The sequence below is a fragment of the Lytechinus pictus genome, chromosome 9, assembly GCF_037042905.1.
Source record: "Lytechinus pictus isolate F3 Inbred chromosome 9, Lp3.0, whole genome shotgun sequence".
Taxonomy (NCBI): domain Eukaryota; kingdom Metazoa; phylum Echinodermata; class Echinoidea; order Temnopleuroida; family Toxopneustidae; genus Lytechinus; species Lytechinus pictus.
In genome coordinates, this window is record NC_087253.1 from 5,934,189 (window position 1) to 6,006,277 (window position 72,089).

General features: G+C 35.9%; 1 protein-coding gene and 1 non-coding gene across 2 annotated transcripts; one reads left to right on the forward strand and one right to left on the reverse strand.

Annotated features, from left to right (window-relative positions):
* Positions 1 to 15,242: 15,242 nt before the first annotated feature.
* On the forward strand, positions 15,243 to 30,844 carry LOC135155560 (uncharacterized). The gene is made up of 8 exons (XM_064105036.1): positions 15,243 to 15,294; positions 16,583 to 17,040; positions 17,996 to 18,104; positions 18,312 to 18,524; positions 21,002 to 21,093; positions 21,564 to 21,776; positions 23,831 to 24,086; positions 29,052 to 30,844. The coding sequence occupies exons 1-8, from the start codon at positions 15,243 to 15,245 to the stop codon at positions 29,348 to 29,350; spliced, it is 1,692 nt and encodes a 563-aa protein (XP_063961106.1). The 3' UTR covers positions 29,351 to 30,844.
* Positions 30,845 to 41,795: 10,951 nt separating this feature from the next.
* On the reverse strand, positions 41,796 to 41,868 carry TRNAK-UUU (transfer RNA lysine (anticodon UUU)). Its single transcript has one exon. It is a non-coding gene; the product is annotated as a tRNA-Lys (tRNA).
* Positions 41,869 to 72,089: the final 30,221 nt, after the last annotated feature.

Sequence of the window (72,089 nt, forward strand, 5' to 3'; positions counted from 1 at the left end):
TCCTGTAATGTACTACCTCTGATATGTACCCCGTACACCTGTTGTGCGCTAACTATTGACCAATCAAACCGCCCCATTTCCTGGCTGCGCGTGACTTTGACGATCGCACGTTCGCATGTGCATGTTCAGATTTCACGGGATGCTCATGGTAGTTATTATCTTCATTAGAAACTGATGAATATTTAATTTCGGAAACATTATCTGGTATCATCTCTCCTTACCTATAAAGACTGTAAAGATGTTTTTCATCACGAGAGATATAATCCTTGGGACAGCGCCTGCCAAAGAGGTTTTCCGAGGACCCATTTCCTGATGTCGTGTGCCTTTTTTTTCTGTCGAGAATAATTATTGACACCTTCTCAGATATCGCTTAAAACTAGTTTATTCATGAATGACATTAAGAGAAAGTAACTAATTATCATCATAACTCGGCTGCTTTCCTGGCCTGGGTGATTACTATTTCCAAGTTATAGAGTGGAGTTCGTCTTTATACATGAATTTTAAGAGTGCAATCGTCTTCAACTCGTAAAACTCTTCCCGTTTTATAATGAGTGCTTGTTGACTTGGACCTACTTGCATCTATATAGTGTATTTCAAGAACTCTCATAAGTCAAAATGCAACAACACAACTCACTAGGTGCGTACATTTCCATGTTTCTAATCATCTGCTCATATTTTCAGCCTCTTTTTTTTTCTCTTGAAAATATTATGTTAGCCATTATTAGATTCATCATATGTAGGTTGCGGTTATTTAATTATTAAGATTCGTTATTCTGGACTGACTAATGATTTTAGTTAAAATTGATATTGATATTGAACATTAATTAGAAAGAGTTGATGTGAATTATTTTCTTTAAAAATACCTGTAAGAAATATTGCTGATATCTGCGAAGAAATTCGCTGATTATCTTCCGAGGCATATGATTATGCTTATTAGTACGAGGGAAAATGAAAGATTTTTATTGTTGGGTTAATCAAGTAAAATAATGACGATTTGACCAAATGTGCAGGTGCGTAATACCTTATGGCTTTATTGTCTGCTTATAGGCACGAAACCTTTATAAGTCTGATGAACAGGACAGCGCCGAAAATTCAGTTTTGGTTTCGATATAAGTTCATAACGGTTCTCAAATTAATGAAAACAATTTTATCAGAGTCAAAGTTGGTTATCAGATAAGCAAAATTCAGTTTTTAAGTGGAGCAGGTGCACTATGGTGCTGTAATTTTATGGAGTATATAGGCCTATTTTTCTTCTTTTGTTTAGAAGATTAAGGTAAGTCTGAATCATACAACAAGGAGTTATACAGACAGGATTTATTGTAATCAAATTAGTAAATATGTCATTGAGTGGTTACTAGTTTCTTTGTTGAGAATTGATGATGAATTTGCTTTGTGTATGCGTGTGTTTGTGTTTAATAATTTTGGTGTACTCATAACACTTTATCATTTGTTATCCACTTGCGTGAAAATTGCTAAGTTTTTGCACGAAGGTGGGGCGTAATCTGAGTATCTACAAAAGCTCTTTCTTTTTTTATATATTGACTAAACAAACAATGTAGAAGAGCATATTTCACACCGAATTCTTATATCCTCATTTACCCGTCAATCATGCAATTTTAGCATTACTTGGTAAATAATTATTTCTAAGTAATTAATAAATTGTATACTTTGGAGGTGTTGCAAAAATATTTACGATCAATTCCAAATTTTCTGATGGAAATTGTCGTATTTTAGTCGTAATTAGAGCAAGTTGACAAGTGCAACTTTGCAATTAATTTCTAGAATTTTGCTTGATTTTTGACGCAGATTTGACTTGCAATTGATTGCAATTTTTTTGCAACAACCTATTAGTTGGTCATCACTCCTTTGTCGGATGATCGTGAAGGAGCGTTATAGCTTTAAGGGCCTTTTCACACGTGAATCTTGAATCATCATTGTAATAATCATGATAATGATTACTGTTTGAATCGTGACTGTGATTAGCGTTCGTGATTCTAATCATGTTCTAGTTTGGTTTCACACGTGCTAATTATTCGTCATTAGCCTTATTTTTCACTGGAATCATCATTCAAATTACAATTTTTTACCGTGTGAAGTTATGTGGAATAATAATCAGTTACAATGTGTATCAGTCTCGGGTAGGACAAGTTCCAATTAAATCATCAAAAGAGCGTTTGTCGTTATTGTTCAAATGGGATTTAATTCTGCGAAATATTCAGTGATTCTACACTGTTAAAAAATGTATACCCAATATTGGGTCGACGGAAATATGCATATTTGTTGGGTAAATAAGGTCTAATCGCTGTGTAAATTTATGATTTTTGTGTAAAAATGACCATGAGAGGTGTTAGTTTTTACCCAAGAAATATGCATGTAAGCATGTTGCATTTTGGGAACTTTTTACTCAACCCTTTTAGAGTAATGCTTCCATCATAAATATTACTTGAAGGAATAAGAATGCACTTTTAAATTTATCAGATTGGATCTTTTAGCGCCTGTTGGGAAGGACTAAACATAAATTATATATGTCTTTTTATATGAAAAAATAGAGTATTATCTCTATCCATTAAATTAAAAACTGTTCGTTTAAGATTTTGTTTGCGTTAAAGCCAAATAACTGCCAAATATACAAACATGGGTTTTATTTTAACGGTATTTTAAAGGTTCATTTTTTTGGATCGGGGCGTAGGAGGGGCGGAGTGAAATATATGTCCACAGGCGTATCCCGCCACAAGCATATGCTTCTAGGGACCTACATGTACGCCTTCTTCTGTACGCATAAGTTATTTATATTTATATTCTTTATGGTAATTGATTTCATATGAATTCTTGTTAACAAAATGAAGAAATGGAGGAAAATAAATGTTAATTTGAAATGAAAATGAATATACAAGTAAAATAATGTCTTTTTAAAAACGGGAATCACTGAGATAATTTAGCTATCACATCGTTCTTAAGTGAGAATCCATTGTTCATTACTTTCAATAAAATACCATTTCCATTTTGTTATTCATGAATAATGTGATTGTTAATGAAATTGTTAGCTGCTATTTATGGATGGCTTTAAATTTACGAGTTCTCCACGGAGAGGCGCACTAGGCTCCATCCGAGCAACATCGCTAGTTTACTTTCGCTTTTACCCGAAGCTTTCGGGGAGTATCATTTGAGAATGCCGTTGATAATCCTAACTCCAGTACACACTCGCGCTAGTCTATTGAATAATGCTTCACTTCAAAGGCATACAATATACCGGATCTGCCAAAAGTTTTACTTTCAAGACAAATAGGGAAAGAAAGGGGAGAGGGTGCTTTTGTCGAACAATATCACAAAATGAGCTTCTTTTTATTAAAAATGTCACATCTTTTCCTCTCTGATCGCTCTTTCGAAACTTTTTAAGGAATCTTGCCCCATGGCTCATAGCCGACCCCCTCATTTTTTTTTTTGGGGGGGGGGGCTTATTCCACTACCATAAAAACGTCATCAAACTAGCGAGAAAACTGAAAATTAAATCTTTTCTCATCTCCGATTTTACCTAAAGTTAAAAAAGTCGAATATCCATTCGTCATTTCTGTCCAAAAAGATTTTACAAAAAGTAATTAAAATAAAAACAACATAAACATCAATTTTGGGCGTTTAAATCTCTTTAATGAATTGATATTCAATCAAAACAGATAAGTAGATATACAAATGGGTTTATCGTTAAGAACCTAGAAATATTTAGCAAAAGTAAAGACTTGAGGCGTTATAAAAATCTATCCAATTATCATCAGTTGAACTAATTTAAACGTGTTGTGTAATATTCTGATAAATAAACCTATAGGCTCAGTCTTAACTGGAATTTTAAGCCGCACTTCTATGGGATGCTTTGCTTCCTAATATTTCTTACATATTCATCGCAATCATGTATCATCAAGTTATATTCAAAATATTTTTTGTCTGTATTTTCCTACTTTTCCCATTTTACGAGTCGATTAATTCTTAGACAACTTTTGACAGGAGGACAAAAATAAATATATTTTAATTGGTGAATGGGTTGACAAATGACACTCCATAAAAGTGTGGTTAATTAAGGAATTATCCACTCTAGGTTAATGAGAAACTATACAACTTTCTTTGCATTAAAAAACACGACCAGATTCTTAAAAAAAGTAAATAGAAAATAAAACTATGAAAATTACAAATAAAATATTTATAAAAGAGAGCAATCGGAGCCTGTACATTTCTTGCGTGAAATTATGCTCAATTCTATAAAATTTCCTATGAATTTCTTCCTTTTTTATAACCCAACAATAATTCTTGTTTCATTTTTACCAAATATTTGGCAAAATTTTTGTCAACCTTTTTCAGAGTGTATCAAACGGTAAGTATAGAATCAAATGATTTTAGGCTGGAAACAAGAGAGTTAATCGTGACAGGTGCATTTGAATAAAGTCTAATGGCTTTTAAAATACTCGGTGTCCCTTTGTTAAGGTGGTAAAACGACATTCGCTCCTGCTGCAATTTATCCGGGCTTTATTTCGTCGACGATATGGGGTTAGGTTTAGGGTTGCTATATGGTTTTATGTTAGTTAGGTTTAGGGATAGGTTTAGGATAGGATATAGTGTTTTCCAGGTTTGAACATGGTCATAGTACTTCAGTGCGTGAAATTTACAGCGGAGCAAACGTCATGGAACCGATTATGTATCTATTAAGATGCGAGAAGAATATCTTTATATCTTTAAAAATTTAGGTACAGATTTTCATGGCTTTATTCATTGACAAAAAAACACCCACTTTTGTATCTCTATTTTTGAACCCCAATTCACCCGTTGGTATTTGCCCAGCTGTGAGTAACGCTTCATTCATTTATTCATATCTGAGTTTCGATTTTAACTTTTCATATCGTTTTCTTCGCATTCTTATCATGGACATATAGATGCAATGGTAACCAATTAATTTCTGTTTTAGATTCAACTTTACTCCAACAAGAGTACAGATGAAACTTAACATATCTAGGCATCTATTTATATCAATCAACCAAATTCAAAGGGTTTCGATGGTCTGGCCATGATTTGCTTTAACAAATATGTTTATCTTGTATAGTCAAATCAGACACATTTTTAATGAATCGTGCAGGATGATATCATTGGATATTTGCATTTTCTCATTATTTCACCCAAATCATGCAGACTATTGTAACTATGGTGATTTGAGTCACCTTTTATTTTACACTCTTAAAATAGTAGGACAAACAATGCCCAACTTTTAACCAAGCAAGGGCAACATACTGTCCACACAGCTATTGGTTAAAGATCTGCCCAAAGTGGGTAATAAAAACTAATATTTGGACAATGAATTTATTCAATTGGATAATAATTGCCCAGAATATATACATATTTTTTTTCCCGACATACATTACCCAACACAGTGGACAGTATGTTGCCCAACATCTTAAGTGTGTACACAATCGATATTCTTTACATTAATCACGTAAATGATATATCTTGAATGAAAAGTGTTTTCAGAAACGTCGTTCCGATCTATATACACACCTATGAACATTCTTAGATGTTTTAAACCAATCTATAAGTTGTTTTAGACCTACCATTTACTGGGTTAAGCAAAATTGCACGACGATTGAATCGGGATTGTTCAAACCAACAGTTGGTAGATTAATATTTTAACCAACTTTCGGGGGGGGGGGTTAATGAGAGTGTAAAGCTGAAATTATGAAATGTATTAAATGACTGGCTGACCTGTATTAACATTTCAAAGGAAAACGACTTTCTATACATAGCTATACCCCAATTCAGACCCATCTGGCCTCTAAAGTAACACGAAAATTTTGATACGCCATACACTCTAAGAATAGAGTTCTGTCATGCACCATATTTTGCACCATATTTTGTATATATCATGCACCACATTTTGTATATATATTATGTTAATTATAATTTATGTTTTTGAATGTAATTATAATAACAGTGATTTATATCGCAAATATTTGTTATAATGAATGAAAATGATTTGTATCAATATTTATGTCATTTCTGTTGGAAATAAAATCTGAATCTGAATCTAAATAGTTGGTAACAAAATAATAATGTTAATACCATCACTGGATTCCACAAAACTATTGATTGAAATTTACCCAAATGGTGTTAGGTAATTGATTAGCTTTGTTACTTTTTATATTTAATTGTCCATCATTTATAACATATCGATCTTATTTTACCCAACTCTACAATAATTGTCAACAGTAAGGTTGGTAATATTTCGGCAACACCCTTTCGCCAAACTCTAAAACTAATCAGTTATTGAATAATTTGGTAATCGCGTGCATTTTAGAATGGTTTGGCATCCATATTTTTTAGAGTGGCAAGAAGTGCAGGGGGGGGGGGGCTTTCCTTGATTTCAATTGGCTGACGAGCACATTGCTTATGGTAGCTGTCGGATAAAACATCTTTCATGTCTGTAATTAATTTGGTTAGGCGTGTATCAAATCAGATATGTTTATTTACGTCTGGGCTCGTCATTTAACGTCACCATCCGAGAGACGTGACAAGGGCTCGAACCTCGAGCATCTGCATATATTTGTGACTTCCCCCCAAACCCGATACCCCCGCATCCCAGGCCTCCAGTCGTGCGTTAAGTAATGCAAAACAAATGATGTCCTTTCAAGATTGATTCCCGATCAGTTTACAACCGCTTCCAACCAGTTTTTTTTTTCTTCTTGGTGCTGCACGGTCGATCGCTTGGTTGTCTTGCGAGCACTCGCAGTCGTTGTAGTTGGTCGTGGCTGGTCGCATCTGAACTTGGAACATGTTCACAATCAAAACGCGATCGAAATATGATGCGATCGATTCACTCGCATCAGATCGTACGACCTGTCGCAATGGTTTCATTCAGTCGTACAAGCGAACGCATTGCCTCACGTCGACTCTCACGACTATGCAATTGGTCGTGTAACTACTGAGGTTGGTGTGAAAACACTCGAAATCACTCTTGCAACACTCACATGTGAACGCAACGCCTCTCCCCAATTTTTCGAGTAAATGCGACTTACTGGTCGGTTTTGTTGTACGACATCTGTTGCATTTGTGAAAGCCTTTCTGCGATCTTATGAGATGATGAGATGCATATCGCTTGATGCCTGCTTCAGCCTGTCGTGCGACCAAAAGGTCACAAATAGTCGCAGATTATTGTGAACGGGCCTTTATGAGCAGCTTTTCCATATGAACTCGTCCACTCACCACATGGTATACTTTTTTACTGCCATTCCGTCCTTCAACTTTTGGTCTAACCATTTGGTCCAATCATCACCTCGTCTAATCACCATTTCGTTTTTGACCATTTCGTCTCATATCCAGTTGGTCTTATATCCATTTCGTTTTCATTCATTTTTAATTCACATTCATTCACAATAACACTTAGTCCAATTAGACCAAATGGTGTATGTACTAAATGGCTATTGGACCAACTGGTTATTAGACGAAATGTTGAGTGGACGAATTGGCAATTAGACCATGCAGACAGTGGATGAACTGATGGTAGACCGAATGATATTGGACGAGTTGGCAATTGGACGAATAGGCATTAGATGAATTGGAAGTAAACCGAATGAAATACTATCAGGGACCACGTAAAATGTTAGAAGCAGTCAATATTTGATTTATTTGGTGCCTTATCGTATTCATAGAAAGAAAATATTTTAATGAGAGCTCACATACCCCATTTTATAGTTAAGTCAATATTTGCACTCCTTTTGTATCACTTAAAGTTCAAATGGTGAAACGAGTAACTCGGTCAGAAATGTTTAAAATCATGCTATATTTACTTTAATATTGACTCATAATATTAAGAAGTTATTTTTTTATTGCAACCTTATATTATTGTTAACAGTTACACCCAACATGATACAAACAAGCGAGTCTTAAGATATATAACAAGTCCTCTGTCATATTAAAGCTTATGCCATTGTAGGCCTACCCCAAATTAGATCCGCAAGCCTCAAAGCTTTAGACCGAAAAGACCGCATATTTATGAGACATTTTGCAACCATCACGATATGTCAGCGTGGATACCGCATGATCTTCGGCCGTAACTTGCCCGTTAGAATACAGCCCTGCTTAACTAGTCTGCTGTGGGTGTTCTTTGCATATTGTTTATCACAGTTTATGAGAAAGATCATAAAGAATAAGGGTAGATATAGTAGAATATTGAAAAAATAAAGTAGAAAAATTGTAGAAATGCGCATTGTAGCGTACGGAGATAATTATTACCTTATTAAACTACAATTTTTCCCCCACAATTGCTATTAATCTCTTACATCGAAGATGATTTCACATTGGTTACATTATGGACAGTGCAGTGTGAGTTTTCACTCTGTGTTCACATAGTACACTATTTGAATATAAGAGTCACATTGTTAAATCAAAGCGTTTTAACAAAATGATGATTTCACATTGTGTTCCCTAGTGTGCTCTGCGTTCCACAATGTGAAGGCATTTCGAGCAGGTGTGGATGCACTGTGAACACACTGCGTCCGACCGTCCGACGCTATGAACGCACAGCGGAATCACCATGAACACAATGTGAACACGCTTTGTACCACACTATGATCGCACTTTGAACGCACTGTGAACGCACTATGAACGCACTGTGAACACACTCAGTACACATTGTGAGACGCAGCGCGAGACATTTTATACTTTCCAAGCACAAAGAAAGTTTCAACTTTGTACGTCACCACGTAAAATACAGAAAAAGAATTTAAGATAATATACTCGAAGAATTCGTTTTAACCAACCACAGAGTTGGCTGAAATATAAACCGACCAACCGTTTGTTAATTAATCAACTTAGTTGGTTAAAACAAATTCTGAAAGTGTAGTGACCTCACATTGTGATGATATAAATAAAAAAGCAAAGAGAGAGAGAAACACAAAATATCTCATAAACTTGAAAACGCGGACTGTATGTCAGCCCATCAAGACCAAGATCGGTAGCATTTCATAAAACGTGTTATCATTTAGAAATTCAATCACTTTGTTACAAATGTTCTCTCGTCCAATCAAATTATAGTATTTTCGTAGCTTTTAACACTCGATCGGAGCTTGCCAGTGGAAGAAGTATGTGAAAGAGTGCTATTTCTGTGCTGATATGAGTGTTATAAGTGGGTCTTTCCTCCAGGTTTAGAAGTAGGACAATATTTTAAGGGTCATTTATATGCCAATGACAGGATGTTCTTTAAAATGCGATGGTTTAACCTATCATTAACACACACACACACACTAAAAACGATCACTCAATAATAACCGAGTAAAAATTTTGATTTTGATTTGGAGCAATAACGCAATTACAATGACATTCAGTTCAAATGTTCAAAGTCATGAAGCTCGTATTATTGTTTAATTATTGTTTTAGTGGCCCAAACCATAGGTCCATGCCCAAACCATGGAGTAGCGCCCGCACAGCGCTTTGTAACCAAAAGGAAACAGCGCTATATCAAATGACCTGTGGATTGGAGTGGATTATACAGAAAAAACACGAACACACCAAACGCCCGTCATGCCCATAGGCCTATAATTTTTTTTCTCCCATGTTTTTTTAAACCAACCCTTTTTTTTTCTTTGTTTAAGTTTTGCTATTTCGTTGAAGAAGAATAAAAATGCTAGGCTACACAGTAAAAACGCTGTTTAAGATTTTATACAACGCTGTTTACTATATGAACCTTACAGTATTTGTTTAACCGTTTAAACAATCATGTTTAATTCATTGAAGATTAGATATTGAAAATTAAACTTTGTTGCTTAAGATTTAAACACTTGTTTAAACTGTTTAAACAATTACTGTAATGTTCATATAGTAAACAGCGTTGTATATATTTTTACTGTGTAGCAAGAGTTCTCACATGTTTTTATTTCTAGTAAGGTGAATATAACAATGTCCCTTTCTTTTTAAGTAGGTAAACATTTAGTGCTTGATAAAGCTTGAATTAGCATGATAAGTTCAATATTTGTTTTTACGACTGTGATCAAGGCATTCCAAATTTATCTTTTAGTCTATCTACATCGGCATATCACGGCATCAGAGTAGTAAAACCATGGACCTATTTCGTAATAGGTCCATGGTAAAACTAATGGTGGACCGGGCAAGTCTGGATTTATAAAGTTACACTCTCTCTCTCTCTCTCTCAACATAAAAAGATTTGCTGAATGATAGCGACAATAATCTCCAACGACGCTTTGCTTATTCTAAGAGCCACTGCGCGGGTTCCAAATATTTTTCATATTTTATGTTTATGTGTGCGACATGAAATTACGTTATATTGTGACATGCACTATCTTTAAGAAGTGCTTTGAACCCTGTTCCAGTTCCGAAACCGTACCCTCTGTGCTTTCCTAAGGAAAAAAAGAGAAAATGATATAAATGGGGGAAAGAGGAGGAAAATGGAAAAATATAGAGGAAAGAACGGGGGAAATGCAAAATAATAAAAGCGGGCACTATAGAAGTTATACAAAGTAAAAAAAGTTGTATAATGTATTTTTTAATACAATCTTGTTTATGAACCGTACGGTTTAACAGTTTAAACATCCATGCTTAATTGAATTAAAAATCAAGTATTGCAAAAAAAAATGTTTTATATTTTATACACTTGTTTACGCTGTTTAACTAAATACTGTTGTTTTAGTTTTAAAAACCATGCTCAATTTCATTCAGAATTAAGTTTGTTTTTTTCAAATACGGTAGTTGTTTAACAGTTTAAGCATCCATGCTTAATTGACTTAGAATTAAGTATTGGAAATTAAAATGCGTTGTTTAAGATTTTATACTCTTGTTTAAACTGTTTAATCAACTACTGTAAGGTTTATATAGTAAATAGCGTTGTATATCTATTTAAAAAAAATCAAACAACATTTTTTTTGTGTATAGTGCCCCTATTATTCAAATAAGCGAATAAAAATGGGGTCATTCATAGGTAGTCTTATGCCGTTCAAGTACCAAGACACCGCCCCTATCTATAGTTCACGGTTCAAGCCTTGAATAGTTAGCTTATCTTCCATTGTCAATGTATTAATGTTATCATAAGGGGTATACCCTAAATTCTTTATTTCATTTAAATTCACATAGGGCAAGCATTTGAAGTACTTAATATACGAGATCAATATTTATGAATACCTACGTCATAACTAGTTACAGATACGGAGATATGTTTAGAATGCTCTTGAAGGGGGGGGGGGGTCTTTTTGTGGTAGCATGATAATTAATGTTAGCATTATAATTATCTTCAATTTCTGTAACCGTAATTGTCATGGAAAGATTACGCAAGTGTATAAATGAGTGACCGAGGCTCGTGATGGTTTGTCAGTGTTATAACAATAGTTGGATAAACTTAACTGTCTAGTGACGATCGGCGATATGCAATTGTTAATTGAACCCCGAATTTCAAATCATGCTCCCCAATTTTGTTGCGTAGAACAGGCGAGAGAGAAGAGAGAGGGAGAGAAAGAGAGATAGGGAGAGAAAGATAGAGAAGGAGAGAGAATGAGGAGGAGGGGGTGGGTGCTCTTCCATTATCACCTAAAAGTGTACACATTCTATAAGCATGACGACAGCTTTGAAATATATAAATGACCATTTTGAGGGGTTATATCAAAACCTTTTCCCAAATCTTCGGTTCTTTTCGAGGACTTCTATGGGAAATTCCCTAAAGTTGTTCATTGACCCATGCCAAAACGAGGAAACAATTGTGTCTTTTTAAAAGTGTTCGTTGTATACACCACGTACACGGGGAAAGATCAAATTAGCGAAATAGGTGCACTTTGATCAGTTATATTCATATATAGTTATTGAGTAAACAATACCCACTTAGGCAACCCTTTTGCATGTCCTGTCGCGACATGAATAAATGTTTGACATTGCATCTTTTTTTTATGTTTCTTCAGCGTTCATTATTCGCGTATTCAATCTTGTATTTCGTATGTTATGTTTCATCATTTTCATGATTTTTTAAAAGGGGTATTCCGGGCTGAAAGCAGTATGATTTGAAGACATAAAGAAAATTCATACAAATAAGATACTGAAAATTTCACCAAAATCGCGCAAGGAATAATAGAGTTATGATAATTTTTTTATTATCATTATTTGAGTGAAATAGTGTTGTCTACATGAATCTTATGCCATGGGATGAATAATGATTTAATATCAGCCTATTTGCTGGAAGAATTTTACTCTATTTGATTTTAAATATATTTAATTTCAGCCCAGAATACATGTTACGTAATAATATGACGTAATATGCTATCCTGTACTGTTTAAAACATAATATTTTGTTTTAAGTCAAGATATTTTCCATATTTCTCCGTCAAAGCATTTTTTTTTTCTTCTTTTTGCCTCAATACAATTACGAATTTTTAATTCATCTGAAGAAAAGCTTTATATCAAGACTTTCTAATGTTTCGAATTCATGATTAATCGTTAACGGGTGCTTCAGTTTAATATGATTGTGAATATAATAATATATAAATGAATGAATGAATAAATAGGTAAATAAATAAATGATTAATAAATGAATAAATAATAACGGCACATTTACCCAGCGTAGCCATGTCAGTTTCGAAAACTGTTCTCCAACCGGGCCATGCTATTATTAAAGTACAATTAAACAAGCAAACTCTGCGAGTTCTTTAAAAACTGAATGAAAGTTAGTATTCTAGAATACAGTTTCATCATTTCGGTAAAAACAATTGCATGCCCATCATGAATACATACAGCATTTCAATAAGACTAATTAGGTGATAGTGAGATGGTGATATCATATCCTCATTCTGTCCTTGGGCATATATATATATTTTTTTACTCGTGTGTAAACAATATCTTACATGTAAGACAATTAATCAGAGCATATATATATATCACTTTACACACGTGAGAGTCAACCGTGGTTTATATTTTGGAGCGAAGAGTGAAGAACTAAATTTTGTTTATTATTGAACACAAACATGACAAAAGACCAATGTGAGATTGCTGTACAATGTAGGCTTCATTGACTGGCTGAAATACTCCACCAACGAGTGGAGGGTGATAATACGTTTTGTGCGGGAATGACTGATTGAATTCGACGGCCGAGGTCATGATGAATTTGTAAGCGCTTGGGTCTCAAGCACCTTAAACAATACAAAATTATGATTATTATTATTATTATTATGACGATAAAGATGTTTATTAATAGTGCTATTATTATTATCATATATTATTATCATCATTATAAATATTATTATTATAAATATTATTACTGTTATTATTATTAATATTATTATTATTATTATTATTATCATTATCATTAGTATTAATATTATTATTGTTATCATCATTATTATTATTATTACAAAAATTATATCCTGTGTGTAAGCATGCCTCGAAGACCGGGGGGGGGGGGTCAGAGAAGAGATGCTGTAAAATATTTCATTCATATTGATCATTATTTCAATTTAAAAGTGCACAATATTTTCACATTCAAGAGGAATGTTTTAAGTAATCGGTATTGGTATGGGACATTAACACCTGTGACCGTGATTAACAACCCGTTTCTCCTGATTTTTTATTAAAAACGGTAGAATAACCACAAAAATATAAAATGTTAACCACAACAATAGCAGAAAAAAAATGATTGATTGTCATCTTTAATACTAATGTCAGGGCATCTATCCCCCAAATTCTTACAGTCTGATTATTTATGTGTTCCACTTGTATTTTTTTTGCCCCAAAAGAGAATTATTTCGAACAAAATGAAATGTTAAAGAGGGCATGGAAAGGGCTGTGTCGAAAGCATAAATAGAAATGTTCATGTTAACCCCCCAAAACCCCAACAAAGAATACAAATAGAAAACGACGTGTCATAAGGTTGTTTGTGTACGAAAAATGAATGGTTTGCCTGGCTTAGTGTGGGATATTCAGCATAATTATTGAATATATACTTGTGCGTGCATTTGCATTTGTCTTGCATGTTATTCTGTGTTTATGTTTAGAAATGCACGATGATACCTTACATAGCGTAAAGAAGCATCTATATGAACACTTTTTTTTTAACAAGGGAGCAATGTATTTTCAAATAAAAAACACTAACCATCAAACCGCTAATATAATAAAAGAGCAAACCACAAAGCCATCGTATAGCTAGATGAGGTAAATTGTGATGTGGTTATGACCCTGATGTTGTATACCCATTTATCATCAATTTATTGGAAAATTACACGTATAAACACTGATAAATGGTATATAGGAATATAAGTGAAGATATCAATGTACAGTTTTTATCCTAAATGATTTCACTGGAAATGACCCCCTCATCCTTGCATCCTCCATCCTCTTTCCCTCACACTCCCTGCCCTCCTCCCCTGCTTCCTCTCTGACATGTCACTGCTTAAGATACATCTTAAAAATCCACCTAGTATGTCGACAGCACCATCAAGAAAGGACCTGAACTCTGCGGCTTGCCGCCACTCTCCGAAGACCGGAGGAAGGAAATATACAATTATTCAAGTATATGCATGGGGATAGTATCGTCATGTTATTAGGTCTACATGTATTCGATTTACTTTAATATCACGAAATCTATCTGCCGCATCCTGCTGCGGAGATAAGTTTAACATGATAAGTGTCTTATTTTAACCAATCTCGCTTTTGGAAAAGGTATATATGCATATATACAATAATATTGATATATGTTTTCTTAGTCAATTGTCAGCTATGTTTTCTGCATTTCGTTCGAATAGTTGTTTCATATATGATATCCTATTCCTGGATGAACATATAGGTGAAAATCACAAAAAATAAAATTTCCCTTCCCAAACTTGCGACATGAAACGAATAGGTGCGAGATTGATCTATTCAACCCATTTTTTTTTTAGGTATAATGGACCACGTCGGTTATTCTTTGAACATTTGTGGTTTTAATACATCAACCGATAATTTGATTTGAATGCTGGATACTGGAGAATATAGTGAAACAAAATTGTAAATTCGAGATGAAAACAGAAACCTATTTATGTGCTGATAATGCCCTTCACCACGTTCGTTTAAATGATCTTATAATCATTAAGCATAGTTTCGATGTATTATTGCCAGAACTATTGTTACACGTAAGGACTATTGATTGATATTGGAAATAATGGTTACTATAAAGACAATGTATGATATCTGAACAATTTGGAGCAGCGCCTCGTGGGGAGGAAATATAGAAGAAAAGGAGAAAAAGAACTATGGACCCGTGGAAGAACGGCCTGTGGCTGAAGAGGGCCATCCAGCCAACGAGTAAAAAATGAATAAATACATACATAAGTATGTAAGTAAATAAATATACAAATAAAATAATATAAAGTACTGCAAATAATGGGTCATGAAACTATGTATGAATAATAAATGCCCCCTTTCGTTGGTAAATGAATGACATCATTTTAATACCGCGTATCATGTTGCCCCACACTGTAAAAACTGTGGTGTTAAAACTGACACCAGTGGGTGTTAATAGAGGACCACATCCTCTGGTGTTAAAATTACACCCTAGAGATTGAATATAACACCAAAGAGTGTACATGTAACAACCAAAGGTGTTGCAATAACACCTATAGGTGCTAAACTAACACTGTCAATTTAACACCGGTGTAAAATAACTGGTGTGGTCCTCTATGTACACCGGTTAACACCGCATTTTTTGCTGTGCACCCCCATAAAAATACCCTTGCATCGCTCCTTTGTTTAACATGTGTAATGGAATGATAAGTGTTGTAAGGGGGAATATTTGTTAATGCGAGGGAAGACAAGGGCATCCGTTGGTCCTTTTGATAGAAGAGTTAATAATCAATCCAATTGATTTATACTTATGATACGAACAGAATTTTCATATTTAGCAATTGAATTGAATTCGAAATAAACGTCGTTGTGTGACTAATCGATCAAAGTGAATTTACCCAGTGATAACCTCAAACCATTTCATTTACCATGTTTACATGACATCAGTCGAGTTATTAAGCAATCAGATATTCACCATAACCAAACTAACAAACAAAACGGACAAACATGCGATTTAAGAATAGAGGACATGTATGAGGAGCTTTTCATTTAACAGTTGATAGTCGCTTTCATATTTTATTTTTTATATTTTTTTACAACCGTTTTAAGCTACTGAAATTTCTGCAACTGATTGGCAGAGAGAGATGATTTGACTCTGAAAGACGCCTTATAATTCCCCCACCCCAGTTGCTTTTGATATGATAAGCATGGTGCGACGGTAGCCTAGTTGATAAGTTCGAACCCTGGATCTGATGACTCACATTCCGATGACATAACCACTCGACTTTGTCGCCACTTCAATCGGTAAAGTAGAGGCCTACTCCAACTTCTGCGGGTTACATCAAAGCATTTCGTATCACTTTAAGCATGGAGCCCCAAGCTTTAAGCGGAAGTTGATGGGTTATACAAAAAAAACCCAGAAACATAAATAGGGCCTATAAATTTGGATACTAATGACATCATTGCTGATAAACGTATTTGTTTGTTTGAGGTTTCATACTCTATTTTCCTTGTTTTGTTCCATCCACAGATTACAGCTGCGCTGTGAGAGCGCGACAGAGCAGGCTGAGCCAACAGAACTGCCACAATCGCCACACCCTTGACCAACCGGCAAGGTCTCATAACCAGAATCAGGCCAAGTACACCAATTCGCCGCACGACCCACTCTTCGCAGAGGTGTCTTCAAGCTCTCAGCAGTACGTGCTGCAGTCGCCCCCGGTACGGCAACGTTCCGTTCTTCCTCAGAACTTACAGGTTGCTCTTAGCGCCGCACTCTATCATCAACACCACCACCAGCAGCAGCAGAACCCGCACCAGGCGCACTTGACGTCGGTTCGCCTACACGGTCCAATCATGGAAGCCATCGAAGGTCACGTGATGGACTTGTCGCCCTCATCGGTCACGCCCTCACTTTCAAGCGATCTGTCAGATTATTCGGACGATAGCTGCAATAAAGACTACACCACACTGACCACTCCTATGGGAGCTGTAAGTTGATTGATTAATTTCTTGTATCAATTTGAACCGGGACGTTCTGTTCTGGAGAGCGTGGCATGAACACTTTGTCGGGGATTTTTCACTAATTTTGCCTCAGCCAATCAAATGCTAGGATTTGCATTAGCTTATAACATCTGTCAGTGAAATTCATTGACCAAAAAAGAACAACAACATAAGATTAACCACTCCCTGAGCAAGAAATTACAGGGACTCGGCATTGGTAAGGCCTCGGCTACACAAACGAAACCGACTCATGACCGATCAAAGTTATTACGTTATTTCGAATTGTATATCATCGGTTGGTAGGGAAACGGTTTCGACCGTGTGACTGGGCACGAGACACTTATTTGATCAGGGACCGGTTACACAATGAAGTGCAATCAAACTCACCTCCAAACGATCAAACCCAGCTTGTTTTCAGTTCAACCAATGAAACTTTGCCCGTAGTTACTTCGATACGGACCCCATTTGCAAAAAAAATGGCATCTCGGCTAATATGGGCTATCCTGTGAAGGTATTGTGATTTTAGGTTATATATTCATTACTGAAATGTCCATACTGGAAAGGACACACTGTCTCACAAAGAGTGTTACAGTGTGATCACAGTGTGGAACACAATGTGAAATCACATTCACACTGGTAAACATGAACATTTCAAGAGCGTGAATTACATATTCTCATAGTCGACCGTGTGAACACGCTGTGAACAGTCACACTGTCAGGTTTCCACAGTGTGAAAATACCATCACACTGTCGAGTTTGAGCATTTTAACAGTGTGAATAGCATTTTCACATAGTCTTCTATGTGAACACACTGTGTTCTTTCCAGCGAGGGTCATACCGGACAAATAAATTCAATCAATAAATTGATCAGTTTTATCCAGTCCTTTGAATATGATCCATGTTACCATATTATTAATATGATAACATCTTTTTCTTTCTGTAGGACGTACAGACGCTAGACTGGGTGATACACAAAATGATGGAGAGAGAGCAGACTCAGCAGTTACACAAGGAGAAGATCGAAACGTGTCATCTCTATGAGTTGCCTATAGGTAAAGTCCAAAGCGATAATGAACAGCTTTGATAATTCACTCATGACATGGTATAATTATTAGTGTGTCAAATTTGAGACCTTGTTTGCAGACTAAAAAGTCCCGTATACTCGTACATTTCTGATTCATATGTTTAATATCGTGGGTATGCGCTCGTTACCTCATTATTGTAACTAATGTGACGTCACCTTAACTTGTCCCGTTTAGATCCATGGAAGTGGACCTCGACGGAAGTGACGAAATGGGCCACGTGGTTCATGCGCAAGAACAACCCAACCACTGCGCAGGACGTCACGGACGCGTTTGAAAAGTACCCAATCACAGGCGAGACACTGGCCCACTACTCAGGAACGGACCTGAAGCAGTACTTCGGCGAGTTCAGCGCCAAGGCTCACGAGTGCCTGAAGCTTTGGCTGGAAGGTGAGTGACAAGGTCTTGAGCGTACCGCCCCCCCCCCCCTAGTCTGCAGGCACAGATCCTGATTGAAACTTTATCAACAAGTGTGTCTCCACACAAAGACTAGCACATACAAAACTTGCTGAGCGAGAGGGCCTTCAGTACACAAAGCATGAGTACACAGCAAAAACTGCGGTGTTAACCGGTGTACATAGAGGACCACACCAGTGATTTTACACCGGTGTGAAATTGAAAGTGTTAGTTTAGCACCTATAGGTGTTATTGCAACACCTATGGTTGTTACGTGTACACTCTTTGGTGTTATATTCAATCTCTAGGCTGTAATTTTAACACCAGAGGGTGTGGTCCTCTATTAACACCCACTGGTGTCAGTTTTAACACCCACTGGTGTCAGTTTTAACACCACAGTTTTTACAATGTAGGCTGCAATTCAGACCCTTTACTCGACGGGGGGGGGGGGGGGTGAGGTATGAAGTATTCGAGAACATGATTTTAACATTCAATATTCAAAATGACATAAAACAGTTAAAGGGTATGACCTATTAGGATGGTTTCGGCAAAAATTTGTAACAAAATTTAGCTTGAATCAAAATGTTGGGGGGGGGGGTGGCTTCATACATTCGGTGTGTAGCAAAGATGGAAGGCGATTAGAATTGTTCAACCTTTCCAATTCTGAAACTGTTCCATAGGTAATTCATTATAGAACGCAATGTCCTCTCATGACCTAAAGAAAATGGCGGCACGATGAAGTAAATGACCTTTCTAGGATCTTTTCGAAATTCAGTGGTTTGTCATTGCCGTCGACTCTCACTTCAAATCAGGAAATCCTCCAAGCCTTTTTTGAGTAAGGAAAATCTAAGAACACGATCTTAAAGGCAAAGTGTCTTCGGATATTATGAACTGAAGTCCTGATTCCTGGATGTATTTTACAAATATGTTGAGTGTTACTTACACTCATGCCCGCCTGAATTCCGACGGGCACATGCTGTGCGCAACCTTATGGATATTGTGCACGCCGCACACAACTGGGTAGTCAAGCTAAGAAGCCAAGAGTAAAATTACGAAATTCCAGCAATATGACCCTGAAATTACTTTCAGGCAAATTTTTTTGTTATCCGTCCATAGCAAGTGATTTAATGGTCATTATAAAATGATATGGACCCTATTCGCAGAAATAAAACATGACCAGCCTTTAGCTAATGACGGGTACTAATCACTACAGCTATGTCGGATGTACCTCGTGCATGCAAACCTTACTAACGCCCTCGATTATAATCTTTGTACGATCGAATCTTTGTCAAAAGTTTAGACGAATTTTCAAGGAGAAGTTCACTCTGACAATAAGTTGGCTTTGATAAAAGTAGACAAAAAAATGTTCACGGGGTGATGATACTTCCGCAGAGTAATGAAGTCGGTATTCTCTAAAGTTGTGATTTTGTGAAGTCACATACGAGCAGCCCCTCGATATGTATTGTGATACCAGTACCCGAAAATGTCATTAAAAAAAAAATAAATTGATTTTATTTTTGTGGTGAGGTATCATTTAGACAAACCAATCCCCATCCCATTTGTAAGCAAAAACATTTTCATTTACAATGTTCAATTGCAAACCTAAAAATTATGGAATATGATTATGATATACAGTACATTATGAGGATCTGCTACCATTCGCACATGACTTTACAAATCATTAAGACTTTAAGAACTCATATCTATCTTATTCTTTGATGGATTGTCATCAGACCTTCATCAATATATTTCTCCTTTTATTCAAACCAAGTCATCGTTACAGGGTGAACTCCCCCTTTAAGATGGTGACGGATTAATCGGAAGGTGTGTTAAATGTGTTGCCAAGTTTGTAGAGTGCATCCGTGTTGGAAATACACAACGAGGATATTCAAAGCGGTCAGACATTTGGATATCCGCCATTATCACCCTGCCAAGGCCCGGCTCGAATATAATAAATTTAAGTCAAGACGTAAAAAACAATCCGTGCCAATGAATTCAATATTTCATGATATCGTCACAAGGCAGGGTATTAATGTATTCACGAGTTCAGGTAAAATCCCTCCGATTCTCTATTGTATAACTTGACGAGTTTACGGATTTGATTCCAGTATATAATTTATTTTAGGCCTGGTATTTCAAAGAGTAACTTATTCCATTATTTTCTTTAAGTTAAAAAAGGGAAAATCTTCAAAATAGATCTCACTTAATAAGTTTAGTCCACACTCCTTTGTAATGATATATAGTATCATGCGTTATTCTTTAAAATGATATTAGGCATCGTATCAATATGGATACCGGTACATTAAAAGTGTCCATGTTATAGTTGTTATAATTACCAATAGTGCGGGGGTAACAGATTAAGGACAATTTCTCTTGTAATAAAAATGCACAATATTCTTAAGGCTTAATCAAATATGGCTTGGCTGTATAGTTTAAATATCGGTACTCCGTTTATTTTGTTTTGTTTGCAGGTATGTCTCCGCGTGGTTATGACATCCAAAGGCATCTCCTGGATCTGGAGCGGTCCAAGCAAACGTACCTTGAACAATTGCTTGACGTCATGGTTAGTATATAGAGCCAGGGCCTCGTAGCATAGAAGTTAATATTGCCCTCCATTGATTACTTCTATCATATCCTTGATTTATGTTGGCTACATTGTATAGAAAATACCATTGCTCTCCAATGATTACTTCCATCATATCATTGGTTTTGATTGGTTGCGTTGTATAGAAGTTACTCTTGCCCTCCAACGATAACATATAAATGAAAACATCATCATGATTGGTTTTTGATTGGTTGGGTTGTATAGAAGTTACCATTGCCCTCCAACATGTCCAATTATTACTTTACCTCATATCCTTAATTTGATTGGCTACATTGTATAGTAATTACTATTGCCCTCAAATGATAGATCCCATGAAATCCTTGATTTTGATTGGCTATTGAGCATTTATTTTCATTATTATTATCTTTGGTCGTTACCATTGACTGAAAGTCATGCAATAGTATTTGTCTGTCATCCACACCACTCAGAACCAAAATGACCTCATCACCCATGCACAAGAGGTCAAGAACCCATCCGTGACCCTGACCCCTCCTCATTCCGACTACGATGTCCAGGTCAACAGCGAGGAAGCCTTCAGGAACGTGATCGTTCAGCACATCAAGCCCGAGATCACCGCATTCCCCTTTCCCGACCCATGCTTATCGGACTACCAGAGTCACTATCCCATCACACCGCTGAAGGTAAGGTCATAGTATATGCTATTCACATAGGTCTCATCATATGAGCAATCTGATTGGTTGAAAGTCATGCAATTATAGTATAAAAAATTATATCTATTCGATCACGCTGCTGAAGATAAGGCCATAATATATGCTATTCACATGGGTCTCATAATATGAGCAATCTGATTGGTCTAAAGTCATGCAATTATAGTATAAAAAATTATATCTATTCGATCACGCTGCTGAAGATAAGGCCATAATATATGCTATTCACATGGGTCTCATAATATGAGCAATCTGATTGGTTGAAAGTCATGCAATTATAGTATGTCTATCCGATCACGTCGCAGAAGGTAAGGGCACAGATCATGCTATTCGCCAAGGTCTCGGATTCTGAGCGATTTGATTGGTTGAAAGTCATGCAATTATAGTATGTCTATCCGATCACGTCGCAGAAGGTAAGGGCACAGATCATGCTATTCGCCAAGGTCTCGGATTCTGAGCAATCTGATTGGTTGAAAGTCATGCAATTATATTATATGTTTATCTGATCACGTCGCAGAAGGTAAGGACATAGAACATGCTATTCGCCAAGGTTTCGGATTCTGAGCGATTTGATTGATTGAAAGTCGTGTAATAGTAAGTTTTTTTCGTTACAACTGTAGAATACAGAACGTGATATCCATTTAGAATATCAGAATCTGAGAAATCTGATTGGTTGAAAGTTATATTTCTAACACTGTACGCAATTTACGATATAAGGGCATAGGATACACATAATAGAAATATGGCAATATCAACAATCTGATTCTGTAGACACTGGTATAAATCATGGTATGTTAAACATGAATTTCCGAACCCATCTTATTACATTACTTATACATTAGAGTCATGTATCAAAATCGTTATATTCTTTCGTTTTCTGACTTGTTCGGATAGGAAGCCATATTAAATTTTAAAATAAATTGATTTTGATTTCGAACATAAATCGAAATTTACAATGATAAACATAATTTTGCATAATTATTAAACTTAAATGGAAGCAGTAATAAAGCACAAGGAACTGTCAAACGTCAATAAGTGTAAAAAATATTTCAAAAAATAGAGCCATGTTTGTCAATCGAATATACATGGTAAACAAAAAATCGAACCAAAGTCATGTATTAATTTGTTTCGGAGGGGATGGGTGAAAAGGGATGGAAGGACACGGGACCTGTCACTGTAAAAACTGTGGTGTTAAAACTGACACCAGTGGGTGTTAATAGAGGACCACACCCTCTGGTGTTAAAATTACACCCTAGAGATTGAATATAACACCAAAGAGTGTACATGTAACAACCAAAGGTGTTGCAATAACACCTATAGGTGCTAAACTAACACTGCCAATTTAACACCGGTGTAAAATCACTGGTGTGGTCCTCTATGTACACCGGTTAACACCGCAGTTTTTGCTGTGAGAGAAGATCAAAATGGTTTTTAAGTGATATTTGTAGAGCTTCTTTGAGCTCCTCTGCAAGAGGTCAACGGTGGGGGGGGGGGGGGGTCATGATATAGATTGCAACAGTTTAACAAATGTAATGATTTTAAACGATGACGTGTCAACAAATTCATTCAGTAAAATATTGGTTAACGATCGTTCTCTTCTGCCGTGTATGGAAATGAAATGAAGAAAATTGATCAAACGGGATTCCAAGGACGAATTTTCAAAAATGAAGCTACTCATTAATATCACCTATTTGTCATCGATTTATTCCACCTGACTTCCCGATATATGATTTCATATTTCCTCATACTAATCCATGTTTACGGAAGTAAACTCTCGATGCTGCGCCACGAAAGATGGTCATTTTCTATGCTTTATGGTTAGCGAATGTGCAAATTCGAGACAACCGAATACATTCGATTCTTTAATGTAATTGAATGTTGCACTGCGGTAGTTGCTTACTGAGCGAGGTTCAATGTCAAAAAGTCGTTTCCCATGCGGAACTTTGCACCGTTTATTCTCAAGTGGGTTCATGGGCCCCGTTTCCCTCCGTCTGCTCATACGCGTACTTGACCTTTTCTTCACACAGTGTCCAGAACCGCCATTCCACCAGACGCAACCGGATATGAACGCCAGCGGTGGGATATTCGGAGCGGATACCTTGGGACCGGATGGCATGGGACCGGATAACTTGGGACCGTTCATGGACAAGGACTTCAAGTTGGATATCGATTCGGATGATGAGGCGGGCAAGCTCTGTGCGATAAAAGAAGAGGTACAATTCCCGACGCCACCCATCAAGAGAAAGCGGGGCAGGCCACGAAAACCACGCTTTCCAAAACAAAGTGAGTGGAAATTGAATTATCAAATCGGTGTACAAATATTATAAACTACTAAAGTCTTTCTGCTGGCCAGATTGAAATAAATATGAGATATTGCTACTTACATATGATCTAGTATGTATTTTATATCCATTAATTTTACCTGTAGTATCACCTGATTGAAACACTGACCAAAATCAAGATGGGATGTACACAAAAGTCATTTTGTTTTTCATGATATACTCAAAACGAACTCGTCGTTCTTATGATCAAGTCAATTAATGCTAACCCGATTAACCGGATACCCTTGCAAGAATTTGCTCCACTAGATATGTTGGGCACTCAAGAGTGAACATTAAAAATTTTATAAATGAGAATTATGCTGTGTGATGGACAGGTAGGTAGGTATAAATCCGAGTGTAGTGTACACCAAACGGCAGTTAGACCAAATATTTTTAAGCTCATGTGGTACACTCTGAATTCCAGGGATTTAAAATAAATCCAGATCGGCTATGAATTAAAGTGACCAGCCGAATATTAGATTTACATTTGAACCCTGTCGATTTAGATATAAATCTTAAAGATTTGAATGGAAATATTTTGAAATTTAAAAGTTAATCCTTAAGATTTAAAATAAATTCACAATTCGACTGGTCACTATTCGCGGCCGATCTGGATTTATTTTAAATCCTTGGAATTAGAGTGTACAAAACTATCTGAGAAGAAGGTCAACTTCATTAAAATCTAGTGAATACGAATAATGTCTGCTACCCCCCCCCCCCCCCCCCATTATCATGCCCATAACCTGGGTTTTGATCGCTCAAACAATATGAATGCAAGCCATGTTACAAAAAATAACAGTTAGAACTTGGCATAGTGTATAAATCTGTACGAGGAACACAACATTAAAATCCTGCCCGATATAATATACAAGAAAAGTGAGAATAATTGCCCACGGCTGAATAGCCTAACCGTGATTACTGTTGTGGTTTCACGCTGTTGATTTGAAATTTGGGGCTAGCGAACTGGTCTAAAAGCCGCCAAGGACTTCCCATTGTTATGCCCAAGCACGGGGAATCAATGTCAATTGTCGGTGCGATTAGAGGAAGAATAGATAATCACGTAAATGCAACATAAATTATACACAAGTATTTCAGCTGTTTTTTTTTTCCTGCTCGTTTTCCGCATGGCAGACGCAATTATGGGGATTTTTTTTTTTTTTTTTTAAAAGATGTTTTATTGTTTTTCTCTCAAATCAAATTTAATATACAATGCAGTTTACAAAGTAATAATTGTAAATAATAATTCGAACAAAATAATATCTTAAACTCGTATACATACGATGCACATTTTTTTCGATCATTTTCTTTTGTTGGGAAGGGGTGGTGAAGTTGGATTTATGTAGCTGAGGTCGAATTCGTAGTGAACATTCTCAGTTGTAAACAAATCGCGTTGGCAGTGTGCTGAATAAGCACAATCCTTTGGTGAAAAGTCTTTAATAGTTTTGATATTTTCAAATTTGCATCGAAAAGCAGTGATTTTAAGGTTTACATAGCGTTGCCATTTTTAAGATTTATTTCATCATCATTTCTGTTAACATTCTTGTTATCATTAGACGAACTATGTAATTTCACATTTTATAATGATAATGATGTCTATTTTGCATGATCTTTATAGGCCTAGCTGTATAATGGGTTTTGGGCCTTTCCACAAAATGGGGTGATAGTCCCTGGGAATTTATTTCAAAAAGACAAATAGAAAGGGGCACAAAACGATCATAGCTGTTCATTCCAATTGTAGTACAGCGAACTTTCAGAATCTGTTAAATGAAATGTACAAACCGCGCAGACTTATTCTTTTAAACAAAGACAAAGTAAATTCATCCTGCTATTATTCCCTTGAATGGAATGTCAAAATAACAGCGAAAGCTATACGCAACAACTTTTCTTGTTCAAGATTGAATCTGGTTGTGAATGATTTTTGTTGAGCTTTCTCCAGGTTATTTTCAGTTTTATTTACGTTATTTTGCCACACTGAAACATAATATACCATAAACATCACAATGTTGGAAACCAGATTTATATCCAGTATACATGCACTGACTGTACCTACGGCCAGAGTTACACCAAACCGAATTCCCCCGAATAAATTCGGACCGATTCTGCCAGAATACAGCCTGATTCGGATGGTTTCGGTGGAATCGAATGTTCCCGAATCCCTCCCGAATTTTCTCGCATCCGCGGAGGGAGAACAGAAGTGACTCCCGAAACCACCCGAATATACGTGCATTCGGATGAATTCGCAGCTGATTCGGTTCCGGTGTAACTCTAGCTTTACACAGCTCCAGTAAATTTACCTGAGGAGTCACGCTAAGAAAAACAATCAAACTTTTCTTGAACCAAAACACGCACTGATTGTCTCAGTTATCGAAACCGGTGGAGAGCTGTAAACGAAGAGTTTGGTTGCAAAAGGGGTTAGATCCACTTTGGACCATTCCGATAATGTTTGTTTTTTTATTTCCCATATTGCAATATTCTTATGCGAAACTACCTCGTGAACATAAAATTGGGTACCAACGAATTTTACCTGTCTTCATTTTTTAAAATAATTTTTTCCCCAAAAAAAATATTTTGTGGATCTAACCCCTTTTGCAAACAAACTGAAATGGATCTAACCCCTTTTGAAAAAACGTGATTTTTTTTTCTTTTTCATTTTTGTTCACTTTCTAATGGGAAATTCACCTTTTCTTTGGTATCATCTAAATATTGAGCTACTACTAAAAGTCTATACATTGAGACAAAAAAAATACATTTGATGAAAAATGGATCTAGCCCTTTTTGCAATTCAGCTCTTCAAATGAAAAAATAGATTAATTAATTAATAAAAAAATATATATATACAGTGGTGCTTAAAAGTTAGTGGACCCAATTAGAAAAATGCACCCCTTCACTGCTGAGTGGTGAACGTAGATAACAACATTACAATGTCCGGCGAACCCAGATAAATAAACTATTATTGAATGTAATATTTTATCACCTGGCTTCAAAATTAAATATCTAAAGATGGCAGAATTTTTAACACTTTTAGATAACATTAATTTTCTGGTGGGGTTCACTAAAGAAAGGTCTCAATTCCCTTTGATAAGAACTATTTAGAGGATATAAATAACAGAATACACTTTTTTTTTCTTCTGAAATGGCGGAGGATCTAGGGTTGCCAATTTGGTTGAGTGCGCATGGATAAGCTTGACTTGTGTGCCATCTTTCATGACGATACAATACTACAACAATGTGACTTTATTCACGAACTCGTATCAATGAAATGACTTTGCCCCCTTTAAAACCCCCAAAACACTCGCCTGCCGTGTTTACAGTCTTGTTTATAGTCCTATCCGTGGGAAAATGTTGCACGTGGAATTCACAGACGATATGCGAACAATGGTTTTCCTTGGGTTTTAGAGCAATCTTCCCCCGATATTCATGCGTGTGTGGGATAGAAGAACATTGAGGCATTGATTGCTGCTGAATTATATTGTTTTCCCCTTTTACATTTGAACTCTCCTTACCCTTATTGCATCCAATGAACCGGCCAGTTCACGAGTCGTAGAGTATTAGGAGGATTTTCAAATGGGAAGTTCTTCCTGGAGAAAAGTTTGTTCTAAAAATACCCCCCCCCCAAAAAAAAAAAAAAAAAAAGAACGGTCAGGCATGTGAGCTTCTCTGCCATTCAAAATATAGGAAAGTTGACTGATAAACTAACTTCTTTGACAACATTGTTTCATAAAACGCTTCCAACGTTTGTGCGCACATTTTTGTTCCCTTTTAATTCTGCGCTTCGCGTTATCGATCTTTTTAGTGTTGGTATAGCTGTATGAAGAGCAAATAGGTCCATTAGATAGGGATTACGTCGTGTTTTCCCACTTTCACCCCGTCAATGATTGCTTTTTTTTATATCGATATGTCATCCAAACGTTACAATAAATAACCTTATGAAAGGCAAGAGGACAATAAACTAGGGATTACCTCATTTTCCCCACCAATTCCCCTCTCATCATCACACCTTTTCATTCATTATGCGATGCAAACTTAACGATTAACTTGTCGGGAAACTTCATTGAAAATCTTACCCACTTGACAAAAATAAAAATTAATAAATAATGTGATTGCATTGATATGATTGAAGTATTTGGCTGCGCCTTAAATATTATGTCAAACGGTTCTGTAAATATTATAGAATTGAAGAAATCGATAAAAAATTAACACATTTTCTGACAATATGCGCTTATGACGCACCGGTTCATTAATCATGTGAACGCATTTGAGAGAGGAAATAGATCTATTCAGTTTTCAGCGAATTTATTGGTTGACTGATATTGATAATGAAAATAATGTTGGGGAAAATGAGAGAAGTCTGGGCGGAATAAGGCCGATGAAACTCCGACAGATATCAGATAGCTTATTTTTACGAAAACATCGAAATCAAGGAAATAGGTAGCCCATGGACCTACTACTACTTTGTAGGTCCATGGGTAGCCTTAAGAAGAATGCCAATTCATGCGCTAGAACTGCGCTGATTTTTTGGCGGGATCTTTACCGCATCCCGCCTTCTTGGTTTCCTTTCGTACAAAATTGCATTGGCTCTGTGCACAGGTGAAGCTCGATATTTGACTTAAGTCCAATTTGTAAAAATAAAAATTAGTATATCCCGTAAAATATGGTGAATTTCGGCCATTTTATTTGCAGCACACATATTGCAATTGTTAAGTTTTAGGTTTACCGTTAAACGCTTAATTTCCTTTGGGGTTCTGGTATATATATATATATATGATAAATTATACATCTATAACAGATTTGGCAACTCTTGTATTTAAAGAATTACATTTAGATAGTCGAGATCTCTTATGGTTTCCCGTAAAATGTACAGGTTTTCACATTATGCGAATGAACCAATGATCGATTTTTTTTTATACTGATTTATGATATCTTTCAGAGCGCGACCAACCAATTCTTTACAAGTTCATCTTAAAACACCTAAACAATCCGTCCGGTGACAGCTCCAAGTACCTCAACTGGGTCAACAAGTCCGAGGGTCTCTTCCGATTCAATTCTGCCAAGAAGGACGAGTTTGCCGAGATGTGGGGACGATTCAAGGGCAAGAGAGAACACATGATGTACCAGAACATGGCGCGCGCACTGCGCAACTACACGCGTGGGACCGGGAACCGCAAAATCATGATGAGCGTGCGCAAGAAGTTGCATTACAAATTCACACCGCTTTTTATTCAATGAGGCAGAAGTGTGTTTCGAGGAGGTGGCTTGCCCATCCCCTGTGAAAAAGTAGACACATGTCTCTGCGCACAGTACTGAGTGCCGTTTTGCGGATCAAGCACGGAAAAGATTTTAGAAATATATAGGACGTTTTACAGTTTCGATTGTATTGTGAAACAGAGAGAGAGAAAAGGGAAGGAACGCAAAATATGTCAGGCAGACCGCGAAAAGCCGATGTTTGAAACAAGAATGAAATCATATATTTTCAGCATTGGGTATTTTATATTGCCTTTTGCAAAGGAGTTTTTTATACCGTGCCAAAGAGATTTCTATGCATGATGTTTTCTGGAGTCTCTACTCTTTATTTTTTATGAAAAGGGAGGTTTGCTAACTCTGCCCGTTAAAGAAGTCTCTTCTTCAGACCTGTAAATAATATCTAGTCATAAAGTGATCTAATCTTGCACAAAAGCGTGATTTATTTTCTGATCTCTTACATGTTCTTTATACGGATTCAAACCGGAAGTGATGTGTGGGTTTTGTAATGTATAGGCCTACATTTCATAGGACAGCACAGCAAAAAAATGTGGTGTTAACCAGTGTAGTAGTGAAACACACCGGTTATTTGACTTCGGTGTTAAATTCACAGTGTTGGTGTCATATTTAAACACACCTGGTTGTTATTTTTACACCTTTGGTATTATGTTCAATAATTTTAACACATCAAGGTGTAAATGACACCAGCTGGTGTGTATGTGATTTATTTTTATTTGGTCTTATGCCAGTTTGTCCAATTGCCATCTCGTCTACTATCATTTGGTCTACCATCAGTTCGTAGTCCACATGGTCTAATTGCCATTTTGTCCACTCACCATTTCGTCTAATAACCATTCGGTCCAATAGCCATTTAGTCCATATACTATTTGGTCTAATTAGACTAAGTGTTAATCGGGCAAAATGAATGAAAATAAATCGGATATTAGACCAGCTGGTTATGAGACGAAATGGTCATAGACGAACTGGTGATTAGACTAAGTGATGATTGGACCAAAATGGTTATTGAACCAAATGGCTGATATATAGATGAAATGTTGAAATGGACGGAATGGCATTAGACTATTAAGTTAGACCATGTGGTGAGTGGATGAGTTGACAGTAGACGAATTGGCAATTTACCGTGTATGTTTCAAACGGAACCATTGCTGTTGGAAGCAATAAAGCAATAAATCATCGGGCTCCTGGAAGAAGGGACTCAGGAGGAGTTTACAATTTTTTTGTGTAAATTATTTCAAATATTGAAAGAGTATATCGTAGGCTTTCCAATAGAGCAAACATTATTTCGAAATTAAAAGTAAATCTCAAAATTTGAGCAAATAAAAAAAGGCGTAATAAAAAAATCCCCCCAAAAGTATAAATGATGATAAAAAGTCCCTTCTTGCAGTGCTTGGGGGAAGCTGACGTATTTGAGTTTTTAACTGTTTTCATGTCATTTGAAATGAATGTTAATACAATACATGTAAACAAAAAAGAAAACTGGAAAATATTGTTCTTTAGATGACAACCCGAAGGATTTTTTTTTCGAGGTTTGTTGGATATATTGGGAAGTACTATCAAAACTTGCTTTCTCATAGGCTTTTCGGTAGGGGATCTAAACGTTCCCCGAGTTGAACAGATATGAAGTAATATGAATTTGAATGTATTACATAATGTATTACATAAAATGGTCTATTCAGCAATTTACTATTTAAAATAATGTGACCCGCCATTGAATAGTTTTTATCATTGAAGCTAAACAGCTTTTTTTTATAGTTTATTTCATTCGTACTCAGAAATTCAGCAATTAAGTCTAGTCGTCTTTACAGAAACCATATTAGTCTATTATAAATAGTTATAAGGCACACGCCATGCACTTTGGCTTGTATAAAACGTCATTATGCTTGTATTTCAAATTGAAACCTTGTATTACATTTATGTATGTATAAACATATTGCCCATATCAAATTTAACTCCCATCGAATAGCATATTTTTGTAGAAAACCGAAAGGAAGTAATCTTCTCGACTGATTTTATCTGAGAATTAATTCAGTTCAATTCAGTTATTTATTTCATTTCCATTCAAACATAATAATATAAATCAGAAACAAATTTAATGATTGGCATTAAAGCGTATCAAAATGGAAACGAGTCGGTGTTCGCTTTACCACAAGGCTCTACAGTAACATTTTTATATTAAAAACATAGTCAGGTCTTTAGATCTTACCAACCTTTCCTAAAATATGTACAATGTATGCTATGCTTGATAATTCACACTATTTCAACCATCTTTGTGAAATTCGGACTTTCACTGCAATGCCGGCATATCACGTGACCGGTCTAAATTAATAATCAAAATATTGTTGTTTCATGTATAGGCTCATGTTAGTGTATGAAGCCAGTTCAAATATTTACCTAATATATCGGAGATACTGTATAATAACAAGGAAGGTAAAAAAATGTGAACAAACTATATATACATCGTTAAAATTGGCATACAAGATACAAGATAGAGCCTGCACGAACATGAATATAGAATTATGAAGGCCTATTATACATTTGACACGTGATATAATATACTCATTAAGTCCTGAGCCTTGCACGCTACATTTTTATGACCTTTTATTTGCACGAAAATCTCGTGACATTCGCTATACGCTACCACTGTACCACCAAATCAGAATTTACCATCACAATTGGCAATTTTTCCAGCTATCCTTTGACATGCGTGCCTAATCCTTCAGATAGCAAACGATATTTTTTGCTGATTCTGAGGCAATGCGTCCTCATAACGCAAATCAATGTGGTATAAAGTAGTCATGCTAACCAAAATGGAACCAGACGTCAGCGAAAAACAAGCCTCAACGATCAATGTCATCAATTATTGTGACAGCGTAATCTAATGATGCAGAAACCTTCGATCTATTTTTTTTATATTGAAATATTTATATTTTCTTTAAATATAACTCATTTAATTATACTACTCTTAAAACTGTATGAATTTAATTGAATTTGAATTTGAATTTATCAACAAACTTCATTCATAATATGGCATGAATATTTTGTTTTAAAATATATACAATGATAACATAAACAAAAACATTCATAACTGTATGTCGTATAAATCAGTAATACATCAATACATAGATTTTCAATTATTATAAAGATATACATATATTAACAAAGAGAAATGACGAATTGAAATGTAACATAAAGAAGGTGTAGCATAATGCAATATACATAAGCTATCTAATTATCAAATACAAATATTGAATGTACGTATTATGTTAACTACACGATCTCTAGTTGGTTCACAGTATACACGCAGATGAACTTCATAATGTACTTGAGGAAATTGATAAGATTTATTTACAAAACAAATGTTGTTGTTGTGAGGAAAGAAGTATATCAGACTATTAGATGTTTATTTTTTCTTCTTGTTTAGTGTAAATACTGTTTTTTCTTTCGATTTGAAGTGCACTTGACATGATTTACATGCTGCAAAGTCAACAGATTTAAGTTTTACTCTTCTATGTGTAATGTTCACTCACGGTTAAATCAATATGCACTTGATATGCACTCTGATACGCAATCATTGGTTAAGGGGTGAATGAAACAAGTGAAAAACGAATACACTGCAATAACGCCGGTGTTAATTTAACACCAGCCTGGTATCTGTATCGAAAAACACCAGATAAGTGTTGAAACACATCATTTTAAATACAAACCGATATCGGTTTAACACTCATTAGTTATGGCCTACGCCAAACCGGTGTTTTTTTCTTCTCCTCTCTGATGTTTTCCGATATAGATACCAGGCTGGTGTTAAATTAGCACCGGCGTTTTTGCAGTGTAGAACGTATAATCACAAATCAACAAGAGTAGCAATACATTTTTGTTGCAAAAATCACCCATTTTTTTACAGGTTTGATGGAAATATTTGTATATAATTGTCATATCTACTCATTTTTAAAACATGTTGTATATGTACACTGTCCGTGTTAAAATGGAGCTGGACTCTTGAAAGAGAATCAAAATACATTATTTTGTTTCAGTTAACACACAAATGTAAATAGGCTTCATTTCTATTTTTGATAAAGTACTATGTTGGATTTAAATTTTTTGTTTACGAACTAGTAATATTGAGTAATCTATATGTTTCCATGTTTTCATAAAGTACTATGACTTGACTCTATCTCTTTTTTGAATTTATACTGAATGCAGTTGATTTTGTATGATTCAATTTGATGAATGTTATAGGAGAATTAATTTAAATATACATATTTATATTTTGTGTCATTCGATTCAATATTAGTGTAATATTTGCAGCCATTGTGCAGAGGTTGACACATTCAAGAAAGACAACTGATAGAAGTGATTATTATTATTTATTTATTTTTATTATAATTTTTTTAAACATATTTCGAAATTTAGTAAAATTGCATTCAAGGGCATTTTCTAACGCAACAAACGTTAATATTGAATACATAGATTTTTTTAAACATGATATGTAAGTTACTGTAAAATAACAAGACTATGATATTTTAAAAATTTGTTTGTTTATATTCATGTATTTTTATGTTTTATTGTAAAGGGTCCCTCTTTGCAAGAAATTACCTAATTTTTGGCGATTTTCCTTTATAGAAAATTATAAAGGCCCTCTACTCCACACCTTTGACATATCCTTTCATGGGGATAAATGTTTAAATAAATTTCGTAGAAAAGTGGAAGGCGATGACGATAATTACTTTTCTCAACCCTATTTGGTCATGGTTCTCTTTCTTCTTACACCTGTTGAATGGTTTTAAATATGTCATCGAAAGAGTGAAGCGAAAGCAGTATACTGTACACTAACTATGGTGTGAACACTGACACCAGCAGGTGTTAACACTGACACCAGTAGGTGTTAACACTGACACCTGTAGGTGTTAACATTGACACCAGTAAGTGTTAACACTGACATCAGTAGGTGTTAACACTGACACATGTAGGTGTTAACATTGACATCAGTTGGTGTTAACACTGACACCTGCAGGTGTTAACATTGACACCAGTAGGTGTTAACACTGACATCAGTAGGTGTAACTTGAGAACCACGCCTTGTTGTGTTAAAATTACACCCTAGAGATTGAACATAACACCGAAGGGTGTTAGAATAACAACAAAATGTGTTGTAATAGTCCCAATAGGTGTAAAGTTAACACCGGTTTAAAATGACAGGTGTAGACCTGTGTGTGCCCCACTTAGCACCTTCCTTTTTACAGTGTATACTCTATTCAATTGTTCTTTTTACTGATTTTGATCATGTCATTTTTAGCCCTTAGTACCCGTCCGCGAAACTTGTTGTAGCCCTAAATACCCGTCCGCAAAACAGCTTTTTTTCAAAACCATTCCAATTGCAAGGAATGGGTAGGATTAAAAAAAAATGTTTTGATGTTCTCTAAATATACTTTACCTGTTTACAGTACATGAAAAAAGTGAAACGATAGCATTCCATAGTTTCATTCATAACATAGCATTCCATATATTCAGTTATACCATGTTTTTTTTGTCTTTATATTGTTGTTATCTTTCTTGTCATCTCATTAGTGTGCCTTAAACAGTAAAAAAAAAAACACCGTCCGCTAAACTTGTTTCAAATACTGTTAAAAAAATAATGAATAAGGAATCGACAGCAAAGTTGTTAGCTACGTCATCTATTCTGTTCTATTTTATTTTAGGGTTTTTTTTTAATCTGTTTCTGTTTTTTGGTAGTTTTTGTTGCTTATCTGATGCATAAGAATTTATTTAAAAATGATTACGACATTGATACAGTACTGAGAAAGTCCTTGGTTAGTAAATATTCTCGTTTTGTAACCTGTTGACGCTTTACAGTTGATATTGGTATTGCAATTGTTAAAGTAAAACTGAATAACAGTATATACACTGCAATAACAATATTGGTAACAATAAACAGAACATTATCTTCATCTTGCGAGCATTTCTTTAAAATATCTACTTTTATTATTGATTTAATTTAATTTAATAAACTATCTCGAGCATGTAATTTGATTATGTTTTCATTAACAGTAAGCTATCTAATTAATTCAGTTATAAACCAAACAAATCCTGTTAATGTTACGAGATGTTTGGACCACGGATTAAACAAGTTATACATATGTATATACATGTTCCCGCATCCGTAGTTCCATGATTAAGAAGTGATTTTTTTATCATTACTTTTTACTATCAGTACTGCAAAAATAAGTCGATTTCTACACCTAAAGCGGAAATGATAACAATTTATCGGATTTCCTTATTGTGTTGCATTATGTGTATTGAAACCTGAATTTTGTGTTGTAAATAGCAAATAAATTGGATTCTTTTTATAAAATAAGAGTGTAAAAGAGGATGATTATTGTTGTTACTGTATTTCTAAGTATACATGCATTTCCCTTGCCAAGTGGAACTAAAGGTAGGCCCATTAACATGATTAGTGTTAGGTGTATGCTGCCGTACTTTGGCAAAAGGAAGCAAGTTACAAAAGTATACTTTGCTGTAAATGAGCAATGTGTGTCCGTCATTTACGTAGGCGTCAATGCAATTTAACATGTTTCCGTCAATATCTTTCCATAGCATGATCATTTCTTCCCCAAATTTTGCCTGAACGGGCAACATACAAAGGGTGTTTCAGAAACAGCAACAACTCAAATTTGACTGATGTGTAACTTGCTTCCTTTTGCCAAAGTTGGGCAGAATACACGTTTGTCAATATAAGATGGATTGAAGACTTGAAGTTGGTTGAATAACTGATCAATTCATATGAATTTACAAAACAAGACACGACGATTTTATTTAGAATTACTAATTTGTTGATTGGCCGATTGGTGGCTGGTTTGATGGTTGATTTGTATCATTTCCAGTAAGTAACTCGCTGGTCCAGACCAGCTCCGGGCTGAGTCTTACTCATAAAGATATGATTTGTTTTACTGACATCAGCTGAAATTAATTGATTTTAGCATAATTATGCTTCAAAAACGTTCTGCTAAAAATTTGGCGAAAAACAAAGAAAATCAAATGTTCGAAAACAAACAAATAAATAAGAAATTAATAAAACTATAAAATACATAAGTAATTCATTTTTAAACCAGATTTTATTTTCATTTATAATGGGCAACGATGGTATAAGAATAATGACATTCAATGAGCTTCTTTAGTAAATGAGAGCAAAAAGTATGATTTACGCATATATCAGCCTAATTAATTCATATATAAAACAAATCTTGTTATTTCGGAAAAAATAACCATACAGCCTTGTAGATAGATCACATCCCCCACTATTATTATGCTTTATTGAATGACCGATGTGCTGTAGCAGAAGTGTTAATGTCAAGGATTTAGAATTATAATCCACAGATCGTCTGCGAATTTTGGCCATCCGAAAATTCTACTTGTTTAGAATCATAAATTATGGACTTTTTTAGATACAAAATGGCAAAAATTCTAAATCTGTCAGCTTCAAATTCAAATCCTAAAAGTCTAAACATATAATTCGGCAGCTGGTTGCTAATCGCAGTCGACTGGATTTGGAAAAATCCGCGGAGTATAGTAATGTAGTAATTGTATGGGCGATAGTATACCCGTTGACTACTGAATACTATTTTTCCCCCATCGACTTTGTATAGGAACTACCCGGTTCCAGTAGGCAAAGGGTTAAATAATAATAATAATAACGTTTTATTTACCAAGGGTAGCCACTTCAGTTAGGAAACAGGGGCGCGGAACTGGGGAGTCGGGGGGGGGGAGGGGAGGGATCAGCCCCCTCTCTTTATGTCAGAACTGTGGAGAAAAAATTTAATCAAATTAGATAAACAACGACCTTTTTTATTGTAAGATTTTCATTGGTCAGCCCTCCCCACTTCAAAACAACCCGCGACCCTCGAATATTGTCGTATATACTTAAAGGTCAAGTCCACCACTGCAAAATGTTGATTTGAATAAATAGAGAAGAATTGAACTAGCATAACGCTGAAAATTTCATCAAAATCGGATGTAAAATAAGAAAGTTATGACATTTTAAGATTTCGCTTATTTGTAAAAAAAAAAAAAAACAGTGATATGCACAACTCAGTGACATGCAAATGACAGAGTCGATTATGTCCATCACTCACTATATTTCTTTTGGTTTTTATTGTTTGAACTATACAATATTTCATTTTTAACAAATTTTACAATATGGACCCACTTGACTACACCATATATTAATAAACAATGCTAATTCCATATGTTCAGGGAGGAATTATTGTTGTTTCACTTGACAATGAGGAGAAAATTAAAATATTTCATATTTCATATAACGAAATACAAAAGGAATAGTGAGTGGATGATGTCATCACAGGATGATGTCATACCGACCAGGATGTGCATATAACTGTTTTATGAAATTAAGCGAAACTTTAAAATGTCGTAACCTTCTTATTTTACATCCGATTTTGATGAAATTTTCAGTGTTTTGTTTGTTGGACTTTTCTCTTTTTATTCAAATAAACTTTTTGTTGGGGTGGACTTGTCCTTTAAGCGCGCGGTAATTGTGTCATGTTGGATTATGTATCATGATCATCACCAACGAAACGCTCGAAATTTTGTGGGGTTTTCCCAGTTCATTTCCCCCCACACCTGATCGCCCTTGCTACTGGCACGGCCAACATAACATTCATACGTTTACATTCACCCCCAATAAATAATTGATGCTCAAAAAGCCTATAGGAGTAAACATGGTAAAAATGCTCATTGTTCCGCGGCCGTTCTTGGCATATTTTGTGCTTAAAAAAATGTTACACTTTGTGATGTTGGAAGATTAACGATACAATGGAAATGAGGGGATTGTGGTGATTTTGGTGAAAGACGGGGGGGGGGGGGGGGTGGGATGTAGGGGAGTTATCCTATGATTTTTTGTGCATATTTAAAGGGATGGTCCGGGCTGAAAATATTTATATCTTAATACATAGAGTAGAATTCACTGAGCAAAATGCAAAATTTTCATCAAAATCGGATAACAAATAAAAAAGTTATTGAATTTTAAAGTTTAGCAATATTTTGTGAAAACAGTCGTCATGAATATTCATTAGGTGGGCTGATGATGTCACATCTCTACTTTCCGTTTTCTTATGTTATTACATAAAATCATAATCTTTTCATTGTTTCATACTTGTGTGAATAATATGTCTCCCTTATAATGAAATAAGTTGCAGCAATAAATATCTAATGCACTAAATCAATCCAATTTGTCTTGTTCTTGGAGGAAAAAAATTGAATAAACCTAATTTCATATAATAAAATACAAAAAAACAAGTGGAGATGTGACATCATCAGCCCACCTAATGAATATTCATGACGACTGTTTTCACAAAATATTGCTAAACTTTAAAATTCAATAACTTTTTTATTTGTCATCCGATTTTGATGAAAATTTCGGCATTTTGCTCGGTGAATTATACTCTATTTATTAAGCTATAAATTCTTCCACCTTGGACCATCCCTTTAACGCCTGGATTTGCTATTATGGCTGGTCTATGTGTAATATTTTACTCCGTTGGGGTAGGTGATCAATGCCCATGAAGGTAAAGAACAGTGCTAATTTAGAGATTTATTAGAAGAAAGATGAGGAGTGTGTGTATAAGAAAGACGAAGAGAAAAGGAAAGAGAGATAAAGAAAGAAACATGGGGGGGTGGGTAGTATGTTCAAGGTTGAACTGATGGTAGTCTGCAAGCATAGATTCAAATTTGACACTTTAACCAAAACCGTGTCTAGATTGAAGACTAACTCTCATTTGACACTTAAATCATTCATATCTATCTGACTTGGAGTAATTACTGAAATTCTGACATGGTTATCTTCATCCTTAAAATACATGAAAAGAGTCGAGTAAAGATAAGAAACAAAATTTAAATTTGAATTAATTTCTCTGCACAGAGTCAGACGATAGTTAATGACAACAGGGGAGTGTTTCATTAACATTCTTTATCCTTCAAGTTGTCAGAACTGACAACTTTCCTTGATTGTGGAGCGTTGTGGCCCAGTGGATTAGTCTTCGGACTTTGAAACAGAGGGTCGTGGGTTCGAATCCCAGCCATGGCGTAATTTCCTTCGGCAATAAATTTATCCACATTGTGCTGCACTCGACCCAGGTGAGGTGAATGGGTACCCGGTAGGATTTATTCCTTGAATGCTTTAGCGCCTATATGGCCGCTCAGCTACAGCTGAGGTAATAATGATATACCAAGTATATTTTCAGCGCCTTGAGCACATAATCAATGTGGATTTGGCGCTTTATAAATACTCTATATTATTATTATTATTATTCTGATTGGCTCAGAAGCACTGTTAATAGGGTAACTGTCGAAAAAATTAGGACTTTTCGGACCAAGTCCTTTCGTGAAAAGCCCCCCTGGACACCAGAATACGGGTCAATGTATACTATTTTATATAGTCATGATAGTTGCACTGTTAAAAAGAAAACTGTAAAAAAAAACAATTATTACCGGCAGCTGGGACTCACAAACAGTATAAACTGTTAAATTCCGATGGGCTGTAAAAATGCCCCCCCCCCCCCAAAAAAAGAAATGGATAACTGCAAAAGAAAAGAAACCCCCCAGCATTAAATTAACATGAAAATCGCCGTTAAGTACAATTACAAACACTATGTATACGATAGATGCACTGCAATTAACATAAAAACACGATAGTTCGTTGGTATTAGTAAAGATTTTACTTTTTTTACATTTAACTTGCAATTCTATGTTACATATCACTGCTTTAATACGTTTGGTTTGTTAAATCATTTTGTCGTCTGTTTTCAAAAGGTCAACATCCTGTACATTTACGATTTTCTTTGTAAAATTACTAATATTTTTAACAGTGTAGATTGATTTGTTTAAAAACTTTCTAAATATAACTATTATGTGGGGGGCAACGAGGGATAATAATGGGACCTGCTTAAATGTTGGATCACGATTCATCGCAAATCACCCAAAAATTATTGTGTTTTACACAATATTTGTTGATAGGTTTACAGAGCAAAAGTCAACCATGCACGTGTTACGCCAGAGAGAACAATAATAGAAGTACACAAAAGTAGTTTGTTTGCTTTCGTTATAGACCCACTGCCTTTGAAATTGCCATCATTTCAAATATAGATTGCACGAGGGGTAGAAAAATACATTATTAATTGGTTGCAGTGATATACTAAAAAAATATAAAGAGTACTACACTCTTAATTGGTTTGGCAAAAAGAGCCAAATTGTTAAACTTCGTTATCTTCTTCTTCCTCTTCTTATTCATTATTTATTATTATTACCATTTTTATTATCGATTTAGCAAATTAATTATGAAGCCCCCAGCCAATCTCCCATTCCCTGGCGCTAGCAGAATATCGCGAATTTCGCTCTTGAATACCGATATTCTCCCGACAGCGACTCAAAGCAATTGAACTGGTCTGAAGGTGCCGTAGCCGTGTGGTTTAAGGCGCCAGACTATACATTGAAAGTCCGGGGTTCGATTCCCGGCTGCGGCGGCTATGCCCGTGAGCAAGGCATTTAATCAACAATGCTCTTTTATCCTGCATTCAAATAAATGAAAGTGCTATACCAAAAAAAGATCGGTGTACACCTTCCAGTTCAGTGGTGTACACACCATCCCACGTCGTGACGGAACTTAAAGAGAGAGGGCGCTCGACTTGAAAAAGAGTACGGCCTTCATTGAGCAAGTACAGTCATTGTTTCTGTGAATCTATTAGTGATGTACTGCCCTAATCTTCGTCCATCCAAAGACCCATTTTTGCTTGCTGCCATTCCAAAGACTCGTATGAGGACTGATGATAGCAAATAAAGAATGAACATCCCCTCTCTGACATCAAATCATCAAACTCCGCAGATTTACTCAAAAATTTCTTTTCATCTAGCCCGATTAGTCCTTTCTATATTATTTATGTCCTCTCGGTAGCCGAATAAGTAATTATTATGTATTATTATTACCATTAATTATTACGTTATTATGCTTATTGTTAGATAACTCTCTGATAAAGAAAAAAAATCATGACAGAGAGCGTACTAAATTCTGGTTATCATCATCATCATTATTATTATTATTAATATTATCAGCATCACATTATCATCATCCTATTTAGTATTCTTTATCATCATCCTTATTGTTATTATCATTATTATTATCACCATCATCATTCTAGTTATTGTTATCATAATCATCATTAGTATCATATATTAGTGGTGGCAGTAGCAGGTGTAGTATAGTATCAGACTGCCAGGTTCCTTATTAATTGTATTGTCTGTTAATTTTGTCATGATATTCATCATCGTATTAGATGGCTCGAATTGAACTCAGTATTGATGAAAATTCATTTCTTAACAAAGCACATCAAAAAAAAAAAAATTAATCCTTCGCCCGATAAGGGACTTGAACCCTTGGCCCTCAGATTAAAAGTCTGATGCTCTACCGACTGAGCTAACCGGGCTGCGGTGAACGAGTGAAGGGATTTTAACGACTATATGATTGTAGACATAAGAGGGCGCTATTTCAGAAAGGCGAGATCTCAAGATTGATCTGGAGAGTACCGGTCAGTGGATCTCGACAACTGAGATTCACTCCCTCAAATGATTTCGATAGAGTACAATTTGGTAACGCAAATTACGCAATATTTAATCAGTGATATATTTATGCATTCTTTATATTAAAAAAATGTTAGCTCGTGTATCGCGACCTTATTTAGGGGGAAATGCACCGTGACACAAATTCAATAGTAAAAATAGCGTTAAAAAAAAAAAAAAATTGCCGAAGGTTTGAGAAAAATCCATTAAAAAATATATAAAAAAAGTTATTGGAATTTAATTAATTGATTTGTGACGTCATATGCGAGCATCTTCCCGACCTATCGTAAGGTAAATAATCAATGATAGAAATGTCTTTTTCTCAGAAAATTTACTGTACCTTTTATTAATAGACAAATCATTTTCACACCCGTTGCTAAAAAGACTGAAACAAAAATAAGCCATCACGAACCATTAACAATTGAAATTAAATGCAGTTTATATTACATGGGACAGCGGCTCGTTTGTGACGTCACAAATCAAAAACTTAAAATTATAACACTTTCTTAACCTTGAATGGATTTACCTTTACCAATATTTTTTTTATTATTTCTTTTCTGCTATTTTTACAAGAAACTTTTCTTCAGGGTAAACTCCCCCTTTAAATGTTTAGTTACATTATAGAAATATGTGTAAAATGCCCAATTCTTACATCTGTATCTCGAAAAATTTCAGCTCGCACTTTGTAATCGCATGCGTATCCTCTTCACGATTTCCCTATAATGTAAAGAAAAAGTGTTTGATCCTTCCTTTTCGGGTAAGTGTAGGCCGAAGTTATAACATTTTTGCTGGCGCTTCGCGCTTTACATGATTATCTCTTTATACAGATACTGTTTGTGAATAAAACTTTAAAATCTTCATTTTTATTAAGGTCTGAACATCAACAATCTTCAGCTCGGCGCGCCTCGCGCTCGTATTTTTTTTGATCAGTGAGATACATATCCTCTCCGTAAAACTTAAGAGGAATGAGTGACAAATATTATTATGAACAAAAGGGGGTGATACCATCACTATCATGACTATGGTGGATTAATAAAATAATTGTTGTTTTATTCATTTTCAATGCCTATCTCTCAAATGCACACCTACCTTTTTGGACAAGTATTTGCGTACATGCAGACAAAGTTGAATCTGGAATACTAATAACTGACATCAGTGATCATTTACCTGTATACTCTATTAGCTGGAATGATATCAACGCACAGCAAAATTTAGATAAACCGCTTCGAATAATCAATGATAATAGTATTACGTGTTTTTAAAGATCCCTTTTAATGGTCAATTGGTATTGCCACAATAACAATCCAAATGCAAATTATGTGCAATTTTTAGAAAAAAATTTAATGTATATAACTTATGTTTCCCCTTGGAATATTTGACGAAAAAACCCAAAAAGAATAAACAATGGATTAATTTTGATATTCGAAAGTTGTCAAAGAAAAAATGTCGTTTATATCGACTTTATCTAAAAAAATCCATCACCATATCGAAAAAAAGTGTACAGAAAATGTAGAAATAAAGTCAGATTATGATTAAACAAGCTAAAAAACATTATTTCTTGGAAAGTTTTGCAAATTCCAAATGAAATATGAAAAAATCTTGGAATACTGTTAATCGTGCAATGGGTCGTGCAAATAAAACGTGCAATATTGATTTTTTAAAAAATAATAATAAATTATTACATGATACCTCTGATATTTGTAATGTATTCAATGAATATTTTATCAATATTGTAACTGAAACGAATTTTCCTGTTAATCAGGGCAATAATTGAAATTTGAATTTTTGTAGATATTTGGATAGAAATCCAAGGACTTGTTTTTTTTTCAAACCAATCACTTCTACCGAGACAATTTATATTGTGTCAAACATAAAAAAAAAAGTGATTGCAGTCCTGGGTATGATGATATAAGTATCAAGGTTATAAAGAAATCAATACATATTTTATGTCAACCCCTTTGTACAATATTCAATTAGTGTTTAGATCTCGGTATATTTCCTGATGAATTAAAGATTGCTCGTGTTGTTCCTGTATATAAAAATGGTCCGAGTAAAAATGTTTCAAATTACAGACCCATATCAGTCTTGCCAATTTTTTCAAAGATTTTAGAAAAGTGTATATATAATAGATTATTTGATTTTATAAACAAGTGCAATATATTATCTCTACATCAATACGGTTTTCGTGCTGGTCATTCACTTCTTCGGCTCTTATTGATTTTGTCCATACTGTTACCAACGCTCTTTATAATAAGAAATATTTGATAGCAATGATTTTAGATTTGAAGAAGGCTTTCGATATAGTTGATCACGCTATTTTATTGAACAAACTACAATTATATGACATAAGAGGTAATCTACTTAAATTTTTTTAAAGTTATTTATCCAACAGAAAACAATATGTTGAAATATCCAAATGCAAATCACAGCTTTAGATTATCTCATGTGGGGTTCCTCAGAGTTCTATTTTAGGACCGCTGTTGTTTTTCCTCTTTATTAATGATCTTAGTAAAGTATCCAACTTATTACATCATGTACATTGTATTATGTTTGCTGACGACACTAGTCGGTTTTTATCTCACACAAACTACCATGTTTTACACAATTTATTCAATTCTGAACTTGAATTAATATCTGAGTGGTTTTATGCAAAAAAATGATAATTAATCTTGCAAAAACCAATTACATGATTTTTAGTAATTCATTTTTACCAGATAGTCTTTCAATTAGAATGTGCAATACAGATATTAAGTGTGTAACGTCAGTAAAATTTTTAGGAATAACAATAGATAATAAGTTTACATGGAAAAATCATATTGATAATCTGTGCAATAAGCTTGCCAAAAATATAGAAATAATGTCTTGATTAAGATCATTTCCCAAGGAGATTTTAAAACTGATGTATTATGCCATTGTATATACCTTAATTATGGTATTCTAGCCTGGGGAAGTGCAAGTAGCATTCACATTTATAGATTATATATTTTACAAAAATGTGCAATAAGAATTATGTCTCATGCTCCTTACCTTGCCCATGCGAATCCTCTGTTTGTTGAATTGAATGTATTAAAATTTTATGATATTCATACATTTCAAATTCTTATATTTATGTATTTATGTAACAATAACCTCTTGCCAGATAATTTCAAAACATTCTTTAAGTTCGATGGTGATTTCCATGGATACAACACCAGAAATGCAAAGGATTTTCATCTACCCAAGACTCATCTTTTAAAAACTCAATTTTATTTCAAGGACCACAACTCTGGAATTCTGTTTCTGTAGATATCAATCAATCGGATTCATCGAATTTTTTTAAAGGTCAAAATCAAGGCAATTTATTTTAGATAGTTATTCATAAAGTTTGTTTATATATATTTCATTCAGGCATTATAGGCACCCCCTTTAGGTTGTAGTTTAGTGATTTTTCCATATCGTTGTTATTGAAGTCTTTGTATAATTATTATGTTATAGGGTCAGCTAATCCCAAGGCTTGTTCCTTTCTTGCTGTCCCTCTCATATTCAATCTAATGTTTATTTCTATTTGTTGTTGTTGTTTTTCTATTTTTGTGAATACGATACTTTGAATATGTAGTGTTTTTGTATGGATTTTTATGAGCAAATAAATTGAAATTGAATTGAAATTGTTGTATATTGGTTAACTTTGTGAGGCTCGCATGGCATGATGGGAAGAGCAGCAGTTCATAACATGAATGAAGAAGCCAAGGGCGTAGGCAGGAGGGAGGGGAGGTGCACGTGCACCCTCCCGCTTATGCAGAGGAGTTCCGACACTGGCAAGCAAAACGAAATTTGTACCCCTTCTTTTCCTTTCAACAGCTGATTTTCCAGACTTTTGTTCCACCTCCCCCACGATGTGCACCCCATACCATAGACGGATCCAGGGGGCGAGGGGCCCGCCCTCCTATTAGCCGACCCCAAAAAAGGAAAGAAAGAAAAAAGAAAGAAAAAAGGAGGAAAAAGAGAAGGAGGACGAGTAATTAAAATAAGATGAGGAGAAGACTTGGAAAATAAAAAGAATATTTCATGTCACTATATAAAATTTCGCTCCCGCTTCGCGCTCACATTGCCTGTTAGGTGCTCTGTAGAAATGTCAGTTTTATGGTCTGAATTTTGATTTATCACGTACCTATTATTTTCGTGTATTCCATAAAATTTTCAAAATATCCCTTTTCAGGTCTGATTGTCAAATCGTATCAATTAGCGCTGCACGCTCGCATTTTGATTGGCGAGTTATGTATGTCTCAATATTGATTATACAGTACACCAAACTACTTAAAATCCCTTTTTCATGACAGTTTATAAAAAAATAGGCTCGCAATTTGCGCTCACATTAATGGTTAAAATATATTAACTGATGCATTCTATTTATGATTACAAAAGTACTCTAAATGTCCAGTTTCAGGCCATAATATCATGAGATTTCGCGCCCTCATTAGGCATTAATGAATAACATATCAATTTCATGATTAAATTGTCCCTTTTGTTTCATCTCGCCCTAAGCAAGAGGAATAGGAAGATAGTTATCGTTTTCATATGATGACATGTCCCAAGAAAGTCCTGGTCCTATGTTAAAACTCAAAGTAATAATAATGAAAATTATCAGTTCTTTATTAAGTGCTTGAAATATAGAGCTGAAATTGACTCCCTTTTTTAGATCGGAATATCAAACAGCTCGCGCTTCGAGCTTTGATTTTCATGATAATGCCTAGATTCTAGGTCTAAATATGAAACACGCGCGCGCATGTTTATTAAGATAATCAACTTGTTCTCTATTTAAATCATTATCCAGTTTCAGATCACAATATTAAAAAAATTTTGCTTGCGCTTTGTGCTCACATTATTAATGTAGGAAAATCCCCTATTACTTATTCTTTTCATGATTTACACAACATGAATAGAGTGTGCCGTTTTTTGGTCTGAATCTCGATTTTTTTTCCGCTCGCGCTTCGCGCTCGCATCAATTGTTTAGTTATATAGCTATCCTGTTCACGATTACAAAAATTAATCAAAATTTTCTATTCTTTATGTAGAAATGTAGAAATTAAAAATCAGCTCGCGCTCGCATTATTTGATTGTTGAAATATGTAACGTCTTCATGGCTAACTGCATGGAGTCTTTAACAGGTACCTTTTCCATCTGTTCATTTCTGTTCGCGCTTCGCGTTCGTAGTAATTATTTAGTCGCATACAAATCTTTCTCAGGATAACAAACATTGCTCATAATGTTCAAATTTTTGGAAAAAATACATAACAATTTTTAGCGTTTTGCTTCTATGATTTTTCTCTGTTGATTCAAATCAACCTTTTTTTCTGGGGAAAACTTGACTTTTAATGTAATGGAAAAAAAGAACACTAAAAAAATTGACGGATTGGTAACGTAAGTATTCTGACCACTTCTCTATGTCCCGTGATCTGTTTCTTCAGATCTTATTAATTTCAGCATCGAGTGCCCCTTTTTGGGATAGGAGTGCATTTTGTAATAACATTGACACGAAGCCGCTGAACGAAAAAAAAATATTATACTCCTGTCGACTGGACTTTTTTTTTACAAGTGGACACCTAGTTACCAATAATGCATATAGCATTTCCATTTATTTGAAAGTAGGATAAAAGAGCATATTGTAGATTAAATGACTTGCTCACGGGCAAAGTAGGTGCCGCGGCCGGGGATCGAACCCCTGACTCTCCATGTATAGCCAGGCGCCTTAGACAACTCGGCCACGGCACCTCGGCCCACGGCACCTTTGACTAAGATCGTTCACCTGAGTGGAAGAGCGCCACCATACGACCTCAACCACATTATTAATTCTCTTTCCGTCAACATGTCCAAGATCTAAAACATTAGACAGTTGATGAATTTCATAATATATTTATTGCTGCAACTTATTTCATTATGATTCACACATGTATGAAAATGGAACAATGAAGATTAAACGTAATAAATTGGAGAGAAAGGGAAGTGGTAATGTGACATCATCAGCCCTTCTGATGAATATTCATGACGACGTGCATATAACAGTTTTCAGACAATTTAAATGCAATAACTTCTTAATTATTTTATTATCAGATTTTGATGAAATTTTCAGCATTTCGCTTGGTGAAGTTCACTCTATTTGCTTAGATATAAATTATATTCAACCCGGAGCACAATGTTTAATACATGATAATATTTTAATATATTATTTCACACGGTATAAAAAAGCGTCTTTCCCAATAATCAAGTTTATCTACGCAAGATGACACGGGGTGGGTCGGGGGAGAGGGATGCACTGTCCTAATAAATAACTTCCAACTCAGAGTCCTGCACAAAGACGGCCTAAAATACCCTTAACCTTTTTTTGCGGGAGGGGAGGGGGGGGGGGGAGGTGGGTTTAATCCTTTCCCATCGCAAAAAAAAGCCTCAATATTATATAAGGTTTAGCTTAAATCGTCCCTTCGTGTAAAGCAAGTCTTTTTGTGACAGACATGGTGTCGATCATGTAAAATCGATTTTGATCAATAAATTTTGAAACTTGTAATGGCAGCCCTCCCCCTCCCGCCACCCCCGAACCTGGAAGATAACTTATGACCAGTCTTAGATATAACAATGACCACCCCCTCCCCGTCCTAGGGTCCTGGTTAGATAACTTAGGTATAGCAATTACTTCTCACCCCCCCCCCGCTCACCACTCACACCCCCTCCTCGTCCTCGGGTCCTGGTTAGATAACTTAGGTATAGCAAATACTCCTCTCTACCCCCCCCCCCCCCCCCCCTCTCCCCGTCACCGGGTTCTCGGAAGATAACTTGGGTATAGCAAATACTCCTCTCTACCCCCCCCCCCTCCCCGTCACCGGGTTCTCGGAAGATAACTTAGGTATAGCAAAAACTTCGTCCCTCCCTCCTTGCCCTCCCTCCCCCTCTCTCTCTCTCTCTCTCTTTCTATATCTGTACATAGATCTACTTCAGATCACGTTCAACTTGAGATTTATCTGTCAGTATGTTTGGTGTTTATTATTCTACTCATAGAGATTTCTAGATGATTTTTGTTGTACTTCTATTCTCACTGTGATTATAAATTATTGTTAAAGAAATCTGTACATATTAATTGATAATTCTTGCATAATAATACTTATTGCTTATTCGACGCATTTTCCATAAGGCCCAAAGCGCTTACAATGAAAAAAAAATAAAACGAATTATACAATGCTAAAACAAAAAAAAACTACAAACTACTAACAGACTAATTTTACTTTTGGCATGTTTGGAATAATCAAGTCAAAATGCTTATGTATATGAATTCTGAATGAATTCTATTAATGATTTCATGTTATACATTATTTTCACATGTTACATAATGAAGAAAAATAAAATGTGTTTAAAAAATCTGACTGAACTCAGGCACTGCGGCGTAACTGCTTACAAAAGTTAAATAGCGCCACCATCACGAAAGAAGATAATAGATAACTAGTCTACAGACACAGACGCGATCGTTACGAGCTTCTGTGCACAAGAAATTAGGCAAAAAGATTAGACTACGTATTCAGACCACTTTCCTCGAGTTGAAAGGGCTACATAGCAAACTATGAAATATCTGCCCGATATTCACAATTGTTCATGTGAGATACCCGGTTCGAGCCATTCGCCTCGTCTTACCAACGCTGACGTCAAAGGCAACCACCTCCCCCCCCCCCCCCTCCGCCCCACCAGACTTAAGTTCCATGGCATTTGCTCCAGCGACAATTACTCGGCTCTAAATATTCCATACACCAACTCTAGGCTTAACACTATACCCTATCCCAAACCCAACCCTAAACCTACCATCAAACCCTATTGCAACCCTATTACCCTAACCCAAAATCGTAGACGAGATATTGCCGCCGGAGCCAATGTCGTATCACCAAAATGAACATAGGTGATTACTAGATTTGTGTGTTACATTAGTCTCAAATTAAACACACACAAGATAATAAAGAAGAGGAGAAAGGAAGAAGAAGAAGGAGGAAAAATAACCTGGCCGTATAAGTTTTGATGAAATTCAAAAGCGAGTGAGCGACGCAAACGAGCTTGTCAGTGGGGTTCTTTCACATTTCCTAAAGATATTTCGCAGGATTTCGTGGTGAATTTACTGGAAATTTTTAGTAAGAAAGTGGAAGTTATCAATATTTCGGGGGGAGGGGGACTTCTCCCTATATACCTCTCCCCCCCCCCCCTCCCCGCGCCGCCCCGCTGCCACGCAGTGTAAGGCCATGAGAAGGAAGAAGAGGGAGAACAAACAAGAAGAAGAAGAAGGAGGAGAAGAAGAAGAAGAAGAAGAAGAAGAAGAAGAAGAAGAAGTAGAAGAAGAAGAAGAAGACGAAAAAGAAGAGGAAGAAGAGGAAGTAGTAGAGGAAGAAGAAGAAGAAGAAGAAGAAGAAGAGAAGAGGAAGAAGAAGAAGAAGTATAGATGAAGAAAAAGAGGAAGAAGCAAAAGATATGTATATAATTTCACGTGTTGATTTAATTTTTCCATGTTCCAATAAATGTTTCTATCTACAGAAATACCTTTTGGAACATTTTTTACGGAGCATCGACTCCCTGGAGGAGGCTCACATGGAATGATAGGAAGGGAAACAATACATTACATGTATATTTTTACGAGGCCGCCTTCATTTAAGCGCTCACGATGGCGGTCTCCTGCATTCTTTTAAACTATGATGTTTGATATTGTCTTTCAAGGGAATAAAGCATCGTCTTAATATTCATTTTTCATCGTTTATATTACGAACATTGTAATATTATTTTGTTAAATGTATTGTTGCATATGCATCATGAATGCAGAAATAGAATAAGATCTAATAAAAAATGTTTCCCTTTTTTTATCAACACGATCAAAAAAGCAGCAACCGTTAAAGGGGAATCCAACCCAAATAAAAACCTGCTTTTAGAGGAAAAATAAAATCAGACAAGTTGATAGGTGAAAGTTTGAACAATATCGGACAAACAATAAGAAAATTATGAATTTTTAAAAGTTGTGAATATTGGTAATTACTATACCTATGGAGATTTCAAATTGGCAACAAATGTGATGTCAAAGTGATGTACTCTTCCATGTACTCCAATACATAAAATGACTAAAATTACATTTTTTTCCAAATGTTTTACTTCAAATTTTATTTTTCTTTCATGAGGACATAAAACAATATACTACCAAGGCTATATTTAGATTACAGCCCCAGGGGAATGGGTACTTGGGAGAAGACCACAAACACTGATAATAAAGTACATGGCCTGTGGGTAAGTTGTCATTTACTTACCCAGTTGCCAATTTGAAATCTACAGTCTTCAAGATCTCAATTTTAAAACTTCTTTCAAACTTTCACCATTCTGTTTTATTTATTTTCTCCTTCCAAACATATTTTGACCAGGGCTGGATTCCCCTTTAAGGCACAGTCACATGGTATTGGTCTTTGATATACATCATTATCTGATCTGCCTCCCCGGACCATGGACACATCACATGCCAAAACCAACAGGTCAAACATAATGAATTTTGAGAATTTCATTGAGCTTGAAAAAGCTCAAACTACGCTTCAAAACGATATATAACATGTCAAACTTGATCAACAAAAATCAATAAAGAGCATACATTCAGTCGGATCTCCAAAGACAAAAGAGAAGATCAGGATTGAAGTTTTTGGTCGATATAGCTGAGATGTGCACACTGTGCAATCTCGGTGACATTTTTTCCCAAACAGTCCGGGAAAGGTTTCTTGAATCTCTTCTTTTATTTATATTGAACTTCACTAGTTCGATATTTCATAATGCTTGTTGACATAGGGATCGAAGATTGTTTTATTTGGAGAGTGTTCTGACGGCCTTAGTCATTAAGCGGTGGGAAAATATTATTATAGATCTGCTTTCGTTTCCTCTGCCTAAAGATGCGAAATGAAATTCTCGGTGTTGACAGATAAGGCCTTTTTTTTTTCTTTTCTTTTTTCCACTCTTACCAACCCATTTATACAAATCTTCAGATCGTCTGCAAGAATAGACTGATCGAGACGGCACTCCACACTATAGTTTGTGTGTCTAACAGGTAAACTGCCAATTCGTCCACTGCCAACTCGTCCACTCACCACGTGGTCTACCTTCATTTAGTCTAAGGCCATTCCGTCCGCCAACATTTTCGTCTAGCAACTATTTGGTCCAATAACCATTTGGTACAATCATCACTTCGTCTAATCACCAGTTCGTCTATGATCATTTTCGTCTAATAACCAGTTGGTCTCATACCCATTTTTATTTTCATTCAGTTTCCCATTGGGGTTAGCGTATCACTTAGTCCATTTCGACCAAATGGTATATGGACTAAATGGCTATTGTACCAACTAGTTATTAGACGAAAAGGTGAGTGGACGAAATGGCAATTGGACCATGTGGACGAATTGATGGTAGACCAGATGATAGTAGACGAGTTGGTAAAAATGTAGGTCATTTTTATTACTTTTGTCCATTTAGTCGCACCTACCAGAATTCCTGGGGGTGCTGAGTATGGAAAGTAATACACGCAGCACCCCCTGGGAAAATCTTGGGGGTGCTTCAGCACCCCCAGCACCCCAGCTCCCCAGGGCCATGCTCATAACTAGCCCTAGTCATTGTTTTTTGAGGGAAATTCCCGCAATAGTAATTTTATCGATCACCCAAGCCGATATTGATCATTGATCAAGTAATCGGAAGTATGCCGACGTCACTCAAAGAACGGTCCCTTTTTAGGTCAGCATAATACGCGACAGGGTGCATGGTTGATAGTGGTATAGATAGGCATACGTCACAATAGAACAGAAAGGGACAGTCCCGTCAGAATAATCTGCAACAAAGCGACGTCACAATATCAGAAAAGAATCTGTCCCTAAACGGGCTAAACTAGGACAGATTATGCACCAACTTTTCAATCCAATTAAATCCAATTCAATTCAATGATTTTCCATTTTCGGCAATATTTTCATATTTACAATGATCATTCGATTTACATGTATACAACATACAATATTCAACAATGTTTAAATAAAAAATTCTACGATACCATATACAGCAAGAAATCGAAAGGGATTGAGACCGACTAAAATGCAGAGCTTTTAGGGTGAAGACCCCATTTTTTAACAGCATTACATATGTTATGGTATTAAGTAAAACTGAAAAACAAAACGAAAAATAAATGAATGAACGAATAAACAAATTAATTAATTAATTAATGAAAATGAATAAATAAATGCATAAATAGATAAATAAATAAATGAATAAAGTTAAGGAATGAATAAATAAATAAATAAATCAAATAAATAAATGGTTACACTCACAAATGTTTTAACCAACATATCAGATATATTCTAACCAACGCTCTTAGAAATGCTTTTAAATTGTTAAAACACTTCTTCAATTATCAGGTGGAGCTGAAATTGACCTCATTTTTTTCAGAATAGATATTGAACTCATTATTATAGGAGAGGAGATGGTTTCCTGTGTGTCTATATTTGGGTTATTTCGGAAATAGGGACTTCCAAACATGCACATTTCATTATTTGCCGGTTGGACTTTAATAATAATGATAATGATTAAAAAAATCAGTTTGGGGGAAAATACCAATAGCGCGAGTCAAAACGGAGAAGGTTACGGAAGGATGGAAAAAAAATATTCATGCCCTCGGAACATCGATTGCTGGCATGACTTAAAAGGGAAGTTGACCCTGAAGAAAAGTTTGTTGTGAAAATAGCAAAAAGGAGATAAAAAAATATTGGTGAAGTTTTTTGGAAAATCCATTAGAAATTAAAGGTCAAGTCCACCTCAGAAAAATGTTGATTTGACTCAATAGGGAAAAATAAGACAAGCATTATGCTGAAAATCTCATCAAAATCGGATGTAAAACAAGAAAATTATGACATTTTAAAGTTTAGCTTTTTTCCACAAAATAGTTATATGCACGATTCTAGTCACATGCAAACAAAAGAATCGATGATATCCCTCACTCACTATTTCTTTTGTTTTTTATTGTTCGAATTATACATTATTTCAATTTTTGCAGATTTGACAATGAGGACCAACTTGACTGAACCATAAAATGATAAGCCAAGGTAATTCAACATATTCAGGGAGAAATAAAACTCTGTTTCACAGGACAATGAGGAGAAAATTAGAATATTTCACATTTCATATAATAAAATACAAAAGACATAGTGAGTGAGTTATGTCATCAGTTCCTCATTTGCATACCGACCGGGATGTGCATTGCATATAACTGTTTTATGAAATTAAGCAAAAGTTTGAAATGTCATAACTTTCTTATTTTACATCCGATTTTGATGAAATTTTCAGTGTTATGCTTGTTGGATTTTTCTCTTTTTATTCAAATCAACTTTTTGTTAGGGTGGACTTGTCCTTTAAGAGCTATTAGACTTTCAAATTTTTGATTTGTGACGTCATAATCGAGCAGCTGCACCATATGTTATGTTATACAAGATGCACAATTTTTTTTTTGTTAATGGTTCGTGATGACTTATTTTGTTTTCTTTTTAGGAAAAGGTGTGAAGTATTTGTCTATTAACATACTGAAGGTACAGTGAAACTATTTTCAGTTATCTGAGAAAATGACATTTTATCGACTTTTTATAATACGATACGTAGGAAAGCTGCTCGCATATGACGTCACAAATCAAATAATTAAAATTCTAATAACATTCTTATTGTTTGATGGATTTTTCTCAAACTTTCGGCAATATTTTCTCATTATTTTCTCTGCTATTTCCACAATAAGCTCTTTATGAGGGTGAACTTTCCCTTCAACAGTAAAGAAATGAGACGAACATTTTGAGGGGACACACAATGTCATATGGGGCATGAGTTTAACAACAAAAGAGTCGCGAGCGAGCGAAAACTTTGAGCTTTTTCAAAATGAAAATAATAATTTTGTGATAGATTTGGGGGTGATACCTTTGAATGCGCAACCATGACTGGATTGTGACGTATAAAATCAGAAAATCATTTTTTTTAATGCAAGTAGGTGGACACAACATCTCAATTATTTATAATGTATGGACTATATATAGCGCAGTTACTATTCATATATTGCACTTCTCTTGATACTTGGTAACATTATTATCGTAGCTGTAGCTGAGCCGCGATTTTCCCCTTGATCCATGAGTTCTCGTGGTACCATTCCGTAGCGGGTGACCCCCTATATTATTAAATATTGTAAAAGTTATTATCATTTAGGATGGGTAAATGGGTACACTGCAAAAACTCCGGTGTTAAATCGATTTAACACCAGCCCGGAATCTATATACAGTATGTCCACACCAGAGAAGTATTGAACCAACACCAGTTTGGAATCGAACCGATGCTGTTTTAATACTAATTGGTGTTGTATAAACACCTATCTGGTGTTAGTCCAAAACGAAACTGGTGTTGTTTAACACTTCTCTGGTGTGGACATATATAGATTCCGGGCTGGTGTTAAATCAACACCAGAGTTTTTGCAGTGCAATAGTCAAGAAATGAGGAGATCCGGGTCAGAGAACGCATGTTTATGTTTATCGTCTACAGCAGCCTCGGTTTTCGCAATAGTGCATAATGGAAAGTCTGAAGTAATGAGACTAGATTTACTATGAACTGTGGCTGGCTCTCAGTATTTGACACATACAGAGCCTCTGACGTCTAGTCTTTACTCTGGACATGTTATTGGTTAAAAGGTCAAATATGGGTCTGTGCGTGCAGACTAGTTTATAAAATATGTGTGTGTTGGGGTGGATAACCATAAATATATTATGGAAGCAACCGCCAATATTAGAAATTGATATTCACAGAAATAATAGGGGGACTGAAAAACAATTGTAACATATCTCTCCCTCTCTCTCTTTTGGTTGCCTTTTCTCACTGTCTCTCTTTCTACCCCCCCCCCCTCCTCGATCTCTCTCTTTCTGTCTGACCTCACTCTCTCAACCCCTCTCTCTATTTCTCCTCCTCATTGCCCCCTTTCACCCATCTCTACCCTTCCCATTATCAATTCCTCATCCCTCTCCCTTTCTCCCCCATCCTATACAACATCTCCCCTCCCTCTTCAATTTCTCCCCATCTCTCTCTCTCTCTCTCTCCATTCCTCTTCTTCCTCCTCCCCTCCTTCCTCTCTTCCCTTCTCCCTTCTCTCTCTCCTTCCTCTTTCGACCCCTCCGTTCCTCCTCATGTAACTTTCTCCCCCCCCTCTCTCCTTTCTTCGTTCCTCCTCCTCTTCTCCATTCTCTCCTTCTCCTTTCCTCATTCACTCCCTCTCTCTATATATGTTCCTCCTCCTCTTTCCTCCCTTTCTCAACCCCTCTCTCTATTTCTCCTCCTCATTGCCCCCTTTCACCCATCTACCCTTCCCATTATCCATTCTTCATCCCTCTCCCCTTTTCCCCGCCTTTGCCCTCTCACTCTGTATTCCTTCTCACCCTCCCTGCTACCTTTCTCCCCCATTCTATACCCCCATCTCTCTATCCCTCCTCTTTCTCCCCTTTTCCCCCACCTCTATCTCTCTCTCTCTCTCTCTCTCCTCCTCTTCTTCCTTCTTATCCTTCCTCTCTTCCCATTCTCCCTTCTCTCTCTTTCCTCTTTCGACCCCCTTCGTTCCTCCTCCTGCAAGTTTCTCCCCCTCTCTCTCATTTCTTCGTTCCTCCTCCTCCCCTTCCCTATTCTCTCCCCTCTTTTCCTCATAATAATAATAATGATAATAATAATAATAATGATAATAATAATGATAATAGTAATAATAATGACAATAATAATAATGATATTAGTAATAATAACAACAATAATAATGATAATAATAATAATAACAATAATAATAATAACCCGCTTTTATATAGTGCTTAATACATCGGAACGACGTGTCTAAACGCTTTACGGATATATTATTACCCCGGTCATCGGATTCAATCAGTCATTCCCGCACACAATGTGTGCACATTCTCCACTCCCTGGGGAGTATTCCAGTCAGTCGCCTGTGAGGCGGACACAGAACTGGACGAGCTACAATGACTTTCACATCCTACCGGGTACCCATTTAACACATGGGTCGAGAGTGGCAACGTGTGGGTTAATGGCTTGCCAAAGGACGCCAGACCGTGGTGGGAGTCGAACACACGACCCTCTCTCTATTCATCCTCCTCCATCCTCCCTTTCTCCCCCTTCTCTCTCCATCTCTTCCTCTCCTCCCCTCCCTTCATTCCTGCTCATCCCCCTCCCCCTGTTCCTCTTCCCACCCCCTCCCCTACTCCTCTTTTATTCCCTGTGTCTCTCCCGTTAATCTCTACCTATAATCCCGGCGGGGGGGGGGGGCAGTCAAATGTATTGATGTACACATGCGTGACCAAGTTATTTCCAAACATCCCCTAACCGAGTTTTTTCTCTATGTGCAAAATAACCCCCTAAACAAGTTTTTCGCGGGCTTTATTTACACATTTTGGTCCCTAAACAAGTTGTCGCCAATAAATGACACCGGGGAAAAAGCTTTGGAAAAAAATACCCTAAATACGTTCGACCCCGCGATTGACCATTGACCAGTCTTTCAAAACGACCTTTTTTTTTTAAATCAATGTTTTTGATACCCTAAATGAGAGCACGCTCGGCCTGCGTCCAAAACTGGAAAAACACCCCTTTTAACGCGTTTTGTTAGTCACGCAAGTGTACAGCAATATATTTGACTCCCCCCCCCCCCCCCCAGGGCCTATAATTTGCTATAATGAAGTTCAATGATCCCCATATCCCTACTAAATATCCGTAATTGGCGGAACCGAGGGGTTCCTCATGTACCGCTAGATAACAGGTACAACTTTCTTCCGGATATCACTCTCCTCTAGAAACCGATCAAGGGACGGATTTCCGATTTCAAGAGAAAAAAAATCACACTTCCGGAAAACCTACGACGACTACAATAATGCCCGGTCACACTGCCGAAAAACGATGAATGAATATCGATGCAAGGAATCGCGTTATTCTTTTATGTCTTACTTTCTTACTTTTTTTCTTTCTTTCTTTCCTTTTTATATATCTTTCTTTCTATCTTTCTATCTTCTTTCTTTCTTTCTTTCTTTCATTCTTTTTCCTTCTTTTTTTGACTGATACGACGGTTCGGATGACCGCCGACGATATAGTGAGCACGTGACTTCATCGACTGTCTCATTTACATATCACTGAGTTGTGTTTATAATTGTTTTGTGAAAAATAAGCGAAGTGTTAAGATGTCATTTACTTTTTTCACTTTACATCTGATTTTGATTAAATTTTCAGTGTTGAGTTTGTTTGATTTAATCTATTGATTAAAAATGAACCTTTTCAGGTTTGGACTTGACCTATTACGTGCAAACGGTCGGTACGTGTGTCTGTAGCCTGAAGTATAACAATTAAAAAACACCAAGATCTGTTTTACATTGATAAGACGAAAAATAACCGACTCGGAATATGCCGGATAATAGTGAATGTCAAACACCTCCAATGCAATGGTGAGGACCGAACGGTCAGTAACACCGTTATCACAATTTTCCAATGTTCTAGTATTTGTTGTCGCTTTATTTTTGTTTCATCCTGCAAACATAAGTTTCCAAGTAGGGAAAATCACTTATTTCTTAACATTTGGTTCTGATGCAATTGAAGATCTCGTAACCATCGAGAGAGAAAGGGAAAGGAAGAAAGATAGATATGTTTGTAGATAGATAGATAGATAGATAGATAGATAGATAGATAGATAGATAGATAGATAGATAGTGATTGGTGCTGGTGGGGATTTTGAAAATGATGATAGTGGTGATGATGATGGTGATGATGGTGATGATGATGATGATGATGATGATGGTGATGATGATGATGGTGATGGTGATGATGGTGATGATGGTGATGATGATGGTGATGATGATGATGATGGTGATAATGGTGATGATGGTGATGATGATGATGATGATGGTGATGATGGTGATGATGGTGATGATGATGGTGATGATGATGATGATGGTGACGATGGTGATGATGGTGATGATGATGATGATGATGGTGATGATGATGATGATGATGGTGATGATGATGATGATGATGGTGATGATGATGATGGTGATGATGATGATGATGGTGGTGGTAGTGGTGTTGATAATAATGATGACAATGATATTGGTTGTGATGGTGATAATAACGATGATGATGATGATGATGGGTGGTGGTGGTGGTACATGGTCGTATATGAGCATAAAGGCGTTAATGATGGCGATGAAGTGTAGTACGATAGGCGAACGAACAACTCGGTAATATTGATGGTAAAATTGAAAAAAAACTGACATTGCAACATTGGGATGAAATCAAAACGAGGAAGCATAGCATATTAAGATACTACGAAAAGGGGATCTACTTAAAACAGGGGGAAAAAAATACAAGGAAATTAACCGGAAAATGTAAGGGGTCATATGTTTATTAATTGGAAAATATTTTTTTCCATGTTTACAAAGGGAAATTTTTTAAAGGTAAGTGGTAAATTACGCAAACAGATTGGTTAAGGGGGTTTCATCTAAAGGTCGCTTAAATTCAAATAAAGATTGTTTTTGTTTACCTGTTGGAAGCACACATAGGACGGATGTATAAACCATAACCTTGTTAAAGGATGATACTTATAGGTCACTGTGGACATTCAAAATGAAAACAAAGTAGAAAGATTTCTTTTGTTTATTTATCTGGTTGGTTGCAAGAAAATAACCTCAATGTCAATGCTTGAAAAGTGTTCGGAAACCATTATGTAAGAAACCGTTTCCTTTCGGTGTTTGGGAGGAAACCACGAAATAAACCGGTTATGAAGATAGGATGGATTTCTCAAATATTCTTTACCATTTATTGCCAGAGCATATTATACATACAGTAAAAACGTTCCTTATTTTTTACACAGTTTAAACAAATGTTCCAAATTTTAAAGAATTTTTTTTTCAATATCTAATTCCCATTAAAGCATTGTTGTTTGAACTGTTAAACAACTACTAGAATGTTCATACACTCCTGTATAGTACGTTGTATAAAATTTTAAAACAGCCTCTTTTCTGTGCACTCCCAGAACCTATCCTGTTGGTTAGCATTATTATGAACTAACGAAAATGTTGGTCAAAAAAAAAATCTCAATTCGTTTTGCATACAATTTTCTTTTAACCAACAGTTGGGAGATCCATTCATTTACTAACTTGATAACCAAAACAGTTTAAAGGGGTAATCCATGCTGGAAAAATATGATTTGACCAGAATACTAAATAAAAATACACAAACAAAACACTGAAAACTTGTTTAAAAATCGGACAAGGAATATCAAAGTTATGACATTTTAAACATTCGCATTATTTCGGTGAAACAGTTAGGTGCATGTCTTCATTAATATTCAATGAACAAACCGATGATGACATATCCTCACTTGTTCTTTTGTCTTTTATTATATGAAATTATGTTTATTCAATTTTTCCCCCTCAAGAACTAAAAAAGTTGAAGTGACAACTAATATTCATGGCTGTAACTTATTTTATCAACCCACCTAATGAATATTCACGACGATGTGGATTTAACTGTTTTCACAAAATATTGCTAAACTTTTAAATTCAATAACTTCGTTATTTAGATAAAGACATTTTCAGCTCGGAGTACCCCTTTAAGCTCAATCAACAGGTGAAACCTACACTAAATTTTGTATGAAGATGCAATAATCTATTTTGATTTGATTTGATTCGAAATCATACAATTTCCGTGATTTAGTTTTTAAAATAAAATTTCTCTATACTTTACTGTTAAATGAGGTTGATTTCCTTATCATACCTTTTAAGTTTATTTTAGAGTTGATTAATGTACGTTGGAAGATTTTCGATGAAGCTATTCATATTATTCTCAGTATTGTTTTTTTTTCATTACATTTCTAATATTTACCAAATATGTAAACTATCAACTTAATCTCAACTTTGAAACGAGTTTCCTTTTCTGCTTGCAGTATATATAAAAAAAAAAGTATTAATGAAAAGGCTTTATTTCAAAATCACTGATAATTTACAAATTTACGATACATAAGATCATATAATGTATTCTAAATCATTCAATGTATATATGCATTATATACAGCAAAAACAAGCGCATTCCATAATTCATGTAAAATAATATAGTAGATGAGGAAAAGGGGGGCCCAAAAAAGCGAAGCTTGTGGTAAAAAAAAAAGTAGAATGTGAACATAATAGAGAGACAAAATGTAGTATAACAAAGCAAATAAAAAAAGAATAGAGTGGAATCCTCAAAATACGAAGAACCGATCTCATAGAATCATAAATATAAATCGTGGCAAATGTAAAGCATTAACTCAAAATTTGTGTTTTCTGTACATCTTTTCGAACTAAAAAAATGTTTCATAATATTCCTCTTAAGGGGGAAATTTTGAAATAAGTATTTGTGCCTGATACCACAAAACCATTTTGTTTATTTAATTTTTTAGAGTAAACAAAGGTGCGATGCACCCTAAACGGACAAAAATAACGGCAGTATAATTATAGTAATCACAAATGACCTCTCGTAAAAATTACTATTTGTAAATTACACTTACATCGCGTCCGGTACTTTCCCTTAATCCTTATTGTTACCGTTGGGTTGATTACTGACGCCATACGCTCTCGGAAATGTTTTAACCAATCTATATTATGTCAGATTGGTTAATGAACCTACCAAATGTTGGTTTTTACAAAATCCACTTTAGCTGTACGCGCAATTTTCTTCTGAAAGAAGAGTTTGTATATATGGTCTTATTTTAACCGGTTCGGTGTAAAATCTTAGAGTGAAAAATATGATGGTGGAAAATAACAGAGGAGAAAATGGCAGCTGAAAATTGTGGAGGGGAAAATGGCACAGGCTGAAATGATGATAATAATAATACAGCATTTACATAGCATGGAATAAAAATATTTCTAAGCGCTGCATACTATTAACAGACAGAGGCAGTGGCGTACAGATTGGGGGGGGGGGGGTGCTCGGAAGACGCATACCCCCCCCCCCCCCGATTTTTTTTTTTTAATTAGGACCAAGAAAAGAAAGGAAAAGAAAGCCGAGGAACGAGAAAATGATAAAACGTCAGTTTGATTATTATGTCAATATTTGTCGCAAAATTTGATTTTCGTTTTTAATTAAAAAATGTTTATAAAAATCGGCAACGATCGGAGATGGTAAAAAAAGGATACGAATAATGACATATTGAATTGGCACTTACTTCTCTCATGTGTTTCGCGGTGTACTTGTTCTTATTAACATTATTATCATTTTCTCTATTTATTTGTTTGTAATGCAAATTAGATGATAATTTTCGAACTGTTTGCCCACTGACTATTAAAAATGCGCGCATAGATAGCGTTTCCAACAATATATAGCATTTCCATTGAAAGAGTTTTGTTGATTGATTGCCTTGCTTACATGGCCGTACGCAGGGGGCGACACCCCAGAAATTTTGAAAACTTACATACTTTTACTGAAAATGTTCACTGTATTCACCAAAAGTATACAATAAATTTTTTATTCTACTTTTAAAAAAGGCAAAAGCGCCCCAATGACAAGCTCGATCACTTCGCTCCCTCGCTTCTGATTTTTTTCGAAAAAGTTTACGCGTGCTCCCCCAAGCAAAAAAAAATCTGCTTCCGGCCATGCTAGCTCACGGTCATAGGTGCGGTATCCGGGGATCGAACCCCGGACTTTCGCCTTAGACCAATCGGCCTCCACTATCATGACTGGCATGACGGGTGACCCCCTTGGTCAAATAGGACTAGCGACCTCTACTGGTGAACAGGCAAATTGTGACAAGTGGCTCGTCTACTGTAATTTGGTCTACCATCAATTCGTCCACTATCCACATAATTGCCATTTCTTCCACCCACCATTTCGTCTAATAACCAGTTGGTCCAATAGCGATTTAGTCTATATACCATTTGGTCTAATTGGACTAAGTGTTAATTGGGCGAGATGGATGAAGATAGAATAGATATTAGGCCAACTGGTTATGAGACAAAATGGTCATGAACGAACCGGTGATTAGACGAAGTGATTATTGGACCAAATGGTTATAGGACCAATTGTCTGTTAGACAGAATGTTGATGGACGGAATGGCATAAGATTAAATGAAGTAGACCAGTGGACGAGTTGGCAGTAGACGAATCGGCAGTTTACCATTAATTATGACTATCGAACATATGACTAGTGAATGATGACAATTAGATTTGTTTTATGAATATTAGTCCTTTTGACCAGTTAGTAGTCCCCATGAGGAGAGGAACCACGGTTTGGGGACTGAACGCGCACAATGATGGACCAGAGAGGTAATCCTTCATGTAAAGTCGAAAAATAAAAGAACAATTTTATTGTACATGCGTCACATCAACTGTTTAGAGCATGTACGTTCATGAGCTAGTTTTGAATGGGAAGGAAGATATAAAATAAACCTAGTTGGGGGTAGGGAAATGGGGGCCAAAGTATTCTTTTAATAACATATTATGTTATGCAGGGCCCGCTGGTAGGCAGTTTCCTAACTGAAGTGGCTACACTGGGTAAATAAAAAGGTATTATATTATGAAATAGTTATGTTATGAAATAGTTATTATACTTGCAAGCATTCCTAAGACTCACACACATTCAAAATTTCCCAAAATATATTTATCGATTCGTTATTTCATGTATTTGCTTATTTGCATATTTATATATGCACCAATATACCAACCATGCTGAATAATAATAATACTACTACTACTACTACTAATAATAATGATAATAATAATAAGAAGAAGAAGAAGAAGAAAAAGAAGAAGAAGAAGAGGAAGAAGTGAAAAGTGTTGAATACGTCTGCATGCAATGGTAGCAAAGTTACAACATGTATAAAGCATGTGTTCTATTAAATTTTGTTGTTTACCTCAAATGAATTTGACAGTCTAAGCCAACAGTTTTCATTTCTGCTTCCTTTGAGTTTACAAATACAGATTGTTTGTAAATGTACAAATACATAATATCGGGCAAGTATGAATCAACATAACTGGAAAAATAAGTGAATACAAGAGATTGGAGGGGTTTGTCTGGGTTAAATAAACCTTTGTCAACGCGCACGATGCATGAAATAGAATATATCCCTTTCAGTGGAAATGAATGCATAGTGAAAATCCATGAAAATATGCTCTCTTTTTTATTGCTTCATGATGAGTGAATTGTGTAAACACCGGGGGTCATTTCGGAAGAAATGTATACAAACTAATTATTGAATATTTTGCCTTATTTTGGTGTCGATATGCAGACACGTAACGATTGTTTGGCAGTGAATTTTTAGGTTGAACGCTTTTAATTGATCGCACGTTAAAGGGAAGAGACAACTTTATTCCGAATCTGATGGAATTCGTATATCATAGTCTTTTGGCCGAAATTCACAAAATTGGTATCTTGAGGTAAAAATATCATATTTTCAACATGATTTTAATTGAATCTGGTAGTAACTTGATGAAGGCCTATACACTTTCCACAGACTTAAAAAAAAACCTCTCGTTTCCTATTTATTAGGTCTGTAAAATCTGATAGTGCAACAGTAAACAAAATATAACAGAAGGTCAAACTTATTCCACGAAGCATATCATCTGAAAATAATTAGAAGAATACATATGATTTATATAGCGTCTTTTCCATTTTGATTAAATGCTCAAGGCGCTTAGAAAAGAGCAAAGTAAAGAGAACTAAGAGAAGTACAAGATAAGGTACATCATAAATGAGGACAAATGTCTGTCTTCAAACCTAGTACCTACTGGTGAACAAAATGATGTAGAATTTGAGTTCTACAGCTCCTGTGCATGGTAGTGAATTTCACAGGGCTGGACCGGCATGAGCAAAGGCTCGATCGCCACCGGAATTTTTAGATAGTGGAATAATTAAGAGACCTGATTGCATTATATTAGTTTAGTCCAAATTTAACAGAAATTCATTTATTTCTTATTGCTCAAGCATAGGCAGTCAGTATTAAAAACATTTAGGTTTGATTCTTCCAGTTTAATAGTAAAAACTATCGCACGGCTCAAATCATGATAATCATGATGGAGCCTTCCACGCACTGCTATGAATTCCAAATAGTCGAATATGAAGTCATTCCTATTTTTCATATCATTGCAAAGCTGCCGTGCTTGGCCAAAATGCCATGTGACGTGTTAAAAATGCAAAATCCTTCTTTTGTGGACATTTCAATCAAAGAAGTGTGAAACGATTAGTAAAATTCCTCAAAATTCTCGCTTTTATTCACGCAGGTGAGCTGGTGTTTGCTCGCTAAGTTGGGAGCCACAGCTAAGGCGGTATACGTAATAGTAGACCGGGTGTCAATCATTATGGCCACTACGATGCACCGCGGGATGGGGCATGATGAGGGGGAGGGGGTGGATAAATGGGGGACTTGATTAGGTCCGCGGTTAATCTGACCTCGGCGGTAATTAAGCACCGATCAGCTGATCTTGCTTTCGTTATGACAAAAAAAAAATCATTTTTTAATAAATAACAAAGATATACCAAGTGTCACGAATCATGGTTCTATAATCATGCAACGCATTAAAAAAATGATATACCTCTATAATAGCGCCATTTAGTCCCGTTGTTCAATCCACATTTCTGTATTCTTTGGTGCATTAATCTGGTGTGTTTTTAATGATGATTTCTGCTATTTTAGAATATTAAAACACACACGCACTCTTGCATCTCTCTCCCTCTCTCTCTCTCTCTCTCTCTCACACACTCATTCTCTCCCCTATGAAATTTTTTTCATTCCTTTTACTCACTTCCCCCATCCCTCTCTCTCTGAAATACATACAATTATAAAAGGAACTTGTTAAAAGACAAGAAGAATTAGTCACATAGGACCCCCCCCCCCTGAAAAAGGAACGGGTTGATTCAAGATAGAGGGGGGGGGGGGAGCCAGGGGAGAATAAGGGGAAGAGTCAAATAGAGGCGAGATAGTGAGGGAGGGGCAGCATGGGGGGTACCTGATGTGAATGTATATACAATTAAAAGAATATCGTCACAATTTGAAAATACAACCTTTCTCTCTTTACATGACCTTAATCAAACATAGGGTTTACCTGTCAGAAAGCCGTGAAAGTCTCTGATTAGTACTAAACTGCCTCTTTATTTCCTTTCTTTCCTCCCTTTCTTGTGAGCTGCCAAGTAAAGTTCCCACTGACATTCTTCAGCAATGAGTCATCGGAAGTTAGACAAACATACATATACATATGAAATATATATATACTAAGATTATCAATTTTGGCTCTTATCGAATCTTTCTGGAATCATCTTTCCCTCATACGATCTGACGATACACTACGATATTGTTTGGCAGGAAGAGATCTGTGGAGCGATTCATGAAAGGACTTGTCGGGCGTTTTATCCGTCAGTTATCCCTTCACTCCATCAAGGAACAATAGAGACTTTTCGCAACTACTACGCTGACGCTTTCTGGAACGTTTATAATCTATTGTCAATAGCCCTTCATGACAAAGCAGTCTTTGTCGAAAATCGGTGAATCACTGAGAGCAGCAGTGTCGTCCATGACTCGGGACAAACGACATATTTGCAATTATTCGTCAGTTCCGAATCTTCGGACGATGTGCATGCCCCGGGGGGGGGGGGGTTCATAAAGCTGTTCGTAAGTTAAGGGCGACTTTAAGAACGACTGGTGAACATTTCTTACGCGCTAAACCATCGCCAATGGTGTATACCATTTACCAAAAGAAAGGATCACCAGTCGTTCTTAAAGTCGCTCTTATCTTACGAACAGCTTTATGAAACACCCACCCGATTCACTAATTTTTGACAAAGACGCTCTTCGCTGTGATTTGACAGGCCTATCCAATAGATTTACTGCGATGTAGGCTCCGTCCCCGTTGCTATTATACTATTATGGTGTGGTGGACAATAACAGGGGTCCCACACAGCAAAAACTGTGGTGTTAACCGGTGTACTTAGAGGACCACACCAGTTATTTTACTCCGGTGTTAAATTGAAAGTGTTAGTTTAACACCTATAGGTGTCATTACAACACCTTTGGTTGTTACAATTACATTTTTTGGTGTTATGTTAAATCTTTAGGGTGTAATTTTAAAACCTCAGGGTGTGGTCCTCTATAGATACCAACTGGTGTCAGTTTTAACACCACGGTTTTTACAGTGCAGTAACACAATGGTTAGTGAGTAATCGCACACTTGATTTTCACGATAGAAAAAAAAAGTTCTACGATGAATGCTAAGATTTGGGATACGGGCCCTCGGATCCTCGGAAAGGACCTTGAATGGGAAGTTCACCCGGAATAACATTTTGTTGTAATATATGAGAAACAAAGTATGATGAAAAAAAATATTGGTGAAGGTTTGAGGAAAATCCAGCAAAGATTAAGAGAGTTATTAGAAGTTTCAACTTTTGATTTGCGACATCATTTAACGAGCAGCTCGCCTACATGTTACATGTATGTTATATGAAATGCATAAATTTTACTTGTTTAATGGTTTAATAATAATAATAATAATAATAATAATATAGGATTTGTATAGCGCACGTATCCACTTTGTTAGGTGATTACCCCGGCTAAGCTAGTCTACCGATTCTGGCGCGCACAGCTTTTGAGGAATTACTTCGGGCCGGTTTACCCATTTAACCCACCTGGGTCGAGTGCAGCACAGTGTGGATAAATTTCTTGCCGAAGGATAACACGCCATGACTAGGATTCGAACCCACGACCCTCTGTTTGAAAGGCGAGAGTCAGAACCACTAGACCACGGCGCGCCCACTGTTTATGCTGTCTATTTTTCTTCCAGGAGCGGGTGTGAAATATTTTGTATTTTGATAAGATGAAGGTACAATAAAAGCTAGTTTCAAATTTTTGAGAAAATAACCTTTAATTGATTTTTTTTAACCACACGATACACATGGTGTATGGGGACGCTCCTCGCATTTGACGTCGCAAAGTAAAGCTCCCCCCCCCCCCCCAAATAGAATGACTACTTTATTCTTTGATGAATTTTCTTCAACCCTTCACCAATATTGATTTTCTGCTATTGTGCAAGAAAGTTTTTGTCAGTGTAAACCTCCACTCTAACTTGTCTAAGCATTCGGTCCTCGATCTGGTTGCTCGCTTACAAGCATTCATTCTAAATTAGCAATATGCAAAAAAATATAATTTAAAAATACAAAATAAAAACCACCACCACATAAAGGGAATTTAAATACAAAGATTTACTGCAAATCACACAAACCTAATTCAGTGTCCTTTCAATCTGTAAAGAAAATTAAGAAATAGGGGAAATCTTAAACCTGTGCGCGTCAGATTTTAAATCACATAATGCATAATGTACGTTATTACATATGTTTATGGGAATTGGTGCACAGATGGGGAAGGGACTTGGGTTAGAATTGACCCATCAATATTATGATATTTTCACGACCAAAAAAAAATAAAAAAGAAAGAAAGAAAAGGAAAAAAGATGAAAAAATATATAGTTTTTTCTGAACTATGCCAAAAAATCTATCACTAGATTACATTTTTTAAATAAAATAAGGTCTTAACTTTTATTCGCTCGCTTTTTAGAATTTTCCCCACACCATGTCTGCCCCCCCCCCCCCACTCAATTTTTCTTGGCTCATTATCTGTCACAGGGGAGTCAGACTCTGGAAATGAACAGGGGCCACTGAACGGTTTTCAAAGTGGGGGGGGGGGGGGCTGACCATGCAAAAATCACAATAATATGGTCATGGGGGGCTGAAGTCCCCCCCCCCCCCGATTCCACGGTCCCTGATGAATAGGTCTCATCTTTGAATATACCCTAAACTCAAATGAGGTAACACGCGTACTTTTTATTGTTCACAAAGTTGTAATAAGTGAAAAAATGGGGAATAACCTTTGCATCTCCCTGTTGGTAGGAAGGAAATGTCCTTTAGGCATGTTGGGGAGAACATTTATTTTGGCAATCCTGGCACTGGATCTACGTCAATTGGTCTGACAAATGGAAGGAAATCGACAGGAAATTTCATCTAAACATAGATAAACTCAGACAGGTGTATTGATATAATAACCCCCCCCCCCTCAAGAAAATAATTATGTCATCATCTCATCATCACGTCTCGGCATAAGATATTAAATAATGTCACTTAAGAGTTAGACAGAGGTGTAAAATTTTAAAGGTATTAACATTAACATTAAAGGTCAGCGCATGCGGAAATATTAAATCTATAGGCCTATATCGCCCCTCCCCCATGAAAAAATAAGCTCATCATCTAATCAACACGTCTCAGATTAAAATATAAAATATGCCACTTAAAATTTAGTCATCGGTGTAAATTCAAAAGGTATATAACATGAAAAGCCAGCGCACGCGCGTAAACATTATAAAATAAACAACTTCTCAATATGGAATATTTCATTATATACAACACGTCTTAGATTTAGATATACATCACTTAGGATTTTGCCGCTGTTGTGAAGAAAACATGTTTGAATTTAGGTATATAACATTAAAAAGTCAGCGCGTGCGTAAACATTAAATCTGCATGCATGCATATACCCCCCCCCTCGAAAATATGTCATCATCTAATCAACACGTCTCAGATTAACATATTGAATATATCATTTAAGATTTAGTCAGAGGTATAAATTCAAAAGGAGGAATTAACATTAAACGTCAGCGCATGCGGAAATATTAACCCTCTCAAGAAAAAAAAATATATAGATCAGTATCTAATCAACACGTCTCAGATTAAAAAACAAATAAATGTGTCGCTTAAGATTTAGTCAGGAGTGTGAATCAAAGATACATGACATGAAAAGCCAGCGCGTGTAAACATTTAATGTAAACATTAATCTATAGGCCTAAATAGCCCCCACACTCTAATCAACACGTCTTAGCATGTGAGACCTTAAATATGTCACTTAAGATTTAGTCAGATGTGTAGATTAAAAGGTATATTACACGGAAAATCATCGCGTGCGTAGACGTTAAATCTAAATGCCTAAATCCATAATCCCCTACCCCCCCCCCCCTCAAGCAAAGAAGTCATCATCTAATCAACACATCTTAACTATAAGATAATATAAGCTACTTAAAATTTAGACGCTGGGAAGAAAAAAAACGTACGAATTTAAAAGATATAAAGCGAAAAGTCAGCGCGTGCGTAGACATTTAATCTATTATCTTAGGTCTATATCCCCCCGAAAAAAAAATGTCATCACCTAATTTACCCGTCTCAGATTCTGATTAGATATGTCACTTAATATTAAACCGCTGTGAAAAAAAGAAATGTGGATTTAAAAGGTATATGACATGAAAAGTCAGCACGTGCGTAAACAGTAAACATTAACTCTACATGTCTATAGAGTGCCCCAGCCCCCACCCCCAAGAAAATATGTCATCATTTAATCAACACGTCTCAGATACTATAGATACGTCATTCAACATTAAGCCGCCGTGATGTCTCTAAAGAAAATAAATTGTGAATTTAATATAACATGAAAAGTCAGCGCGTGCGTAAACATTGAATCTATAGGCCTAACTCGCCCCCACCCCCTCTCAAGAAAATTATGTAGTTATCTAATCAACCCGTCTCAGAATAAGATATCATATATATGCCACTTAAGATTAGGCCGCTGTGATTGTCTCTGAAGAACAAAAAAATAAATATGTCATTCAACATTAAGCCACTGTGATGTCTGTGAAGAAAAAAAAAATGTGTGGATTTAAGAGGTATATACCATGAAAAGTCAGCGCGTGCGTAATAAACATTGAACTTATAATCCTAACTCGCCCCCACCCCCCACTCAAGATAATTATGTCGTTATCTAATCAACAAGTCTCAGAATAAGATATTATACATGTCACTTAAGATTAGGCAGCTGTGAAGAAAAAAAGGTACGTGACATAAAAAAGTCAGCACGCGCGTAAAGATTAATACCGTGTTTACACTTAATCGGCAATTGGTTCTGAACCAAATGCCGATGCAGAATCGGCATTTGGATTGCGTTTACACGTTGTTACAGCTCGCGGTTCAGAACCGCGAGCCGATGCAAAAACCTGAAATGATACGCATACCTACAATATACGTCATAATAAAGACAACGCTGGAGCAGTGCGCTAACAATTACGTCACAATGGTAAAGTAATTGAAATGCGCACAAATTGCCGGTGCAGAATCGGCTTTCTGTTTACACGTAGTAAAAAAGCCGATTCTGCATCGGCTCGCGGTTCAGAACCTACTACTTTGGTGGTGCAAATTGCCGGTTCTGAACCGCGAGCCGATTCAAGTTACTCGCGTTTACACGCTATGAAAAAGCCGATGCTGCATCGGCTCGCGGTTCAGAACCTCGAGCCGATTCAAATGCCGATTAAGTGTAAACACGGTATTATCGCTCGGCATTTTACAACATTTCTCAACTTAAAAAATTAGCGCGTGCGCAAACAGATAAATCCAACGAGTTCAGTTAAGCCGATTGAGAGAGTGAGGCGTGAGATAAAATGAATATTTAGATACCGTTCGAGCACAGATACATAAAATCTTCTCTTTTATCCGGGGAATTAAGTAGGCTTACAATAAAAAGGCGATATCTGGATTAAAAGGTGTTTATTAAGCTTCGTATTATTGCTGGTAGGTCAATTTCAATTGTGTCACATAGATAAGATTGAAAAACAAACAAACAACAACAACAGAGATGTGCGCGCGAGGGGGGTGACAAACTTTGCTAGTATACTCGTTTGACTTAGAAACTGTTTGGTGCGCCATTATATTTTACCATAAAACAATATTTTAGATATTGAAAATATCAGAAATCTATGACGCCCCGTTTTGGGTTTGATCTGCTCAATATCATGATGACGTCATAAAATAAAGAATTTGAATTGGTCAAATATTTGTACACATATATTTGTTATTCTTTATTAAACCATATTAATTTTGTCGTCAGAGTGAACTCCCCCTTTAAGCCGTGGAAAGTCAAACTGCAGTTGAAACCGGACGTGATAAAAACAAACAATAACAATTCGATTCAATTCATTTTGTTTA

Bases quoted from the DNA above. Each gene is read 5' to 3' on its own strand.
- LOC135155560 (XM_064105036.1), top strand. From the start codon at position 15,243: ATGGACCCGTGGAAGAACGGCCTGTGGCTGAAGAGGGCCATCCAGCCA. The intron at 18,105-18,311 runs GTAAAGTCCAAA...TGTCCCGTTTAG, and splicing joins TCTCTATGAGTTGCCTATAG to ATCCATGGAAGTGGACCTCG. The intron at 24,087-29,051 runs GTGAGTGGAAAT...GATATCTTTCAG, and splicing joins ACCACGCTTTCCAAAACAAA to AGCGCGACCAACCAATTCTT.